This window comes from Piliocolobus tephrosceles, chromosome 8 (genome assembly GCF_002776525.5).
Source record: "Piliocolobus tephrosceles isolate RC106 chromosome 8, ASM277652v3, whole genome shotgun sequence".
Classification (NCBI taxonomy): domain Eukaryota; kingdom Metazoa; phylum Chordata; class Mammalia; order Primates; family Cercopithecidae; genus Piliocolobus; species Piliocolobus tephrosceles.
In genome coordinates this window covers 43,969,060-44,041,148 of record NC_045441.1, presented here as the reverse complement: position 1 = coordinate 44,041,148, position 72,089 = coordinate 43,969,060, and the positions used below count along the sequence as shown (strand labels likewise).

The following is a 72,089-nucleotide window of genomic DNA, read 5'->3' as shown; positions in this document are numbered from 1 at the left end:
AAACATAACTTTTAGTGAGACAGGTTTCTGAGATTCGTGGGAAGTCAAAGCTAACTGGATTCGACAATTTTCAAAAGTGATGTTAGTAGATGAACTTACCTTTAAAATGTTAGTCCGGGACAGTTCATGTGCCTCCCCTGTTTTGAGGTTTTATGTGGCATTTTTTCCTTAATATTCTCATGTGGTTAACCTGATCTATTAGGTTTTCAGCTAAGTATTTTTTATCTTTGTAATTTAGACAGTGATAGTATCATAAAATTGTTAGTCATCATTCCCCTAAATAGAAATATCAACAAATGTAATTATTTTCTGAAAGATGACAAAGCAAGAGTCAAGTACTACTATTCTGGGCACATTCTGGCACTCAGTAAATTTCCTTTCCTTGGTTGTGATCTATCTTGGGTATTATCATTAGAGGGTGCCTTGAGACAACAAATACTGTATAGTTTTTCCACTCCACATAAAGGCATACTTCTGAAATAGGGAATGATTAACATTAGGCTGAAGGGACCACAAAGTGGTGAAAAATAACACCTTGGTCAGCCTGAGGGGGTGTGTGGAAGACAGAAAGCGCAGGCCCCACCTCTGATGCCTGGGCCACGGTGTTAGGAGCTAATTGCCTTTGGAGCTGCTTTAATTGTCTTTGATCTCAGCTATCTCATTCTCCCCCAGGAGTTGTTGCTCTGTGATATGGTTTGGCTGTGCCCCCACCAAAATCTCTACAGTTCCTGTAATCCCCATGTGTCGTGGGAGGGTCCCAGTGGGAGGTAACTCAATCATGGGAGCAGTTCCCCTGCCCCAGCTGTTCTCCTGATAGTGAGTGAATTCCCCTGATCTCTGATGGTTTTGTAAGGGGCTTTTCTCACTTTGCTCGGCACTTCTCTCCTGCTGCCCTGTGAATCAGTGACTTCCACCATGATTGTAAGTTTCCTGAGGCCTCCCGAGCCATGCAGAACTGTGAGTCAATTAAACTTCTTTTCTTTATAAATTACCCAGTCTTGGGTATTTCTTCTTTCTCTGTATTGAAAACGGAGTAATACACTCTGAGTAATTCCTCAGTGGCAAACCCTTAATTTTTCCCAGACAATGGGTTAAATGTAAAAGGCTGGTGAAAATGATTGCTCAGAGATGTCTTTGAGAGAGAGTTTTCCAAAATCTTCTCACTGGTTTACTAAATACAAGTATTTCTAGCATTTTTGAACTTTGTTTATTGTATAATTTAAGAAGTACAACATGATGTTTTGATATGTTTATATGCACAGTGAAATGGTTATTATAGTTAAGAAAATGAACATATTCATCACTTCACATAGTTACCCTTTAAATGCAAGTATTTTTAATGGAATCCCTAAGAATCTCATAGGTAGAGCCATTCCAGAAAGCAGGAAGTATTATCTGTTAAGCCATACATTATTGGAAGCCTTTTCCCTCCCCTCCCTATTTTGAATTACTTGTTTGCTATAAATCCCCCTAGAAATATACGTACTTCTTCAGAACAATTTAAAAACTATAATTGCATCCAATAGGCATGCTCTAACACATTTTTGGAGTTAAAACATGACTTATGGTATATTCCACTTACTCTTATGGCAACTTTTAAAATGATGCAAGTCATTTAGGAAAAAAATGAAATACTAAGCATTTGTCTTTTGCAATCTTCACAGAACTAATGACATGGTAGCAGACGTCAGCACCCTACCTCCTGTGAAGAAAGAGCAGACCAGATCTTTAGTCACTGTTCATATTAGGAGGCCAGTCTTAGAGTCACTGTGTGCCGGAAATCTTAATGATAGTTTGTGTCTCAACAAAAGCCATATTCCAAGAGAAAACTTAAAGATCTCTGCCTCAAGCTCACAACACAGAGAACTGTTTGTTGAAGGTCAGTTATATTATCTTTTATCCTTTGGCTTTCAGATTTCTGATATAATTCTTGCATTTTATTTGGAGAGCTGTTTGTCTTATGCATGGAAGTAGAGGTCATAATTATGTGTGTTAATAGAAAGAGGAAACAGAAATTCTTTTTTCTTTTTTTTTTTTTTTTTTGAGATGAAATCTTGCTCTGTTTCCCAGGCTGGAGTGCAGTGGCGTGATCTCAGCTCAGTGCAACCTCCACCTCTAGAGTTCAAACGATTCTCATGCCTCAGCCTCCTTAGTAGCTGGGGTTACAGGCACCCACCACCACACCCGGCTAATTTTTTTGTATTTTTAGAAAAGACAGGGTTTCACCGTGTTAGCCAGGATGGTTTCAAACTCCTAACCTTGTGATCCACCCATCTTGGCTTCCCAAAGTGCTGGGATTACAGGCATGAGCCACAGCACACGGCCAGAAACAGAGATTTTACAGTTATATTTAAGTCCGTGGAACTCTCATTTTCCAGAGATATCCATTTAACTTTATTCAATAATTGTAACTGAACTGACACATTTTAATTTGTGTTGAAAACTCCATTTAAGTTACATTTTAGAAATGGAATGTTATTGCCTAACAGCTAAAGGTATACTTTGGATTGCTTACTTTGTAGTTGATTGGGGTTAATAACACCTTTAAAGTTTTCCTGCACCATCTCAAGGTTTTTACCTCGAAAATATGAATGAATGGTATCCAAAATTTAACCACATGCAATGTTTATTATTTAAAGGAATCCAAGATAATATTTTTATGAATTACATGAACCTGTATTACTAAAAAAGATTGATTTCTATTTTTTTAAGTTAAGCTTTGTGTCTTTCTTACAAGTGTATCCTTAATTGCTATTGTATTTACAACATTTTACTTCCAGTTATGTGGTCAATGTTAGACTAAGTGCAGTGTGGTGCTGAGAAGAATATATTCTGTTGGTTTGGGGTGGAGAGTTCTGTAGATGTCTATTAGGTACACTTGGTCCAGAGCTAGTTCAAGTCCTGAATATCCTTGCTCATTTTCTGTCTCACTGATCTGTTAATAGTGACATTGGGGTGTTAAAGTCTCCTACTATTATTGTGTGGGAATCTAAGTCTCTTTGTAGGTCTCTAAGAACTTGCTTTATGAATCTGGGTGCTTCTGTATTGGGTGCATATATATTTAGGATATTTAGCTCTTCCTGTTGCATTGATCCCTTTACCATTATGTAACGCCTTTCTTTGTCTTTTTTGATCTTTGCTGGTTTAAAGTCTGTTTTATCAGAGAGTAGGATTGCAACCCCTGCTTTTTTTTTGCTTTCCATTTGCTTGGTAAATATTCCTCCATCCCTTTATTTTGAGCCTGTGTGCATCTTTGCACGTGAGATGGGTCTCCTGAATACAGCACACCAATGGGTCTTGACTTTTTATCCAATTTGCCAGTCTGTGTCTTTTAATTGAGGCATTTAGCCCTAATTTACATTTAAGTTAATATTTTACGTGTGAATTTGATCCTGTCATTATGATGCCAGCTGGTTATTTTGCCTGTTAATTTATGCAGTTTCTTCATAGCATTGATGGTCTTTACAATTTGGCATGTTTTTGCAGTGGCTTGTACCAGTTGTTCCTATTCATGTGTAGTGCTTCCTTCAGGAGCTCTTGTAAGGCAGGCCTGGTGGTGACAAAATCTCTCGGCATTTGCTTGTCTGCAAAGGATTTTATTTCTCCTTCGTTTATGAAGCTCAGTCTGGCTGGATATAAAATCCGGGTTGAAAATTCTTTTCTTTAAGAATGTTGAAAATTGGCCCCCACTCTTCTCTGGCTTAGAAGTTTTCTGCAGAGAGATCCTCAGTTAGTCTGATGGGCTTCCCTTTGTGGGTAACCCAACCTTTCTCTCTGGCTGCCCTTAACATTTTTTCCTTTATTTCAACCTTGGTGAATCTGATGGTTATGTGTCTTGGGGTTGCTCTTCTCGAGGAGTACCTTTATGGTCTCTGTATTACCTGAATTTGAATGTTGGCCTGTCCTGTTAGATTGGGGAAGTTCTCCTGGATAACATCCTGAAGAGTGATTTCCAACTTGGTTCCATTCTCCCTGTCACTTTCAGGTACACCAGCCAAACTTAGGTTTGATCTTTTCACATAGTCCCATATTTCTTGGAGGCTTTTTTTCATTCCTTTTCATTCTTTTTTCTCTAATCTTGTCTTCACACTTTATTTCATTTGATCTTCAATCTCTGATATCCTTTCTTCTGCTTGATTGATTTGGCTATTGATACTTGTGTATGCTTCACGAAGTTCTTGTGCTGTGTTATTCAGCTCCATCAGGTCATTTATGTTCTTCTCTAAACTGGTTATTCTAGTTAGCAATTTCTCTAAACTTTTCCCAAGGTTCTTAGCTTCCTTGCATTGGGTTAGAACATGCTCCTTTAGCTCAAAGGAGTGTGTTATTACCCACCTTGTGAAGCCTACTTCTGTCAATTCATCAAACTCATTCTCCGTCTGGTTTTATTCCCTTGCTGGTCAGGAGTTGTGATCCTTTGGAGGAGAAGAGGTGTTCCAGTTTTTGGAATTTTCAGCCTTTTTGCACTGATTTTTCTCATCTTCATGCATTTATCTACTTTTGGTCTTTGATGTTGGTGACCTTTGAATGGGGTTTTTGTGTAGATGTTCTTTTTGTTGATGTTGATGCTATTTCTTTCTGTTTGTTAGTTTTCCCTCTAACAGTCAGGCCCCTCTGCTGCAGGTCTGCTGGAGTTTGCTGGAGGTCCACTCCAGACCCTGTTTGCCTGGGTATCACCGGTGGAGGCTGCAGAACAGCAAAGGTTGCTACCTGTTGCTTCCTCTGGAAGCTTCATCCCAGAGGAGCACCCACCAGATGCCAGCTAGAGCTTTCCTGTATGAGGTGTCTGTCGACCCCTGTTGGGAGATGTCTTCCATCTTCCAACATCTTCAGAAGCATTTTTTACAGTACAACTTTATGGCATTAAGCACATTCACAATGTTGTCACATTCACTCTTATATTCTGATTTTTTCCTGTCTTTTTAAAATTTTTATTTTATTTTAAATTTCAGGGTATGTGTGCAGGACATGCAGGTTTGTTATGTAGGTAAACGTGTGCCATGGTTGGTTTGCTACACCTATCAGCTTACCACCTAGGTATTAAGCTCCACATGAATTAGCTATTAATTTTGATGCTCTCTCTCCTCCTGCTCCCCTGATAAGTCCCAGTGTATAGTGTTCTCCTCCCTGTGTCCATGTATTCTTATTGTTCAGCTCCCACTTGTAAGTGAGAACATGTGGTATTTGGTTATCTGTTCCTGTGTTAGTTTGCTGAGAATAATGACTTCCAGCTCTATCCATGTCCCTGCAGAGGACATGATCTCACTCCTTATAATGGCTGCATAGTATTCCATGGTGTATATGTACATTTTCTTAACCAGTTAATCATTGGTGGGCACTTAGGTTAGTTCTGTCTCATTACAATTGTGAATAGTGCTGCAGTGAACATACACGTGCATGTATCTTTATAATAGAATGATTTCTATTCCTTTGGGTATATAGCCAGTAATGGGATTGCTGGGTCAAATGATATATCTGGTTCTGGGTCTTTGAGGAATTGCCACACTGTCTTTCACAATGGTTGAACTAATTTACATTCCCACCAACAGTGTAAAAGTGTTCCTATTTCTCCACAGCCTCACCAGCATCTGTTGTTTATTGACTTTTTAATACTCACCATTCTGACTGGCTTGAGATGGTATCTCATTGTGGTTTTGATCTGCGTTTTTCTAATGATCAGTGACGTTGAGCTTTTTTTCATATGTTTGTTGGCTGTATAAATATCTTCTTTTGAAAAATGTCCATTCATTTCCTTTGCCCACTTTTTAACGAGGTTGTTTGTCAATTTGTTTACGTTTCCTTGTGGATGCCGGATATTAGACCTTTGTCTCAGATGGATAGATTGCAAAAGTTTTCTCCCATTCTGTAGGTTGTCTCTTCACATTGATGATAGTTTCTTTTCCTGTTCAGAAGTCTTTTAGTTTAATTAGATCCCATTTGTCAATTTTTGTTTTTTTTGCAATTGCTTTTGATGTTTTCATCATGAAATGTTTGTCCATGTCTATGTCCTGAATGGTCTTGCCTAGATTTCTTCTAGGGTTTTTATAGTTTGGGATTTTACATTTAAGTCTTTAATCCATCTTGAGTTAATTTTTCTATAAGGTGTAAGGAATGGGGTCCAGTTTTTCTGCATATGGCTAGCCAGTTTTCCCAGCACAATTTATGAAATAGGGAATCCTTTTCCTATTGCTGGTTTTTAATCAGGTTTGTGGAAGAGCAGAGGGTTGCAGATGTGCAGTCTTATTTCTGAGTTCTCCATTCTGTTTCATTGGTCTGTGTGTCCATTTTTGTACTAGTACCATGTTGTTTTGATTACTGTAGCTTGGTAGTATAGTTTGAAGTCAGGTAGCATGATGCCTACAGCTTTTTTTGTTTTGTTTTGTTTTGTTTTTGTTTTTTGTTTTATTGGGATCGTGTTGGCTATATTGGCTTTTTTTGGTTCCATATGAATTTTAAAGTGGTTTTTTCCAATTCTGTGAAGAATGTCAATGGTAGTTTAATGGGAATAACATTGAATCTATAAATTACTTTGCTTAGTATGGCCATGTTCAGGATATTGATGCTTCCTATCCATAAGCATGAAATATTTTTCCATTTGTTTGTGTCCTCTTTGATTTCCTTGAGTAGCGGTTTGTAGTTCTCCTTGAAGAAGTCCTTTACTTCCCTTGTTAGTTGTATTCCTAGGTATTTTATTCTCTTTGTAGAAATTGTGAATGGGAGTTCATTCATGATCTGACTCTCTGCTTCTCTATTGTTGATGAATGCATATGCTTGTGATATTTGCACATTGGTTTTGTATCCTGAGACTTTGCTGAAGTTGCTTTTCAGCTTACGAAGTTTTTGGACTGAGACAATGGCATTTTCTAGGTATAGGATTATGTCATCTGCAGACAGAGACAGTTTGACTTCCTCTCTTTCTATTCAAATACTATTTATTTCTTTCTTTTGCATTTATTGCTTTCTACTGCCCTGACCAGAACTTTCTATTGTGTTGAATAGGAATGGTGAGAGAGGGCATCCTTTCCTTGTGCTGGTATTCAAGGGGAATGCTTTCAGCTTTTGCCCATTCAGTATGCTATGGGCTGTGGGTTTATAATAAATGGCTCTTATTATTTTGAAGTATGCTCCATCAATACCTAGTTTATTGAGAGTTTTTAACATAAATGTTGAATTTTGTTGAAGGTCTTTTCTGTATCTATTGAGATAATAATGTGGGTTTTGTCTTTAGTTCTGTTTATGTGATGAATTACGTTTACGTGTATTCATTTGCGTATGTTGAACCAGCCTTGCATCCCAGGGATGAAGCTGACTTGATTGTGGTGGATAAGCTTTTTGATGTGCTGCTGGATTCGGTTTGCCAGTATTTTATTGAGGATTTTGGCATTGCTGTTTATCAGGGATATTTGCCTGAAGTTTTCTTTTTTTGTTGTATCTCTGCCAGGTTTTGGTATCAGGATGATACTGCCTCATAGAATGAGTTAGGGAGGAGTCTCTCCTTTTCAATTTTTTAGAATAGTTTCAATAGAAGTGGTACCAGCTCTTTTTTGTGCCTGTGGTAGAATTCAGCTGTTAATCCGTTTGGTTCTGAGCTGCTTTTTGTTGGTAGGCTACTTATTTCCACCTCAATTTCAGAACTTGCTATTGGTCTATTCAGGAGTTTTATTTCTTTCTGGTTTAGTCTTGGGACAGTGTATGTCTCTAGGAATTTATCCATTTCTTCTAAATTTTCTAGTTGATTTGCATAGATGTGTTTATAGTATTCTCTGACCTTTGCTTGTTTTCTTCTCGGCTCAGTGGTGACATCCCCTTTATCTTTTTTATTGTACTTATTTGATTCTTCTTTCTTTTCTTCTTTATTAATCTGGCTAGTGGTCTGTTTTATTAATTTTTTCAAAACACCAGCTCCTGGATTCAATAAATATTTTAAGGATATTTTGTTTCCCTATCTCTTTCAGTTCTGCTCTGATCTTGGTCATTTCTTGGCTTCTCCTAGCTTTGGGGTGTGTTTGCTCTTGGTTCTCTAGTTCTTTTAATTGTGATGCTAGGGTGTTGATTTGAGAACTTTCTGCCTTTCTGATGTGGGCATTTAGTTCTATAAATTTCCCTCTTAACACTGTTTTAGCTGTGTCCCAAAGATTCTGGTATGCTGTCTCTTTGTTCTCATTGGTTTCAAAGAACTTCTTGATTTCTGCCTTAATTTCATTATTTCCCCTGGAGTCATTCAGGAGCAGGTTGTTTGATTTATATGTAGTTGTGTGATTTTGAGTGAGTTTCTTATGTGAGTTCTAATTTGATTGTGCTGCAGTCTCAGAGACTGTTATGATTTCAGCTCTTTTGAATTTGCTAAGGAGTGTTTTAGTTTCAATTATATTATCAATTTCACAATAAGTGCCAAGTGGTGCCGAGAAGAATGTATATTCTGTTGCCTTTGGGTGGAGAGTTCTGTAGATATCCATCAGGCTCACTTGCTCCAGAGCTAAGTTAAAGTCTTGAATATTCTTGTTAATTTTCTGTCTTGATGATCTAATATTGACATTGAGGTATTAAAGTCTCCCATTATTATTGTGTGAGAGTCTAAGTCTCCTTGTAGGCCTCTCATATGAATCTGGATTCTCCTGTATTGGGTACATATATATTTAAGATAGTTAGCTCTTCTTGTTGAATTGATCCCTTAACCATTATGTAATGCCCTTCTTTGTCTTTTTTGATCTTGTTGGTTTAAAGTCTGTTACATGAGAAACTAGGATTGCAACCTCTGCTTTTCTGTGTTTTTTATTTGCTTTGTAAATTTTTCTCCATTTCGTTATTTTGAGCCTATGTGTGTCTTTGCATGAGATATCTCTCTTGTGTACAGCACACTGATGCATCTTGACACTTCATCTAGGTTGCCATTCTGTGTCTTTTAACTGGGGCATTTAGCCCATTTGCACTTAAAGTTAATATTGTTATGTGTGAATATGATTCTGTCATCATGATGCTAGCTGGTAATTTTGCAGACTTGTTAATGTTATTGCTTCATAGGGTCATTGGTCCCTGTCCTTCAGTGTGTTTTTACAGTGGTTGCTACTGGTTTTTCCTTTCCATATTTAGTGCTTCCTTCAGGAGCTCTTGCAAGGCAAACCTGGTAGTGACAAATTCCCTCAGCATTTGCTTGTATGAAAAAGATTTTATTTATCCTTCACTTATGAAGTTTAGTTTGGTCAGATATGAAATTCTGGGTTGGAGATTTTTTTCTGTAAGAATGTTGAATATTGGCCCCCAATCTTTTTTTTTTTTTTTTTTTTTTTGAGATGGAGTCTTGCTCTGTTGCCAAGGCTGGAGTACAGTGGCGTGATCTCAGCTCACTGCAACCTCTGCCTTCTGGGTTCAGGTGATTCTCCTGCCTCAGCCTCCCAAGTAGCTGGGACTACAGGGGTTCACCACCGTGCCCAGCTAACTTTTTGTATCTTAGTAGAGATAGGGTTTCACCATGTTGGCCAGGATGGTCTCGATCTCCTGACCTCATGATCCACCCACCTCGGCCTCCCAAAGTGCTGGGATTACAGGCTTGAGCAATTGTGCCTGACTGGCGTCTAATCCCTTCTGGCTTGTAGGTTTCTGCTGAGAGATCTGCTGTTAGTCTGATGGGCTCCCCTTTGTAGTTGACCTGGCCTTTCTCTCTGGCTGCTCTTAACATTTTTTTCTTTATTTCAACCGGGGAGAATCTGATGATTATGTGTTTTGGGGTTGATCTTCTCATGGAGTATCTTACTGGGGTTCTCTGGATTTCCTAAATTTAAATGTTGGCCTCGCTTGCTTGGGGAAATTCTCCTGGATGATATCCTGAAGTATGTTTTCCAACTTGGTTCCGTTCTCCCTGTCTCTTTCAGGTATCCCAATCAGTTGTAGGTTTGGTCTTTTTACATAATCCCATAGTCCTCAGAGGTCTTGTTTGTTCCTTATCATTCTTTTTTCTCTAATCTTGTCTGCCTGTCCTATTTCAGCAAAATAGTCTTCAGGCTCTCAAATTCTTTCCTCTGCTTGGTCTATTCTATTCTATTATTGATAACTTGTGTTGCGTTGTGAAGTTCTCACATTGCGTTTTTCAGCTCCATCAGGTTGTTTATGTTCCTCTCCAAACTGGTTGTTCTGGTTAGCAGCTCCTGTAATGTTTTATCATGGTTCTTAGCATTTTTGCATTAGGTTAGAATGTGCTCTTTTAGCTCAGTGAAGTTCATTATTAACCACTTTCTGAAGCCTACTTTTGTCAATTCATCCATCTCAACCTCTACCCAGTTCTGTGCCCTTGTTGGAGAGGTGTTGTAATCATTTGGTGAAAAAGAGGCATTCTGGCTTTTTGAGTTTTTAACATTTTTTTGTTGATTCTTTTTCATCTTCATGAGTTTATCTAGCTTGGATCTTTGTGGCTGCTGACCTTCAGTTGGAGTTTTTTGGGGAACTTTTTTGTTGATGCTGTTGTTGTTGTTTTTGTTTCTCTTTTAATAGTCAGGCCCCTCTTCCATAGGGCTGCTGTGGTTTGCTGGGGCTCCACTCCAGACCCTGTTCACCTGGGTCCCTCCCACACCTGGAGGTGTCACTAGTGGAGGCTGCAGAACAGCAAAGATAACTACCTGCCCCTTCCTCTGGGATCTCTGTCCCAGAGGTGCACCTACCTGATGCCAGTGGGAATGCTCTTGTTGCTGACAACCCCTGCTGGGGGTCTCACCTAGTCAAGAGTCATGGGACCAGGGACCTGCTTAAGGAAGCACTCTGGCTGCCCCTTGTTGGAGGAGCTGCACTACACTGGGGAGAATCTTACTCATCTGTACTGTCCAGATTCCTCAGAGCCAGCAGGGGGAAATACGAAATCTGCTGATCCATGAAGACCATGGCTGCCCCTCCCCGCAGGGCTCAGTCCCAGGGAAGGTCAGAGTTCTGTCCCTAAACCCCTGGCTGGAGTTGCTAAAATTCCACAGGGAGGCCCCACTCTGTAAGGAGGGATGGATCAGGGTCTGGCCTAAAGAAGCAGTCTGGCCACAGTCTGCCACAGCTGCTGTGCTGCACTGTGGGGAATTCCTCCTGGGTCCAAACTACCCCATCTCCCAGCACCAGCAGGGGGAAATGGCAGACTGGAGCTGCAGTGATGGCTGTCACCCCTCATCTGAGGGAGCTCAGTCATCTTCAGTGGCAGGCAGCGATAATGGCCACCCCTTCACCAGGACACTTGGTCGTTTCTAGCAGTCTCCAGCTGAGTGGCCTCTGAGAATCTGCACAGCTCTGTGTTTGGAGCCCAAGGCCCCAGTGACGTGGGCTCACAGGAGGGATCTCCTGATCCACAGGTTACACAGATCTGTGGAAAAAGTGTGGTTTCCCTGGCAGGGTATCATGATCACTAACCGTCTCCCTTGGCTGTGGGTGGAAGATCCCCTTGCCCCATGTGGCTCCCAGGTGAGCCGTTGCACCACCTTGCTTTTTCTCACTCTCCATGGGCCATGCCAACCACCTAGTCAGTCCCAGTGAGAGAGCCTGGATACCTCAGTTGCTGGTGCAGGATTCACTTGCTGTTTTCATTCTTCCTGGGAGCCTCCAACTGCAGCTGTTTCTAGTCAACCATCTTGGCCCCTCCCACTGTATTCTGATTCTTAAGAATTAAGCCTGGATCACAGCATAGAATCACAATTTGCCATAATTTGTCACAATTTGACAGCCTCTCTATCCCCTCACCACTTATTTTGCCAAAGCAACTTGTCTATCCAGGGTGCCTTCTACTGGGTTTGTTCATGTTCATCCATCTGCCTATTTTTGGTGGTGAAGAGGCATATGAAATCACTCCAGCAGGCGACTGCCGTGCATGAGTGAACTGCAGCTGAGGATTACCCATGGAAGTGCATGGGAGAGTGAGAATACATCATGAATCCTCAAGACGAATGGTAAGAACATGCACCTAGAACAGAGTGGTGCAGCAGGGAGTATGTTAAACCCAAAACCAAGGGTGTATGGTTCAAAACTAAACCTTGCTAGGTCTGGGTCTCTATCACTCCACTCCTGTGCTTGACACCACAAGAGTCAATTTAGTATCCCCCTTTCACTGAGCCACCTCAGGAGGACACAGAGTAAGATGTTAACCTCCACAGTAATGGTTCTCAAAGGGCTTAGTGGGGTTTCCTGAGTTAGGAAAAGTTGGGGAGTGATATTTTGCCCCAGACAGACAGATGGAGTTTCTTACACACACACTCCTCTCCTGTTCTCTGCAGTGTGAAAGCCTCAGCCTATGGGAGGGATTGTGAAATGAAGTTTTTAAGCCCTAGACTATAGATGTCATCAGCTCTGACAAGATGAGTTTTCTGCATTTGAATGGAGCAATAGAATGGGGTGCGTTTGAACAGATTTGCTGAAGCAAATCAATTTGGGAGCCTAGGCTAGGAGTTTTACTTGATGAGCTAGGCCCCATTCTACAGAAAATCTTTCAGAAGAGAAGCATAATTTGGTACTTTGGGCAAATGGTCATAGTGGCAAGGTTACGTGAGGAAGAGATGAGACTAGTTCTGGAAATACCTTCTCACATACCTCTGGGTCTTTCCCTCATGACTTTGGCCTGAGACGGGGACAGGGAAGGGGTGATGGTGGGAGAACCTCTGCTTTGGTCATTTGGGGATATACACCCTTTCTCTATGAGAAACCTTAATTTATTCTTTTTTTTTTTTTTAAGACAGAGTAGTCTTGCTCTGCCGCCCAGGCTGGAGTGCAGTGGCCGGATCTCAGCTCACTGCAAGCTCCACCTCCCGGCTTCACACCGTTCTCCTGCCTCAGCCTCCCAAGTAGCTGGGATTACAGGCGCCCGCTGCCTGGCCCGGCTAATTTTTTTTTGTATTTTTAGTAGAGACGGGGTTTCACCGTGTTAGCCAGGATGGTCTTGATCTCCTGACCTCATGATCCGCCCATCTCGGCCTCCCAAAGTGCTGGGATTACAGGCTTGAGCCACTGTGCGTGGCCGAGAAAGCTTAATTTAGTCTAAGAAAATTATGTGACTTCTAAGACACCAGTACTTTTGTTCTACTTTAGTATAGATGCACCATGCATTTCACTCGTGCATGGCAGTAGCCTGCTGGAGTGATTTCATGTGCCTTTTCACCGCCAAAAATTGGCAGATAGACAAACATGAACAAACCCAATAGAAGGCACCCTGGAATGACAAGTTGTTTTGGCAAAATAAGTGGTGAAGGGATAGAGAGGCTGTCAAATTATGTATATTCAATTATTATTCTGTTTTTAAACATTTTTAGAGTTGCCAATTATTTTGTCATATACCTATTGCTGCAAGAAGTATTTTGGTTTATGTATTTTTGTGTACTAATGTTTTTAATTATTTATTTTTGATTTTATAAAATAGTGGTGAAATACACATAAAATGCACTGTCTTCAATTACAATATTATGCCACCATCACCACCATCTGCATTCCTCTTTTCATCTCGTAAAGGCAAAAAATTGTGAGCATTGAATAATAACGCCCCGTTCTTCCAACTCTTTCCTCCTTTCCCCCACCCACTCCCTGGCAACCACTATTTTTCTTTCTGTCTCTATCATTTTGACCTCTCTAAAAATTTCACAGCATTTTTCCTGTGGCTTAAAAAAATAAAAAAGACAAAAAAATCCCATAAATTTTACCGTGTGTTAAAAATGATTCTATGACCCTTTTAAAACGTGGCAAGGAAGACTTTATTCAGAGCCATTCTGATAGGTACAGGGATCACTGTATGTGAGTCTTACAATGGGGAAGAGAGATGGGGCTCTCTCCAAATTCAGCATGGGCAGTTGGAAATTGATAGCTGCCGTTAAGGAGTAGGGGTGGGTACAGCGGATGGAGAATGACAGAGAGTAAACATCAGTAGTGAAGGGGAGGCAGACTGTTGGACCCTGTCACACCAGATGAATGAATAATGCTTGTCCCCAAAATAGGGCCCAGTTTGTGAAGTAAAGTAGGTCCATCATGGCGATATGAGTTGTCTTTGTGTGTAATTCAGGAACCTAAGGAAAGCTCTGAGGCCCTAGACTATGCATGTGGTCTTGGGCCAAAAGCAATGTTAGCTTTCTATCTAGCTGTGGGGTCACTAAGGCTAGGCTAAGAAGTGTATGGCCACGTAAGCCAAAAAATACCCCATCTCTCTTGTTCTTAGAAGCTCAGAGAGGTAGTGACCAAACAGGACTTGAAATAAAAGAACTACCACGTCCCATAGGCTTTTGGCTTTCTTATTTGACGTGAAACAGCCAGTCAGTTCTCTCTTTGCTCTCCTAGGGCAGGAGGAGAATTTCTCTCAAATGGCAAAGGATGACATGGCCTTCACATCTGAAGTCAAATAAACAGCTACATCTTTTATACGACTGAGAAAACAGCACTCAGTGAGATTTCAGTGTTTTGAAGTCACTGATCTCAAGAAACGGTATAGCATAATTGGTCAGTCTAAAGTGTTTCACCCATACATGACACACAAGCAAAGATAAAATGACAAATAAATGTATATACGCACACATAAATGCATATATTTTTGTGTATAAATAGGTACCATATATGAATATACACAACGCATAAATGAGTAAAATTAAAATAGAGCTATTTATATGTACAGTGTTGTAGACTGGTCTGCCAGTTGGTGGTGGTATTTCTCCATACAAGAGAAATAAAAACATATTTTTTCATAAATATATATTTAAAAATAAACATAGATATTACCTATAATGACAGATATATACATAATAAACGTATGTGTGTATATAAAACATATGTATAAAATACATATAGTGCAGAGAAATACACAGACACACTGAAATGCACACAGATGCACTTACATCTAAACTAGATGCCATAAGATTGTCTCATCACCTGTTGGCAATAAAAGAAGCCAGAAAGACACAGAAGTCTTTCCATGCAGGTTTCATGTGACCCTACGCTAATGGCAAACACCAGGCCAGAGACTTAAACCAGATCCAGCCCAAGCAGCATCACCCAACAGTGGGAGAACTGTCCGCTTCTAGACAACCTCTTGATCAGGATAGGTGCCCTTCTTTGGAACACCTGAGGTGGGTGCATCCAATGGTGTCCCAGTATGACACTTCCCTCTGTGGAGGAAGAGCTTTTCACAGAGAGTTGGAAAGGCTAGGTCGAGACCCGAGGACGTGCTGGGATAAGATGGTATCAGGCCAGAGCAACACCAGGCCAGGGTTGAACTGAAATGCAAGACACTGGGAGCTTTTTCAGAGCCAGGAAAATGGCCCCAGAAGCCAAAGGCTTAAGTAATTCTATTCTGGCTGTTTCCAGCTGATTCTAGAGAACCCTACAGGGCAGTACTAAAGAATCTCTGAATCAGAAACACCCGAAAAACCAGGTGTCTGAGGCCTCCTCCACAAGTTTCAGAAGCAAGAAATACAGATGTCTGGCTTGACAAACACTTCTGGATGCCAAAGTAGGTGTTAGAAAAAGAAAACTAGGTTAGAGACAGACTGTTGGACCTTGCCACCCCAGGTGAATGAATGATGCCTGTGCTCAAACTGGAGTAGGTGAGATGAGTCCATCATGGCAGATAAGAACTGCGCATGCACAAGCCAGAAAGCTACAGAGGGCCTGGAGTTTCTGAGCCAGGCATGTAGCCCTGGTTCAGAAGCGCTGGTCAGTGTCCGACCAACCTTTAGGTCACAAGGGTATTCTGAGAAGTGTATGGCCATATAAGCCAAAAAACTTCTGCATCTTTTCTGTTCTTTTTTTTTTTTTCAACAAACAAGTGTTTATTGAGCACCTACTATGTGCCAGGCACCATTCTAGACCCCCCAGCAGAGAAAAGAACAAAACACAAGATAGAAACAGCAAACACAAATTCTGAGGGAGAGGAAAGGGGCAGTTGAGTAAGACAACTAAGGGGAACTGAGAAGCCTGGGGTGATGGGGGGGCCTCTGCCTTAGGCCTCTTCTTCAGCCTCCTTACTGAAATCCTCCTCCTCTTCTGTGGTAGCATCCTGATACTGCTGATACTCAGTGATGAGGTCGTTCATGTTGCTCTCAGCCTCAGTGAACTCCATCTCATCCATGCCCTTGCCTGTGTACCAGTGGAGGAAGGCCTTCTGGTGGAACATGGCAGTGAACTGCTCCGAGATGAGCTTGAAGAGCTCCTGGATGCCAGTGCTGTTGCTGATGAAGATGACAGCCATCTTGAGGCCATGAGGTGGCTGTCACAGACAGCTGTCTTGATGTTGTTGGGGATCCATTCCACAAAGTAGCTGCTGTTCTTGTTCTGCACATTGAGCATCTGCTCATCGACCTCCTTCATGGACATCCGACCATGGGAGACAGCAGCCATGGTGAGGTATCAGCTGTGGCGGGGGTCACAGGCAGCCATCATGTTTTTGGCATCGAAGACCTGCTGGGTGAGTTTGGGCACTGTGAGAGCTTGCTACTGCTGGCTTCCACAGCTGGTGAAAGGGGCAAAGGCAGGCATAAAGAAATCGAGACATGGGAAGGGAAACATATTGACTGCCAACTTGTGGAGGTCAGCACTGAGCTGGCCAGGGAAGTGGAGGCAGGCAGTGACACCTCTTATGGTGGCTGAGACGAGGTAGTTCAGATCCCAGTAGGTTGGTGTGGTCAGCTTCAGAGTGTGGAAGCAGATATCCTAGAGGGCCTCATTATCAATGCAATAGGTCTCATCGGTGTTTTCTACCAACTGATGGATGGAGAAATGTAGGGCTCGACCACAGTGTCATATACCTTGTATGAAGGTACCACACTGAAGGTGTTCATGAAGCAGTCAGGATACTCTTCTTGGATCTTGCTGATAAGGAGAGTGCCGATTCCAGAGCCTGTGTCCCAGCCAAGTGAGTGGGTCAGCTGGAAGCCCCGCAGGCAGGCAGTCAAAGCTCTCCACCTCCTTCCATACCACATCCAGGAACGAATAAACCAGCTTGGCTCCCTGTGTGTAGTGGCCTTTGGCCCAGTTGTTGCCTGCCCCAGACGGATCAAAAAGAAAGTTGTCTGGTCTAAAGATCTGGCCAAAATGACCTGAGTAAACAGAGTCCATAGTCCCAGGTTCTGCATCCACCAGGATGGCACGAGGAACATATTTGCCACCTGTGGCTTCATTGTAGTACACGGAGATGCGGTCCAGCTGCAGGTTGCTGTCCCTGTGGTAGGTGCTGGTGGCATGTTCATCACTGATCACCTCCCAGAACTTGGCACCAATCTGGTTGCCACAGTGACTGGCTTGGATGTGCACAGTTTCCCTCATGATTAAAATTTAATTTTTTTGCTTGGCACAAAGTGTGTATGGAGCAAGAAAATATGTAATTTCTTTTCTCTGCTAGTCGCAGGCTGAAAGGATGGAATGCACCCCAGAGGTTGGAGCAGTGAGGTGCGAGCACCGTGGCAGGAAGGCTCTGAGAGCTTTTCTGTTCTTAAAATCTCAGAATGATGGTTTCCTAGCAAACTATCACAAGAAGAGAAAACCAAACACCGCATGTTCTCACTCATAGGTGGGAACTGAACAATGAGCTCACTTGGACTCGGGAAGGGGAACATCACACACTGGGGCCTATCATGGGGAGGGGGGAGGGGGGAGGGATTGCATTGGGGAGTTATACCTGATATAAATGATGAATTGATGGGTGCTGACGAGTTGATGGGTGCAGCACACCAACATGGCACATATATACATATGTAACAAACCTGCACGTTATGCACATGTACCCTAGAACTTAAAGTATAATAAAAAATAAAAATAAAATAAAATAAAATAGCATTAAAGACATATTTTGCTGTGAAATGGTTCATTTAGAACTTAGAAAGGCATAAATATTTTGATTATAAAGCAAACGATAAAGTTACTCCTATTTCTACCATGAAAATAATCACTGTGAAAGGTAGGAAAAGAATAAATCATGCAGTTGGAATTGAGAATAAATTATATGCATGCCATAAAATAGTAAAATTATTTCGAAAGTAAGACAGCATATTTGTATATTAAATTATGTTAAAATTAAACTATATAATGTCTGTAAACATTAAAAATAAGTTGAAATACTTAATTTTGGTACATTTTCATGTACTTTAATCAGTTTCTTAGGTATACCTGTCCGTAATACCATGCAATTGTATTTTTCAAATTGAAATACATTTTAAATGTGGTCTTATTCTTTTCATTTTTTCCCAAAACATTCTTGAAAGTTGCATTTCATGGTTAATAAATTTGAAATGTTTTATATATATAAAAAAAAAAATCTCAGAGAGACAGTGTCCAAATAGGACTTGAATGGAAGACTGCCTAATATTGCCAGGTTCCATAGACATTTGGTTCCTTCGTTTGCCCTGAAACAGTCAGCCAACTTTCTCTACTCCCTCCTATAGGAGAAGTGAACTTTTTCTAAATGCCAAGGGAAGAGATGGCCCTGACACGTGAAGTCCAATGTATAGCCGCATCTTCCCACTTAGACCAGAAAAAGCCTCAGCAGGATCTCGGTGTTTTGGAATCTGTAGTCTCAGGAAACAATGTAGCACAATTAATCAGTCTGGAATGTTTAAGCATACAGGGCACAAGTAAAACCATAACTGGAAATTAATATATACATACACATAAATGCATACATTTTAAATGAAATAGGAAACATTTACAAATATATCATCAACATATAAATAAATAGAAATCAAAATATAAATATTTATACATACAACATTGTAGCACTGTCTGCCAGTTTGTGGTGGTGCCTTTGCATGCAAGCAAGAAAAAATTCATATAGATTATAAATAACAAAATATAGATCTTATATGTAATAACACAAAAATATACGTTTATGCATACATACATAAATACATATTTGTATAAATATGGATGTAATAAACATAATGCAAACACACACAGACACACACACACACACAGTCGCGCTTATAGTTGTACTAAAGGCCATAGGGCTAGTTTTTCACCTACTGGCAGGGAAGGGAACCAAAAAGGCAACAGTAATCTTTCCCTGCAATTTCTAGGTGACCCTACACCTACAGCAAGCACTAAGCCAGAGAATTTTAATCAGAGCAGCCCGAATTCTGTCACCTTCCACTGGGAGAGTTGTTTACTTTCACAGATGTGTCAATCAGGGTAGGTGCTTTTCCTTAGAACACCTAAGGTAAGTGTATAAAATGATGTCCCTGTATATCTGGGTAGAGAAAGGTCTTTCTGCAAAGAGGAAGAAAGGCTAGATCTGAGCCTTCAGGATGCCCTGGGGTCAGTGTGAGTATTGGTGAGATAAGGTGGTACTGGGCTGGACAAAAAGGTAGGCTAGGGTAGGACCAGCTCCTCTAATACCCTCCAATATGTCCCATGAGGTGAGACAAGATAGTATCTCCTGTGAATGGTCCCAGAATAATAGGATAGCTAAATATTCACCTCCAATTTTTTTCCCTCTGAAAAAAATAACATGGTTACTGGAAAACACTGTGTGTATCACTGTGCAATTTGGGGAGAGGAGCAACTTGGTCGAAGTGAAATCATTCCTCGTACACTTTATGTGTGGCTCTTGGTCTGTAGTTCGAGAAGATGTCTCAGATTCACTCCCACGTTCTGAGATATTTACAAAGGTGTTCTAATCTGTGGAAAATTGTTAGCTGAATTTTTATGGAAGCAAGTAGAGTGAGATAGTTTCTCTTCTAACAACTTGCTGACATCACCCTCTCTGATAACAAATATTTTTAAAGAAGCATATTTAAACACATTTTACATACTATACAGCTTGGTAAACACTTAAATTTACTGAATACAGTTAACAACACATCTTTTAAGTAGCATTCTTAGATTTATCTTTCAACATATAAACATCTCACTACATATATTACATACATTAGATCCACTCATTAAAATAAAAGCTTTTTGCCGTAGAATGTTTCTTACCCAAAATGCAATGGTAAGAAACATCTTTAAAAAAATATGCATGGCTGGCCGTGGTAGGGTGGCTCACACCTGTAATCCTAACACTTTGGGAGACCGAGGTGGGGCAGATCACCTCAGGTCAGAAATTTCAGACCATCCTGGCCAACGTGGTGAAACCCCATCTCTATTAAAAATACAAAAATTAGTGGGGTGTAGTAGCGGTCACCTATAGTCCCATCTATAGGAGGCTGAGGCAGGAGAATTGCTTGAATCCAAGAGGCAGAGGCTGCTGCTAGCCATGATCGCACACTGCACTCCAGCCTGGGTGACAGAGTGAGACTCTGTCTCACAAAAAAAAAAAAAAAATGCTTAAACGCTTTAGACATACATGATAGCTTATTAAACACTTAAATTCCCTGAATTAATCCAGTTAACAACATATATTTTAAGTGACATTATCAGTTTTATCTTCTGAACATGTGCCTGCAAACCTAGTGAGTAGGTGTATGTAGTGAAATATTAGATGTACTCTCTAATATAACGCTCTTCACAAGAAAGATTTTTAAATGCATAATTTAAAAAATCTATAAGCATGTTTAAGGACTTCGTTACATACTTTACAAATTGGTAAACACTTGCATTTAATTAGTATATTCATTGAATTAACACTATTATCAACTAATCAGTAACGTTTTTAGAATCATCTTTTAAGCATATGCTTATGAACACTTTACAGTGAGCCACATTCACTCACTGATGTAACAATTTTCAGAACAAAGCTTTTAAAATGCATGGAAAGAAGCCGGGCACCGTGGCTCACACCTGTAATCCCAGCACTCTGGGAGGCTGAGGTGGGAAGATCACCTGAGGTCAGGAGTTCGAGACTAGCCTGGCCAATATGGTGAAACCCTGTCTCTACTAAAAGTACAAAGAAGATTAGCTGGGCCTGATGGCACCCACCTGTAGTCCCAGCTACTCAGGAGGCTGAGGCAGGAGAATCACTTGAACCTGGGGGGCAGAGGAAGTTGCAGTGAGCCAAGATTGCACCTTTGCACTCCTGCCTGGGTGGCTGAGTGAGACTCCATCTCAAAATATATATACATATATATGTGTATATATATATATATATAAAATAAAATGTGTGATAAGAAAACTCTTTAAAGAACCATGTTTAAACACTTTATTACATACATTCCAGTTTGGTAATATTTGCTTGCATTCACTGAATTAACATAGTCACCAACTCATTTTATCAATGATATACTTAGATCATCTTTTAGGCATGTGTCTACTAACTATTCCCTGCATAGTATTACATCCACTCACTGAAATAACACTCTTCATTACAAAGCTCTTAAAATGAATAACAAAAGCATCTTTTAAAACATGTTTAAACACATTATTGCATGCTTTATCATGTGGTAAGCACTTGCATTCAATGAGTTAACATAGTTACCAACTCATCTAATAAATAGCATTATTAGAATTATCTTTAATGTAAGTGTCTACAACCTCACACTACATATCCACTTATTAAAAGAACACTCTTCACAACAAAGATTTTAAGATGTATAGTAAGGAACTTCTTTAAAGAAACATATTTAAACATTTTATTATATATTTGCAATTGGGTAAACACTTGAAATCACTAAATTAATACATTTACAAATTCATTTTATCAACAACATCTTAGAAATATCTTTTAAGGGCTGGGTGCGATGGCTCACGCCTGTAATCCCAGCACTTTGGGAGGCTGAGGCAGGTGGATCATGAGGTCAGGAGATCGAGACCATCCTGGCTAACACAGTGAAACCCCATCTCTACTAAAAAATACAAAAAAATTAGCCAGGCCTGGTGGCGGGCACCTGTAGTCCCAGCTACTCGGGAGGCTGAGGCAGGAGAATGGCATGAACCCGGGAGGCGGAGCTTGCAGTGAGCCGAGATCACGCCACTGCACTCCAGCCTGGGTGACAGAGCGAGACTCCATCTCAATTAAAAAAAAAAAAAAAGAAATATATTTTAAGTATGTGTCTACAAATACCTTACTACATGTTACTTATATAACACCCTTCACAGTAAAGCTTTCAAAATTCGTAAGGACAGTGACATCACCAAAAAGGCTGAGTAGAAGCAAGCTGGTTTCCACTTCCTGACTGACAGAAAACCTTAAACAGATTCAAAGCCACCAAGATTATCATCAACAATATCACAGAACTTAAATATGCAAATAAGATAGTTACTGAAGTAATGGAGAAGTGAAAAAATCCATGCAGATATAAAAAAGTAAGACTTTTATATTCCTGACATCCTAGCACAAATCTGCCAGACACCAAGTGTGCAAAAAAGTTTTCACCTATTAAAGTTTACTAGACCAAAAAAAAAAAAAAAAAAGATGAAGCAAAAGAAGATTAAGGAAGACAACCAGCTTTCTCGCCATCTTGGGATTCCAGACAGAAGACACCCACAAGAAGTATAGCCAGTACCTTAAGGGAGGAAAAACTCCTGAGGACACCCAGAAACAAAGAGATTAGGTAACTAGTATCCCTAGCCTGGGAAATTTAGCTATTTAGCCAGAGGAGATGCCAAATCACAGTGGCTGTTCGGTAATACCATGCTGTAGGAGCTATGTTTCATAGATTCTCAGATCACAAATTCCTAGCTAGCCTTGCCAAGCTTCCCTGGTATTCCCTTTAGGACCACCCTCATCTGGCACAAGAAGTGCTCTGAATGGTTGCTAGAGCTGAGGCAAATCTGGGATTAAGGTGCCATCTAGTGTCAAAAAGGAGGTAGTGACATAGCAAAAAGGATATTCAAGGTAAATTACAAACAATCTCTAACAAACACACCCAATAAAAAATAAAACAAGCCAGATAGAGAAGATTTGAATGAATAACTAATCCTTTAATGCAGACACATAGATGTACATTCATAAGAGAAAAAAGCAGACAAAAAAACCATAATCTTCCTGAGTGGACAAAGCAAGAAGCCACTGGCCAACACTAACTAAACAGTGATAGTTAGGCTCTCTGGTCAAGAATCCAAAATAGTATATATATATTTTTAGATGGAGTCTTGCTCTTGTCACCCAGGCTGGAGTGCAATGGCATGATCTCGGCTCACTGCAACCTCTGCCTCCTGGGTTCAAATGATTCTCCTCCCTCAGCCTCCCGAGTACCTGGGATTACAGGCACCCACCACCACACCCAGCTAACTTTAGTATTTTTTTAGTAGAGATGGGGTTTCACCATGTTAGCAAGGCTGGTCTCAAACTCCTGACCTCGTGATCTGCCCTCAGCCTCCCAAAGTGCTGGGATTATGGCGTGAGCCACTGCGCCCAGCCCCCAAAATAATATTTTTAAGGAAACTCACAAAATAATACAGAAAAGCAATTCAGAAATGTATCAGAGAAATTTAAGGAAAAGATTGAAATTATTTTTTAAAAACATCAAATGGAAATCCTAAAACTAAGAAGTATATCGGCTGAACAACAATTCATGAGAGGCTCTCAATGGCAGATGAATTAAGCAGAGAAAGAAATCAGTGAGCTTAAAGACAGGCTGATGGAAAATACACAGATGAGATAAAAGAAAAGAATGAAAAGTGGTGAAGAATGCCTATAAGATATAGACAATCACATCAAAATAGTAAATCTAAGAATTACTAATATTCAAGAGGAAGCTGAGCAAAAGCAAGGAATAGAAGTTTATTCAAAGAGGCAGGGTGCAGTGGCTCATGCCTGTAATCCCAGCATTTTGGGAGGCTGAGACAGGTGGATCACTGAAGGTCAAGAGTTCGAGACCAGCCTGACCAACGTGGTGAAACCTTGTCTCTATTAAAATTATAAAAATTAGCCAGGTGTCGTGGTGTGCAGCTGTAATCCCAGCCACTTAGGAAGCTGAGGCAAAATAATTGCTTGAACTTGGGAGTCAGAAGTTGCAGTGAGCTGAGATCATGCCTCTGCACTCCAGCCTGGGTGACAGAGTGAGACTCCTTCTCAAAAAAGAAAAAGAGGAAAAAAATGAAAGTCTGTTCAAAGAAATAATAACAGAAAACTTTCCAAAATTTGAGAAAGATATAAATCTCCAAGTATAAGTATAAGAAGGTCCGAGATCACCAGAGAGAGTAAAGCCAAATAAGATTACCCTAGGACATAGGATAACAAAACCCTCAAAGGCCTAAGACAAATAAAATACAAAAAGCAGCAAGGGAAAATAAGTGAATAATATAAATGAACTCTAATCTGACTGGCAACAGTCTTCTAAATGGCAACTGTCCAACCCAGGAGAGAGTGGGAGTATATGTAAAGTACTGAAAGACTAAAATTGTCAACTGCGAATACTGTACCCAGCAAAGCTATCCTTCAAACATGAAGGGGAGATAGTCTTTCTCAGACAAACAAAAGTTAAGAGAATGCATCCCATCAGACCCCTCTGACAAGAAATGCCAAAGAAACTTCTTCAGTCTGAAAGAGAAAAACACAAATGTGCAAAAAAGAAAACATCTAAAGTTATAAAAACCAGTGATAATAATAAGCCCACAGACAAACTCAAAATTTTGTAATTGTAACTGTAGTATGCAGTCCACTTATCATTTTAGTATGATGACTAAATGACAAATCTATCAAAAACGAAAGTATCTACAGAACCTGTTAAGAGAGCAGAAATACAAAGATACATAAAGTGACACAATGAAATTCAAAATGTGGGGAAGTGTAGAGCTTTCTTAGTTTTTTTCTTTGTTTATATTGTGATTAAAGTCTTCACTTTAAGATATTTTTGTAATCTTCATAATCACAGAACCAAATGTTCTAATAAATATACTGAAAATAAAAAGCAACAAATTAAAACACAGTACCATAGAAAATTAACCACAAAGAAGAGACAGTGAGAAAGAGAGGAGTTACAAAACAACAAAGATACAAGATGACAATAGTACTTATTTATCAAAAGAATGAATTCATTTCTTCAATTGAAAGACATTGAGTGGATGAATGAATAAAGAAACAAGATTCATACACACACTGCCTTCAATGAACCCATTTCATCAAATAAAAGACACGTATAAACTGAAAATGACAGGATGAGAAAAAATTCCGTGCTAATGGAAACCAAAAAGGAGCAGGAGTAGCAATATTTATATCATATAAAATAGACCACAAGTAAAATGTAAAAAGATAAAGAAGGTCACTATGTAATGATAAAGGGGTCAATTTCAAACACCCCAGTGGAGAAGCTGAGGTCAACATCAGATTTTAAATATTTAAGGTGAATACAAAACTATTTCAGCAATACAGACAATTAGGTGTGTTGTTGTGGACGATGATGCTGTTGGTAAAACAAGTCTCCTGATATCCTACACAACAAACACATTTCCATCAGAACATGTGCCAACTGTTTTTGACAATTATGCAGTCAGTTATGATTGGTGGAGACCCATATACTCTTGGGCTTTTTGATACTGCAGGGCAAGAGGATTATGACAGATTACTACCACTGAGTTATCCACAGACAGATGTATTTCTAGTCTGTTTTTCAGTAGTCTCTCCACTTTCATTTGAAAATGCGAAAGAAAAGTGGGTACCTGAGATAACTCGCCACTGTCCAAAGACTCCTTTTTTGCTTGTTGGGATCCACATTGGCCTCAGAGATGACCCCTCTACTATTGAGAAACTTTCGAAGAACAAACAGAAGCCTATCACTCCAGAGATTGCTGAAAAGCTGGTCCATGACCTGAAGGCTGTAAGGTATGTGGAGTGTTCTGCACTCACACAGAAAGGCCTAAAGAATGTATTTGACGAAGCAATATTGGCTGCCCTGGAGCCTCCAGAACCAAAGAAGAGCCGCAGGTGTGTGCTGCTATGAACATCTCTCCAGAGCCCTTTCTGCCCAGCTGTTGTTGGCATCATACTAAAAGCAGTGTTTAAATCAAACTAAAGATTAAAAATTAAAGTTCAGTTTTGCAATAATGGCAAATGCCCTGCACCTACCCACATACACTCACGTGAGACAAGGCCATAGCTATGGCCCCTTCCCCCTCCCAGGACTGGGTGACTTTGAGTAATTGTGTATTGTCAGAAAAGTGATTAGTACTAGTTTTTGTTTTATAGCTTGAAAAAAGAATTTTTTTGTTTGTTTAAAAGCAAGGCATACAGACTAACTGGAATTGTTGAAGCTGCTCCCTGGTTCCACTCTGGAGAGTAATCTGGGACATCTTAGTGTTTTGGGGTTTTTTTTTTCTCCTCTTTTTTTTTGAGGATGGGTGTGGGGTTTGTTTTTTAGTCTTGTTTTTTTAAATTCATTAACCAGTGGATAGCCCTTAAGGGGAGGAGGATGGATTGATTCCACCTTCCACTTCCAAGATCTAGTTTAGAAAACATGTTCCTCATCTGGTGCTCTTAGGAAGGAGTAGAGTAAATGCCTCATTTAGTAACACGCTCCTTTTTGAAAGTTGCCTTTTCTTTCCACCCTGGAGTAGATCCAGTATTGGATGAAACTCATGAAAGTGGGTGGAGCCTGTCTTGCCCCTCCTCTTTTCTAGGACACACTATGTGTGATTGTGACTTTCAAGGACATTTGTTTGCCATTTGCTGATTTTTTGGGGAAGTTAATTTCTAACTTCTCTCACTGATAAATGAAGAAAAGTATGGCACCTTTGGAATACACCAAATGAATTGAGTTTGTAATTAAAAAACTTTTTTTCCCTGTTTAAAAAGGGAGTCAATCTAGCAAGAAAATATAACAATTATAAATATATACTCAAAACAAGAGCACCTGATTACATAAAGCAAACATTAATAGATCTAAACAGAAAGAAAACTGCAATATATTAATAGTAGGATACTTCAGCACTCTGAGGAAAGAACAGCTCATTCTGACAGTAAATCAACAACAACCACAAAATTGGAGTTAAGCTACACACTTGACCAAATGAGCCTAACTGACATTTATAGAACATGTCAGTCAGTTGCTTCAGAGTACATATAATTCTCATCAGCATGTGAAACATTCTCCAGGCTTATATGTTAGGCTACAAAATAATCCTCAACAAATGCAAAAAAAGTCAAAATTATATATTTTTTTAACCACAAGAGAAAAAACTTGACAACAATAACAAGAGGAACCTTGGAAACTACACAAACACATGGAAATTAAAGAACATGCTTCTGAATATTCAGTGGTTCAGTGAAGAAGAAAATTTAAAAATGTTTGGAAACAAAAATAGAAATGCAATATACCAAAAAACTGAAGAATATAACAAAAGCAGTGATGAGAGGGAAGTTTGTTGCAATAAGTGCCTACATTTAAAAAAACAGAAAGGTTTTATATAAACAACATAACAATATACTAAAGTAACTAGAAAAGCAAAAACAAACTAAATCCAAATTTAGTAGAAGGAAAGAAATAATAAAGATCAGAGGAAAAATCAATAAAGTGAGACTAAGAAGGTATACAAATGACCAATGAAACAAAAAGTTGAGGATTTGAACAGTTAAAGAAAAGAGACAAATCTTTAGCTAGACTAAAAAAGGATAGAAGACCCAAAGAAATAAAATCAGAAATGAAAAAGGAGACATAACAACTGATACCACAAAAATGCAAATAATTATTAAAAACTATTATGAACAACTGTATACCCACAAATTGGAAGACCTGGAAGAAGTGCGTAAATTCCTGCACACAAACAACCTACCAAGACTGATCCATGAAGAAATAGAAAATTTGAAAAAAAACAGTCAGAGTAATGAGATTTAAGGCATTATAACAAGTCCCTCATCAGCAAAAAGCCAAGGATCTGGCTTCAATGATGAATTCTACCAAATGGTTAAAAAGGAACTGACACCAATTCTATTCAAATTCTTAAAAAAAAAAAATTAAAAAGAGGCCGGGCGCGGTGGCTCACGCCTGTAATCCTGGCACTTTGGGAGGCCGAGGCAGGTGTATGATGAGGTCAGGAGATCGAGACCATCCTGGCTAACACGGTGGAAACCCTGTCTCTACTAAGAAAAATAAATACAAAAAATTAGCCAGGAGTGGTGGCCTGTAGTCCCAGCTACTTGGGAGTCTGAGGCAGGAGAATGGCATGAACCCAGGGGCCGAAGCTTGCAGTGAGCCGAGATCACACCACTGCACTCCAGCCTGGGCAACAGAGCGAGACTCCGTCTCAAAAATAAATAAATAAAATAAAAAGGAGGGAATACTTCCAGACACATTCTGTGAGATAGCATTTGCCTGATATTAAACCCAGATAAGGATATAACAATAACAAACTACAGGCAGGACAATATCTTCAATGAACATAGACAAAAATGTGCTCAACAAAATACTAGAAAATCCTCATTAGGATTGAAAAGATCATTCACCATGATTAAATAGGATTCATTCCAGGGATGCAAGCATGATTCAACATACATGAATCAATAAAATCTCATATATCACATTAACAGAACCAAAACCAAAACCATATTATTATTTCAATTCATGTTTAAAAAGCATTCATTCAACTTCATAGTAAAATAAATATAGTATATAGTAAATACAGTATAATTAAAATCCAACTTTATAGGAAAACATTCAACAAACTGTGTAGAGAAGAAATGTACTTCAATGAAATAAAAGACTAAATATGACAAACCCACATCTAACTGCAAACTGGAAAAAATTGAAACTGTTTTCTCTAAGCTTTGGAACAAAACAAGGATACCCACTTTCACCACTTTTATTTAATATAATATTAGAAGTCCTATCAGACCAATCAAGCAAAAGAAACAGAATTAAAGAGCATGTAAACTGGAAAGCAAGAAGTCAAATTATCCTCATTTTCAAACAACATGATCTTGTATTTAGAAAACCCTAAATATTCTACGAAAAAATTGGTTAGAACTGATAAATGAATCAGTAAAGTTAGGGATACAAAATCAACATATAAAAATCAGTAGCATTTATGTATGCAACAGTGAATACTCTTAAAAAGAAATAGGCTGGGCGTGGTGGCTCATGCCTATAATCCCAGCACTTTGGGAAGTCGAGGCGGGCAGATGGTTTTTAAAAATATTTTAAAGGAATATCTTTAAACACTTTATTACATACATTATGGTTTGCTTGCCACTTATACTCACTGAATTCACACTGTTAGCATCAGTTTTAAGAAAATTATTAGAATCATTTTAAATGTATCTACAAACACTTCACTACATACATAATATGTATTAACTGACATAACCCTCTTCACAACAAAGAAGTAACATAGATAAGAAAAAGTTTTTATTAAGGAAGTATGTTTAAACACATACATACTTTAGACATTGGTAAACACTTTTATTGATTGAATTAATACTATTTATTAATGCAACTCATAAGTAACATTCTTAAAATTATCTTTTAAACATAGGTGTAGTCACACTTCATATATTACATTGATTCATTGAAGTAACACTTTTATTATTATTATACTTTAAGTTCTGGGATACATGTGCAGAACGTGCAGGTTTGTTACATAGGTATACACACACCATGGTGGTTTGCTGCACCCATCAACCTGTCATCTACATTAGGTGTTTCTCCTAATGCTATCCCTCGCCTTGGCCCCCACCCATTGACAGCCCTGGTGTGTGGTGTTCCCCTCCCTGGGTCTATGTGTTCTCATTGTTCAACTCCCACTTATGAGTGAGAGCATGCAGTGTTTGGTTTTCTGTTCTTGTGTTAGTTTGCTGAAAATGGTGGTTACAAAGCCTGTAAACCTCATGCTACAAAATATCTTTGAAGTAAGTATGTTTTAGATATCACTACAGATATTATAACTTGGTAACCATTTACAATGAGTGAATTAACACTGTTAACAATGCAGCTAATAAGTAATATTGTTAGATTTATTAAATGTGTCTATAAAATCTTTACACATACATGTATTCACTAATATAATACTACTTGTTGTGAAGCCTTACATAGTAAGAAACATCTTTCAAACAAATAACTTCAAACACTATTACATACATCAGAGTATAGGGTCAAACTGAAATAATCAAAAAGTTAAGAGTCAAGTTAAAAGAGAACTTATTCAAGTATAAAGATTAAAGATCAGCCAAGCATAGTACCTCATGCCTATAATCCCAGCACTTTGAAAGGCCAAGGTGAGTGGATTTCCTGAGCTCAGGAGTTCAAGACCAGTCTGGGCAACATGGCAAGACCCTATCTAAACAAAGAATACAATAATTATCCTGGCATAGTGGCTCAGGCCTGTGGCCAGAGACACTTGGAAGACTGAGGTGGGAGGATCACTTAAGCCTGGGAGGCAGGTCATGCCACTGCACTCCAGCCTGTGTGACAGAATAAGACCCTGTCTCAAAAAAAGGATTAAAGATGGTCACCCAGGAGCATAGATTCAAGTTGCCCTGAATATACATTCTGATTAGTAGTCCTTACAACTGGATTTTTTTTAAAGAAGTGGCAGGCGGCCAGGCGCGATTAATCACACATCTAATCCCAGCACTTTGGGAGGCTAGGTGGGCAGATCATAAAGTCAAGAGATTGAGACCATTCTAGCTAACATGGTGAAACCCCGTCTTTACTAAAAATACAAAAATTAGCTGGGTGTGATGGCATGTGTGCCTATAGTCCCAGCTACCTCTGAGGCTGAGGCAGGAGAATTGCTTGAACCCAGGAGACAGAGGCTGCAGCGAGCAGAGATTGTACCACCGCACTCCAGCCTGGTGACACGGTGAGACTCCGAGAAAAGAAAGGGGGGGGGGAGAGGGAGAGAGAGAGAGAGAGAGAAAGAAAGAAAAGAAAGAAAGAAAGAAAGAAGAAAGGAAGGAAGGAAGGAAGGAAGGAAGGAAGAAAGAAAGAAAGAAAGAAAGAAAGAAAGAAAGAAAGAAAGGAGGGAGGGAGGGAGGGAGGGAGGGAGGGAGGGAAGGAGAAAAGAAAGAAAGAGAAAGAAAGAAAGAAAAGAGAGAAGAAAGAAAGAAAGAGAAAAAGAAAGAAAGAAAGAAAGAAAGGAAAAGAAAAGAAAGAAAAGAAAGAGAAAGGAAAAAGTGGCAGGCTTGGTGTGGTGGTTCATGCCTATAACCCCACTATATTGAGAGGCCAAGGTGAAAGGACTGCTTGAGACCAGGAGTTCATAACCAATCCTAGCAACATAGTGAGACCCCATCTCTACAAAAATAATGATTAGGGCTAGAATCTCAGAACAGGTGTTCTACAATTTTTTTCTGAAACATAATTTTGCTCTCCCAAGTTCTCTGTTTCTACCAAAGATAAATCTTAGTAGTACCAAGTTATTTGTAAAATAAGTTTTATAGTTTTATTATACTTGGTCTGATTATTTGCTTAAAGTACAGCAAGAATAGTGATCCACCATAAAGGTTCTCATAAGTTGGCTTTGCTGGTACTTTTTCATAAGGAATATCAGATTAGACTTTTAAAAGCCTCTTGGGGCTAGAAGGCCAAGCCAAGGATTCACCATTGGACTGTGCCTGCAATGCCTGTATGAATTGGGTAAACTCTTCTCAATGTCCCAAAGTATTTTGAGGTTCATGGACCTGTCAGAAGGTGACATTTTTACTTACCATAAGGTCACAAAATATGCCTTTCCAGTCCAAGCTTTGGTAAAATTATCAGTGTCTCCAATGTGTCCTCTTATAAAAGAAAACGTATTATTGATGAACTTAGGCAAATAACTACGTTGTTATAAGTTAAAAATACTTAGTTTCCAAATTCTGGAAAAACCAGGTAAAGAGAAATATAAATGTTTCCATTTTGCTCACAAAAATATGCTTTATTCAATTTTCATAAGCTATAAATAGCCCAAAAGAAAAAAAAATTGATTCTAGAAAACAAAACGTCTTATTTACCAAAAACGTACTCAAATCGTGTATACTAAGAGGCATTTGAGTTACTTTCTATTTTTCTGATAAGATATTTAATTTAAGCACTTACTTTTTCTTTAAGCCAATTAATTAGAGTTCTTTCATATATTTTGGTGGTAAAATATAACATACACATGACACATATAGACATACAGACTCACAGACAGGAGATTTTATAGCTTTATGAGGTTTCTCATTTTCCAGTTTTCAAATGATCTCTCCCCAGTTTAAACTGCCAAGCCCTAAACAATTGTTAGCTAGGCAATCCTAAATTTGCACTTCTAATAGGATGGTTCCTTAAGTGAAAATTTACATCCCAAAGGCACACAACCTAAATCTAAGCAGCGTTATTTGTGAGACAAGAAGAACATAGGTAAAGGCTCTGTCAAAGCAAGATTGGCAGGGAAAGTATCTTAAACATAGGTAAGACTTGCTATGTAAATATTAAGCAAATGTCTTTCCTATCTTAAAAGTTTCTAGTGGTTTGAATGCAGGAGAAAGATGCCTTTACAAATAGAAATTTTCTTTATACATGTAAATTTATTTTACAAAGAGTTTCAAAATAACTAGGTAAACTCCAGCAGTCATATTTTGGAGACCAATATGGTTAGAGAGATGGTCTTTTCAACTTAACCTGTTTCTTGATTAGATTGTTGACTTCAGGGTGGATCCCCTTAATGAATAAGGCAACAAAAGCATGCCCTATGCCTGGACTCAGTATATATGACTCTGAAAAAGCAGCTAGCCTACTTGTGAAATTATCTTTTATAAACACTGTAACCAGTTTTTTTTTTTTAAAGGTAACTTTTCTAGTAACCCATCAAAACCAATAAACCTTACCTAATGTTGTGACTTAACCAAGGAAGGTTGAACTAGAAATCTCCAAAGAAGTGAAAAGCAATCCTCTCAAGATCTACCATCAAACCAGAGGCAGCTAGAAGAAAGAAAAGTCTCACCAGCTACAAATGCTGTATTTCTGTACAGCTGTGTTTTCTAGGATCTCAGTTTCCCAGCTGAGTGCTTATACCTGAAGACCAAAAGACTGGCGTGTCCCATAGATGGAAAGAGAGGAAAACACAAGATGTCCACAGAAGAAAAGAGAATCAACAAATGGGTACCCCCTGTGAAAGGAAAATATCTTGGGCCCCTTCAAACTGGGAACTCTTCAGGACAAATTGGCCTCCCATTCTATTCAAAGTCATCCTTCTGCTCACAGAGATAGATGCATATTCTGATTACCTCCTTTGGAAAGACTTATCAGAAACTCAAAAGAATGCAACCATTTGTCTCTCATCTACCTGTGACCTGGAAGCCCCCAACATTGGAAGTTCCTTGCTTTGAACTCTCCCTATCTTTGGGAGGGAACGAATATACTGCTTACATACATTGATTGATGTCCCGTGTCTCCCTAAAATGTATAAAACCAAGCTTTGCCCTGGCCACCTTGGGGACATGTCAAGACTTCGAGACTATGTCATGGGCTCATCCTCAACCTTAGCAAAATAAACTTTCTAAAACAACTGAGACATGTCTCAGATTTTCAGGGTTCACATTTTGGTAGCCATGGGGGGATTGTGAATGGAGATGCCCCTGACTTTTGACAAATCTCCTATTGGTGCTTGGTACCAGCGTGAGCTAACATTATGGCTCAAACCAAAAAGACAGTTTGCTGAAGTCTGGGAGCAACCCCTCCAGAGAAGCCCTGATCTCCCAAAATTTGGTCAAGATCTAAAGTTTATTTTGCTGTACAACTCCTCTTTTTCTTGGAGGTTTACTTGCTTCCAACATAAGTAAGGCAAGTTTTTCCTGCTTCCATAATGATGAAAGGCAGGTAACTCCTTTGTGCAGTTTGAGCTCACTTCAAACAGGGAAGATGAGTTTGTTTTTTCTCCTTCTAGGATGGTAGAGAGTAGTCTTCAGCCTGAGACCCATCCCTAGGTAAGTAACTGAATTGGGGTTTGTCTTGGCCAAAGTTAAGATTAACAACCAGCTGGTCTTAATTTCTCCTTACGATTAGAGCACTCAGTGATCAATTGTTGAGTTTCTTTGTTGTTTGTTCCCCTCTGAAGTTGTTGTTTAAGGATCCTAATTCTAGTTCAGAGATGCATTCTAAAGGGTCATCTATTGCTTTTTCTCCCAAATTTAATCTTAATTTGGTTTTTCTGTGTGAATTTGCATGAGGAACTGAATTGTTGTTGTCATATATTAATGAAACTGAGTTTTCTCAGCTGTGAAAAGGAAGGGCATTTTTGCCCCTCCCAGCCAAAAGGCACCCCTGGGCCTCATGGGAGTGTCTGAGGGGTTGATCCCCCATGACATGCAGGGAAATCCCCCCAAAAACTTAATTTTAAAAATGACTCATCCAGGAAACACATATGAGGGCTGATCACTTGGCATTTTGAGCCCTCTCTGAGGTCACAGACCTTTGGAGAGAGAAACTGAGGCACATAAAAGGGTGGAAACGACTCAGTGGTGACACACTGTAGAGTCCTGCCCACAAGCAGCACATAGCAATCCACCACACAAAAACCTTGACCACAGCTCAGTTCCTCCTTTTAAGAAAAAAAAAAAGCAAGAAACAAGTGAGGAAAAAACAAGGAGAAGGACCTCCTTTTGAGCACTCTGTACATTTAATGGCACCTCTGCTTGCCAAAGTTTATGGAAATAATATGGTCTTTGTGCACATTTGCATTAAGGAAAAATAGCCCTAAAGTCGACCTGCAAACTAGAGCATTCCTAAGTCCCCCTTTTCTCTATTTCTTCTTTTCTGCCACTCTAAATCTGCTGTTATTTTTCCATTAAGATAAAAACCACTGTTTAGATCCAACAAGTTTTTTTTTTTTGCAAGCCGGTAAATTTGTATTTATCTCATGGCTAAAAGTTCTGAAGTAAAAGCTATAGGATCTTTGTGTGTGTGTGTGTTTGTGTGTGTGTGTGTATGTGTGTGTATATATATATATTTTAAGGGACTTTATAATTCCTATAATCCAACCTTTTTCTCTTTGTATTTTATAATGCAAATGTTGCTATTTGACTTTCACCTGAGTTGCTTCCTTTAATATGCAAATTTAAGGCTATTTAGCTGACCATTAATTGCCCAGGGTTGTAAAACAGGTTATCAAGAATCTAAAAGTCTAATATAGGAAAAAAAGGTTTTTATGAATCTATAAAAACATTAACATACTTAACCTGTGTATTTATGTGTTGTGTACACAATGTTTCACTACTAAAAATATATAAAAGCGTTCTAATTGGCTTACAAAATATAAAAGCACTTAACTTAGATACTAAGAAAGAAAACATTTTATAAGTTCATGTAACTTAATTAAAATATTTAATAAATAAGCTAGCTGTAAAATTATTGGTAAAGTAATATTAGAAATGTCTTAACAATTGCCAGCATACATTTTTGTTTGCGTTTATTAATCAAGCAGTTTCATACTTATCCCAGCAAAATACTATAAGGTGTCAAAAATATGGCATAGGGGTTACAAAACTATAAACCTGGCCCAAAAGAAAATGATCTTTGCTTTTGTGTAATGTCTTTTTTTTTTGAGGTGGAGTCTCACTCTGTTGCCCAGGCTGGAGTGCAGTGGTGTGATCTTGGCTCACTGCAATTTCTGCCTCCTGGGTTCAAGCAATTCTCCTGCCTCAGCCTCCCAAGTAGCTGGGACTACAGGTGCCCATCACCACACCTGGCTAATTTTTTGCATTTTTAGTAGAGATGGGTTTTCAGTGTGTTAACCAGGATGATCTTGATTGCTTGTGTAATTTTTAATAAATAAGACATCAGTATAGGTTTAATGAAAATAGCTGCATCTTAAATTTAGTAAGATTACCATAACTTCCAATCCTGTGGCTTTAGGCAGTCTAGTCCACAGGCAATAAGGAGGTTTGTTTTGGGAAAGGACTATTACCATCTTTGTTTCAAAGCTATAAACTAAGTTCCTCCCGAAGTTAGTTCAGCCGATGCCCAGGAATGAACAAGGAAAGCTTGAAGGTTAACAGCAAGATAGAGTCAGTTAGGTCAAATCTTTGTTCACTGTCTCAGTTATAATTTTGCAATGGTGGTTTCATAACTTTGAATCATGACTATCACAGTTTTCATAAATCATCTACATAAACAATTAAAATTAAGTAATTATGTAAATGTAATGGGATAAATACTTGTAGCCAAACCAGTCATAATTTGGAATATAAAGCTATACTGAATTAAATAACAGATATTTCATTATTTGGGTATTTCCCAATAAATATATACTGTAGGAAAACATTCTTGCAAAAAAAAAAAAAAAAAAGTGTGTCCTTTTAAAAAAATGTGAACAAGTTTTGTCTCATTCAAAGCTTATTTAAAGGTTATGTATAAAACAAAAGGAACCAGAAAAAAGAAATATAAAGAAAGTTATAAAAATAAAGAACTATTTTGTGGTAAGAAAGCTTTAAGAGAAATAATTTTATATGAAAACAATCTTGTATGGTAAATTTAGTCCTAAAATTAAATGACTGGTTGTTTAAGAAGGAGGAATGTTCAGGACAAACCAGAAAGTCCAAGCATGTCATGAACAGTTGGTGCAAGTCACAATAAGAGGATTTATGTTTAAAAAAAAAACTTTGGCGCCAGGCGTGGTGGCTCACTCCTGTAATCCCAGCACTTTGGGAGGCCAAGGCGGGCAGATCACAAGGTAAGGAGACCAAGATCATCCTGGCTAACATGGTGAAACCCCGTCTCTACTAAAATACAAAAACAAAATTAGCCAGGTGTGGTGGTGGGCACCTCCTGTATTTCCAGCTACTCGGGAGGCTGAGGCAGGAGAATGGCATGAACTCAGGAGGCAGAGCTTGCAGTGAGCCGAGATCGAGTCACTGCACTCCAGCTTGGGTGACAGAGTGAGACTCCATCTCAAAAAAGAAAAAAAAAAGAACTTTGATATGATCAAGTTGTCATATTTAAGTTTTGGTTTGCTTAGAAAAAGAATTGAGAGAAAAAGGTTTTTTAATAAAGGTTATTACATTCATGTATCTTCCTGTATGTGCTTTTAAAGTCCTTGTGACATTAAGTTACAGGGCTTTGATTCCTAGGTCTAAAGGGGACATCAAGTCCTGCTAAATCTTAAACATTGACACCAATCACAGCCTCATTTCAGGCCACATAGAAGATGCCAATAGAAACAAACTGCATTCCTGAGACACAGGGCAATAAATTAAAGCTATTAAACTCCTTGAGGCCCAGGGACTATTACAGAAGAGGTGGGCATGTAAGACTGTAAGGGTCAATTTTAAAAGATAAAAAGGTTCAGTTTCTCTATAAATTAATTATTAATTTCAAAGACACACTGATACAAGACCAACATATGGGCCCCTGTGTGGGATAAACAAGGTTTTTTTGAAGCACTAACCAACTCCTTAATAAAGATTACAAAAGGCTTATGGGGCCGGGCATGGTGGCTCATGCCTGTAATCCCAGCACTTTGGGAGGCCAAGGAGAGTGGATCATGAGGTCAGGAGTTTGAGACCAGCCTGACCAACATGGTGAAAACCTGTCTCTACTAGAAATAAAAAAATAAGCCAGGCATAGTGGCATGCTTCTATAATCCCAGCTACTCAGGAGGCTGAGGCAGGAGAATCGCTTGAACCTGGGAAGTAGAGGTTGCAGTGAGCCATGATCACGCCACTGCACTACAGCCTGGGCGACAGAGCGAGACTCTGTCTCAAAATAATAATAATAATAATAATTTTAAAAGGCTTATGGAAGCTATATCTTATGGTCAAGATTAAATTTCTTTTTTTTGAGATGGAGTCTAGCTCTGTTGCCCAGGCTGGAGTGCAGTGGTGTGATCTTGGCTCACTGCAAGCTGTCCCTCCTGGGTTCACACCATTCTCCTGCCTCAGCCTCCCAAGTAGCTGGGACTACAGGTGCCCGTGACCATGCCCAGGTAATTTTTTGCATTCTTAGTAGAGATGAGGTTTCACTGTGTTAGCCAGGATGGTCTCGATCTCCTGACCTTGTGATCTGCCTGCCTCACCCTCCCAAAGTGCTGGAATTACAGACGTAACCCATTGTGCCTGGTCAAGATTGAAATTTTATAGATTGTTTACAAAATTTTGGAAAACAAATTTAACTGGCTTGTTGCTATTATTATTAGGGCTTGTTTGGAAAATTAAGTCTCCTCTCTTAAAGAATAAAGGTTTTCACCTTTAAAAAAAATCCTTGAGTTATCACTTTGGTTAAATAAATGACTTATTTTACAAAGACCTGTGGTCCTGTTTTGTAATATCAAGTGTTTAAAACCTTTGATATTTGACAAAATTTCCAAAATCAACTTATAAATTATGTCTTTTTCTGACCTAATTAGTCCTTTAACATATTGGGTTCCCTAACGTCCAAAAAATAACATAGTTTGGCTTATTTGGTACAAAAATTATACAGGAAGCATTGTCAAATATGAAATGGTGTTGGGTTTTCTTTGGGCTTTATTTGTATAAATATGTTATTGGTATCTGTCCCAAAATTATGGGAAACTCCTATAATTCTGATATAACTTAGAGTACATTACCAGTAATTATAATAATTGTTATGTTAAAATTATTGGGTGCCACAGAGGTAACAAATTTCCTCATCAATTGTGTCTTTGACTATGGCTGCCCTAAAACTTTTGTCATCTGTGGACAATTGTCTTGTTTTGGTCCTCTTTAGAAGATGGTTTTATAATCAAATATAAAACTCTAACAGGTACTCTTGAATGCAAGTTTCTGATAACTTTGGAGACTATAACATCAGAATAGAGGAAAAACTTTCAGGACTCATGGAGTGCTAAAATGTTCATTAATATCAAGCAGAACAGGAATTAACTGCATGGACTGAACTAATCTTGACTTCTTGCTTAAAATATTTGCTGACCCTTTGTTTTGTTTTTCAGTGTCTTGAAACTTTTCTTTTTAGCTATTGACATCTTTTAACAATTCAGTATACTCCTATGAACAAAATTTGGAGCATATTTCTTTCTCTCTACCTAATTTCCGCAGAATTTGGAAATGATTTGTGAGTATTTTTAACTTATGGCAATACCGTTATTTGCATAAGTGTAGTAAGAATCTGTTTTCATTTTAACCAGACACAATTGGAGAAACTGGTTATTTTACCAAGGCTTTTACTGGAATGGTGTGCTTTCCTTTAAGGAATCAAACTTGACTTATGGAGCCAATAAAGCCCCTGGAAAAACTGGCCTCATATTGAGAGGTGACAATGTGCTCGCAGCCCTCACTCTCAGTGCCTTCTCAGCATCGGCATCCACTCTGGCGGTGCTTGAGGAGCCCTTCAGCCCACCACGGCACTGTGGGAGCCTCTCTCTGGGCTGGCTGAGGCCGGGGCCTCCTCCCTCTGCTTGCGGGGAGATGTGGAGGGGGAGGCGTGGGTGGGAACAGAGACTGCACTCATGGGCCGGTGTGAGTTCCGGTGGGCACGGGCGTGGGCGCGGGCTTGGCAGGCCCTGCACACAGAGCGGCTGGCTGGCCCAGGGCACTGAGGGGCTTAGCACCTGGGCCAGCAGCTGCAGAGGTTGGGCCGGGTCCCCCAGCAGTGCCAGCCCACCATCGCTGCACTCAAATCCTTGCTGGGCCTTAGCTGCCTCCCCGCGGGGCAGGGCTTGGGACCTGCAGCCTGCCATGTCTGAGCTCCTCCCCCTGCAGTGGGCTCCCATGTGGCCTGAACCTCCCTGAGGGACACCGCCCCATGTTCCATGGCGCCCGGTCCTATTGACAGTCCAAGGGCTGAGGAGTGCAGGCGTGGCTTGGGACTCACGGGCAGCTCCGCCTGCCGCCCTGGTGCAGAATCCACTGGGTGAAGCCAGCTGGTCTCCTGAACTGGATGGGGACTTGGAGAACTTTTATATCTAGCCAGAGGATCATATGTGCACCAATCAGCACTCTGTGTCTAGCTCAGGGTTTGTAGATACACCAATCAGTACTCTGTATCTAACTAACCTAGTGGAGAGTTGGAGGACTAGCACTCTGTGACTCTGTGTCTAGCTCAAGGATTGTAAATGCACCAATCAGCACTCTATGTCTAGCTCAGGGTTTGTAAATCCACCAATCAGTACTCTGTGTCTAGCTCAAGGTTTGTAAATACACCAATTGGTACTCTGTATCTAGCTAACTAGCACTCTGTGACTCTGTGTCTAGCTCAAGGATTGTAAGCCCACCAATCAGCACTCTGTCAAAACGGACCAATCAGCTCTCTGTAAAATGGACCCAACAGCAGGATGTGGGTGGGGCCAGGTAAGGGAATAAAAGCAGGCTGCTCAGCCAGCAGTGGCAACCCACTTGGGTCCCCTTCCACGTTGTGGAAGCTTTGTTCTTTTGCTCTTTGCAATAAATCTTGCTGCTGCTCACTCTTTGGGTCCATGCTGTGTTATGAGCTGTAACACTGTAACATTCACTGCGAAGGTCTGAAGCTTCACTCCTGAAGCCAGCGAGACCACGAACAACTCCAGACGCGCTGCCTTTAAGAGCTGTAACGCTTACCACAAAGGTCTGCACCTTCACTCCTGACAGCAAGACCACGAACCAACCAGAAGGAAGAAGCTCCAGACACATCTGAACATCTGAAGGAACAAACTCTGGATACACCATCTTTAAGAACTGTAACACTCACCACAAGGGTCCACGGCTTCATTCTTGAAGTCAGTGAGACCAAGAACCCACCAATTCTGGACACAATATTTTGTGTACACAGTCCCTGTACAGGATTTCTAACCTGTGGTAAGTAAAGCATGTCACTTTCTGACAGGCCCGGAAGCCCCAGGATTATCTTAGAACCTCAAGAGGAGAGAAAATTCACCCAACTCATACGTATTTGATGACAAAAATCTGTGGCTGGCTCAGCTTTAAAAAGTCTTATCTGAGATTCTTCCTGTGGAAGAAGTTCCATCAAAGCCAATTTAAAAGCCTATGTAAAAAAAAATTATTCTTGATGTACTGTATACAAATAATTAGGCCAAGTATAGTAAAGCAAACCAGTCCTACCATGATTTATCTTTAGTACAAATAGGAAATTGGAGAGAGAAAAATTGTGTTTCAAAACTGTAGTATACCTGTTCTTAGATTCTAGTTTTGCCTAATGTTTTTTCAATTTTTTTTTATTTTCTACAAAACTGAATTTTTTATTTTCTAGAACTGAATTCTAATTTTTCTTTCTTTCTTTCTCTTTTCTGAGATGGAATCTCGCTCTATTGCCCAAGCTGGAGTGTAGTGGCACAATCTCAGCTCACTGCAAGCTCTGCCTCCTGGGTTCACGCCATTCTCCTGTCTCAGCCTCCCAAGTAGCTGGGACTACAGGCGCCTGCCACCACACCTGGCTAATTTTTTTGTATTTTTAGTAGAGACGAGGTTTCACTGTGTTAGCGAGGTTGGTCTCAATCTCCTGACCTCGTGATTCACCCGCCTCGGCCTCCCGAAGTGCTGGGATTACAGGCGTGAGCCACTGCGCCCAGCTGAATTCTAATTTGTCTTGGCTACAAGTCTTCAAAATAATGTTATCAAATTTTTTGCTTCTTTTTTTTTCCATTTTTTCTTAATTTGGACTAAAACTAAGCTATGCTTTCTTAAAGCCCTGCAAACTGAAGCCAGACAACTTAAACTTCAGAAGAAAATACCAGCAATTCATTTACATACATAAGCCACTTTCATACCTGCGTACTAATGTATAGACTTCAGAGTAATGTGGCCTATATTATTTTTCCAGAATTGTTCTTTTGTTTGTTGTTGTTTTTCTCACTTCCTCTCCCATTTTCTCTTCATAGGACAGGAGACTTCAACATGCTAAAAATGAGCTTTTAAGACCTACCCATCTAGGAATAAACCACCCTACCCATGAGTGACCAGATGAAACTTGAGACCAGAGACTCATTTGCTTGTAAAATGCTTTCTCCAAAAGATGTTAAAAAAAGAAAAGGGGAGAAATGTGAAAGGAAAATATCTTGGTCCTCTTCAAGCTGGGAACCACTTAGGGCAAATCTATCTCCCATTCTATTCAAAGTCATCCTTCTGCTTACAGAAATAGATGCATATTCTGATGGGCTCCTTTGGATATATGTATCAGAAACTCAAAAGAATGAAACCATTTGTCTCTCACCTACCTGTTACCTGGAAGCCTCTGGGGTGGGGGACTTGCTTTGAGTTGTCCCCCACTTTCTGGACACAAATAATGTACTTCTTACATATATTAACACGTCATGTCTCCTTAAAATGTATAAAAAAGCAAGCTGTGACTGGGCATGGTGGCTTACACCTGTAATCCCAACACTTTGGGAGGTTGAGGCGGTCAGATCACTTGAGGTCAAGAGTTTAAGACTAGCCTGGCCAACACGGTGAAACCCTGTTTCTACTAAAAATACAAAAATTAACTGGGCATGGTGGCACAAGCCTGTAATCTCAGCTACTTGGGAGGCTGAGGCAGGAGAATTGCTTGAACCCGGGAGGCAGAGGTTGCAGTGAGCCCAAACCACACCACTGCACTCCAGCCTGGGTGACAGAGTGAGACTCCATCTCAAAAAAAGGAAAAAAAAAAGCCACAAGCTGTGCCCCGACCACCTTGGGCACACATGTTGTCAGGACTTCCTTACACTGTGTCACGGGCACATCTTCAACCTTGGCAAAATAAGCTTTCTGAATTAACTGAGACCTGTCACAGATTTCCTGAGTTCATCCCCCAAAGGGTAAAGAGTCATACAAATAATGTAAGACAAGTGGCACTGATCCCCTGACCAGGAATCAAACCTGGGCTGAAGTCGTAAAAGCACAGCATCTTTGCCACTGTACCACAGGGTGGTGTCTAAACTCAACAAGGGTCCAAAGTAGGCAGCTTGAACTTTTAAAGGACTTTATAACTTTTTTTAGATTAGATTTTTGCTCTTTAATTTTGTCAAGAGAATTTCTAAGGCTAGCCATGACACTATTATGTCTTTCTTTTAATTTGATCTTCCCTAAATACAAATAAGGGGATTGTTTAGAATGAGATGTCTAAAATCTTGTCTTAATTTAGGAGTCATTCTAATGTAAAGGATCCATTTCTTGGTCACTGATATTAGAATTTCTAATGGTGTATTTAGTCCAATAGCAACTCAATACCCCATTCTCACCAAGAAAGTACACCAGAGTCACTACATCCAAGATGAGTCATACAAGTCCTTTTTTCATATTAATAGGAAATTTTGCAAGGAAAAAGAGATGAACAGTGATTTTTCCTTTGATTAGATTCCACAGAGAGACTGGGAACCTGATTACTGAGAAATTCTTACCCTTTCTGCTGGCTTGTCCTGTTCTGGGTTTTATTCACTATGAATTCAAGCAGAGCAGCTTTGGCATCTTGCTCACAGTGCCAAGCTGTAGCAGTCAAGAGATGCATTCTCTTACCCTCTGAAGTTTATGCTGAAAAAACCAACTGGCAAAATGATATTAATAATCTTTGTTATCCTCTTGCAAAAAAATTACTTATTTAGAACCTTCTTGTTAGAAGCTTCTAAGTACATTGAAAATAGCTCTCTTGGTTATTCTGTTTTATTTTAGCCAGCTTTTTCTACCTGAACATACCAACAAATCAGTTTAGGCATTTCAAAGGTACCCTATTTTGGCCATTGTAACTTGGGTTCTCCATGAGTTATGCAGGAGCGTTTTTTCTAAATATATACATGAAGAGCCACTGTTGTCTGTGAATCCAGCTGGAGTTTTTAAAGGTATTTCCTTTAGAAATACATTTCCCCATAATTTTGATTTTCCTTTTGAATGACCAAAAAAGCTTAGTGGGAGGAATTTTGGTCACTCAAGAAGAAAGTTTTGATTTGTCAATTGAGCTTGTTACAGGTAGTTAGATAGGCATAAGCGGGGCAGGAGAAGGCTCTTTTCCCCCTACCCACTAGAAATGTCATGTGATGGTTCAACAGTCATCACACTGCCTTTCTAAAAATGATAACTCAGCAGATGGTGCCACGGAGAGTCAATCTCTTGATGATCCACAGTTGTTAACTTTAAAGTATTAATTGAATGCAGATGCCAGGGAGAAGCAACTTCCTAGGCATGTGCATTAAGAGACAAAATGGTAAAGTATGACCTTCTGGGGAAGCCCCACCAGAAAAGGGATGAAGGCCTCGGATGAGCATGCGTACAACTTCCTAAACACACTGCACACACTCAATTCCCAAGGGTAAAGAGAGCAATGCATGTGGCAGCCTACCTTAAGGGAAGAATCATAGGAAAAAGGTGAGCCTATAAAGTCATAGAATCAAGGATAAACACAGCACTTCTTCAAGTCACCCGCTTGGGTCTCTTTCAAGTGTTCCTTCTTTAGTGTTCTAAAAGCCTTCTTAAATAAACTCCCACTCCTCTGAAACTCACCTCAGTCTCTTCTGCCTTATGCCCCTCAGTTGAATTCTTTCTTTTGAGGAGGCAAGAATTGAAGTTGCTGCAGACCTGTATGGATTCACTACCAATAACTTGGACTTCCACTAGTAACAAACTGAGTTTCAGAATTTGGCCAGTTTTACAGATTACTTCTTGGTTTTTGTTTTGTTTGTTTGCTTTTGTTCTTGTTTGCATGTTTGTTTTTGGTTAAACTACAAAGATTTCAGTTTCTCCTTTGGAAAAATTTTGTTTTCTCCTTGACCAAATTTTAAACAAAAGATTGCAAGCTCTAACAAGTAAGGCAAACAAAACCTTAACCTCAGAGAAAAGTGAAAATCACAAATCTTCAGTCCACAGAATCTCTAGAGAATAATAAGAAAACTTCTACCTTAAAGTCTTAAAATAGATCTTCAGTTTCAGCCCCATCAAGTGTGGAATCGGATTTGAATAAAGTCTGGATCTCAATCCAAAAATCAGAGAGGCTCACACTCCAAGAAGAGACTCCTTAAAAGAGACCAGTGGAGGTTCAGCAAGGTAGGATAAATAAAAATGTGTTTGTGCTGGTACCAAGGTCTTGATTGTTGGTGAAACGGAGGAATCTCTGGAAGTTCACTTTGGACCCTTTTGTGGTTACCAAAATGTTAACCTAAAATAATCAAGAACTTTTATTTTATTCAAGTTGTTTTTTCAAGAGAGTTTATTCAAGCACAAAGCTTCAGGATAGCTACCCTGGGGTATAGATTCAAGTTGATTGAATGATTTAAAATTCAAATCATGATTTGTATGATACAAATTACACACTCCAATTAGCAATAGTTACAAGGGAATTTTTGAGGGAAAAAAAAGGCAGCTCCCAAATTTTTAAATTTATTTTTATTTTTTATTTTTTTTGAAACAGCCTCTCTGTTGCCCAGGCTGGAGTGCAGTGGTGTGATCTTGGCTCACTGTAACCTCTGCTTCACAGGTTCAGGCAATTCTTCTGCTTCAGCCTCCCAAGTAGCTGGGACTGCAGGCTCACGCCACCATGCCTGGCTAATTTTTGTATTATTAGTAGAGAGGGGGTTTCACCATATTGGCAAGGCTGGTCTCAAAATCCTGACCTCATGATCCGCCCATCTCGGCCTCCCAAAGTACTGGGATTACAGGTGTGAGCCACCATGCCCGGCCAGCCTCCAAATTGTTTACCAAAAGTAACATAATTTATTGATTGGCTGTACATTGTTCTTTGTATCAAAATTTTTGGGAATATGAGTATAGTGGGTGGGTCGGCTAGTAAGGAACAAAAATGCCTTTAAACAGTTGTCCCTGGGCATGGGTGTTAGGGATACAACTGAAGCCCCATACTCACGTCTCTCTGGGCCTAGTAACTTTTGCATAGCTCAGACTGTTCTGAGATATTATTTTTCTTTTCTCAATAGTAACAACTTAAAATCACAGAATTAACACTGCTAACAAATAATCTTAAGAGTAACAGTCTTAGAATCAGGTTTCAAACGTGTCTACGACCACATCATGCAAATTTTATTTTATTTTATACATCTCTATATTTTAGAGTTGGAGGTATATGTGCAAGTTTGTTACATGGGTAACATGTTTGTTACATGGTGTGGTGCTGAGGTTTAGAGCATGAATGATCCCACTACCCAGGTAGTGAGCATAGTATTCAGTAGGTAGATTTTTAGCCTTTGCCCCCAACCAAGTAACCCCCAGTGTCTATTATTCCCATCTTCATGTCCATATGTACCCAATGTTAAGCTTCCATGTGTAAGAGAGGATATGTGGTATTTGATTTTCTGTTCCTGGATTAGTTCAGATAATGGCTCCAGCTGTATTCATGTTGCTGCACAAGACATGTGTATTGTCCATTTTTACACTGCTATGAAGAAATATGTGAGACTGGGTAATTTATAAAGAAAAGAGATTTAATTGATTTGCAGTTCCAAATTGCTGGGGAGGCCTCAGGAAACTTACAATTATGGCAAAAACACCTCTTCACAGGAGAGAGAATGAGTGCCAAGCTAAGAGGGAAGCCCCTTATAAAACCATCACATCTCATGCGAACTCACTCAGTATTACAAGAACAGCATGGAGGGAAATTGCCCGCATGATTTAATTAATTCCCACTGGGTCCCTCCCATGATGTGGGGATTATGGGATTACAACTCTAGATGAGATTTGGGTGGGGACACAAAGTCAAACCATATCATTCTTCCCCTGGCCCCTCCCAAATCTCATGTCCTCACATTTCAAAACACAATCATGACCTTTCTGCCAGCACCCCAAAGTCTTAGCTCATTCCAGCATTAACCCAAAAGTGCAAGTCCAAAGTTTCATCTGAGACAAGGCAAGCCCCTTCCACCTATGAGCCTGTAAATTTAAAAGCAAGTTAGTTACATCGTGGATACAATGGAGGTACAGGCATTGGGTACATACACCTGTTCCAAATAAGAGAAAGTGGCCAAAATAAAGGGGCTACAGGCCCCATGCAAGTCCAAAATCCAATAGGGCAGTCAAAACTTAAAATTCCAAAATAATCTTTGACTCCACATCTCACATCCATGTCATGCTGATGCAAGAGGTGGGCTCCCACAGCCTTGGCAGCTCCACTCCCAGGGCTTTGCAGTTTACAGCCTCTCTCCTGGCTGCTTTCATGGGCTGATGTTGATTGCCTGTGGCTTGTCCAGGCACATGGTGCAAACTGACAATGTATCTGCCATTCTGGGGTCTGGAGCATGGGGTCCCTCTTCTCACAGCTTCACTAGGCAGTGCCCCAGTGAAGACTCTGGTGGGGCTACCAGCCCCACACTTACCTTCTTCACTGCCCTAGCAGAGGTTCTCCATGAAGGCTCTGCCCCTGCAGCAGCTTCTGCCTGAACATCCAGGCATTTCCATATATCTTCTGAAATCTAGGTGGAGGTTCCCAAACCTCAATTCTTGTCGTCTTTGCACCCACAAGACCAACACCACATGGAAGCTGTCAAGGCTTTGGGGCTCGCACGCTCTGAAGCAATGGCCTGAGCTGACTTTGGCCCCTTTTAGCCATGGCTACAGCTGAAGCAGCTGGGACACAGAGCCCCATGTCCCGAGGCTGCATGGGGGTGGGGGGCGCCCTAGGTCCCTACAAAACCATTTTTCCTTCCTAGGCCTCCAGGCCTGTGATGGGAGGGGCTGCTGTGAAGGTTTCTGACATGCCCTGGAGACATTTTCCTCATTGTCTTGGTGATTAACATTTGGATTGTCATTACTATGCAAATTTCTGCAGCTGGCTTGAATTTCTCCCCAGAAAATGGGGCTTTCTTTTCTGTGGCATTGTCAGGCTGCAAATTTTCCAAACTTTTATGCTCTGCTTCCTCTTGAATGCTTCGCACCTTAGAAATTTCTTCCACCAGACACCCTAAATTATCTCTCTCAATTCAAAGTTCCACAGATCTCTAAGGCAAGGACCCACCAGTCACAGAGTCACCTTTACTCCCTTTCCCAATAAGTTCCTCAAATCCATCTGAGACCACCTCAGCCTGGACTTCATTGTCCATATCACTATCCACACTTTTGTCAATGCCATTCAACAAGTCTCTAGGAAGTTCCAAACTTTCCCATATCTTCCCATCTTCTGAACCCTCCAATTCTCTAGGAAGTTCCAAACTTTCCCACATTTTCTTGTCTTTTTCTGAGCCCTCCAAACTATTCCAACTTCTGCCTGTTACCCAGTTCCAAAGTCGCTTCCACATTTTCAGGTATCTTTACTGCAGCACCACACTCTCTGTGGTATCAATTACTGTATGAGACCATTCTCATACTGCTATGAGGAAATACCTGAGATTGAGTAATTTGTAAAGAAAAGAGGTGTAATTGACTCATAGTTTCTCATGGCTGGCAAGGCCTCAGGAAACTTACAATGATGGCAGAAGGCACCTCTTCACGGGGTGGCTGGAGAGAGAATGAGTGCCAAGTGAAGGGGAAAGCCCCTTATAAAACCATCAGATTTCATGAGAACTCACTCACTGTCATGAGAACAGCATGGAGAAAAACTGTCCCCATGTTTCAGTTACCTCCCACCGGGTCCCTCCCGTGACACATGGGGATTATGGGATTACAATTCAAGATTAAATTTGGGTGGGGACATAAAGCCAAACCATATCAACATGATTTTGTTCTTTTTTCTGGCTGCTGCATAGTATTCCAGAGTATATTTATATCATATTTTCTTTATCCAGTCCACCATTGTTGAGCACCTAGATTGATTCCATGTCTTCACTATTGTGAATACTGCTGCAATAAACACACAAGTACAGGCGTCTTTTTGGTAGAATAATTTATTTCCTTAGAGTGTAGACCCAGTTATGGGATTGCTGGGTCAGATGGTAGTTCTGTTTTATGTTCTTCATGTGAAAAAATTATCAACATTACTAATCATCAGAGAAATGTGAATTAAAACGCCAATGAGGTATCATCTTACCCCTGTCAGAATGGCTACTATTAAAAGAGGGAAAATAACAGGTGCTAGTGAGAATGCAGAGAAAAGAGAATTCTTATATATTTTTGATGGGAATGCAAATTAGTACAGCTTCTATGAAAAACAGTATGGCGATTTCTCAAGGAAATGAAAACAAAACTACCATTTACTATAGCAATCCTACTACTATTAATCCACCTCTTAATTTAAAAAAATCAATAAGATTTTTGATTTGTACAGGTATTTTTTACAGGTATTTTTAAGACCTGCACTTGTATCAAAAATATATGAGTACAGCTATCTTTTCAACAGAGGTTAGGTTGATTCCTTATCTTTGCTATTGTGAATAGTGTTGCGATAAATTTATGGCAAAGATATGCAATCTACCTAAGTGTACAAGTACAGGTATCAAAAACCTGCACTTGCATGTTTATCACGCTATTCACAATAGCAAATATATGGAATCAACCTAAGTATTCATAAGCAAGATAAATCAATAAAGAAAATGCAGTGTATTTATACAATGGTATACTATTCAGCCATAAGAAAGAATGAAATCATGTCTTTTGCAGCAACATAGCTGGAACAGGAGGCCTTAAGTTAAGATCATTATCTTAAGATCGTTAAGAAACGATCCAGGCACACAAAGACAAATACCATATGATCGCACTCATATGAGGAATAGAAATAAGTTGATTTCATAAAAGTGTAGAGTAGAATAGTGGTTACTAGATCCTGGGAAGGATGGAGGAAGGACTAGAACAGGTTAGTCAACTGGCAAAAGGTTAGACAGGAATAATAAGTCTGGTGTTCTATTTCACAGTAGGATGACTAAAAACAATTTAGTGTAAATTTCAAGAAAGGATTATTTTGAATGTTATCACCAAAAAGAAGTGATAATTGTTGAAAGTGATGGATATGGTAAGTTAAGTACACTGATTTGATCATTATACAATATATACATGCATTGAAATGTCACATTGTACTCCATAAATATGTATTTTTATATGAATTATAAATTATTTAATTAAAAATGGAACTACCGTGTGATTCAGCCATCCCACTATTAGATCTATATCAAAAGGAAATGAAATCGACATGTCAGAGAGACACCTGCACTCCCATATTTATTGCAGCACTGTTCACAAGGGCAAAGGTATGGAATCAACGCAAGTGTCAATAAATGGAGGAACAAATGTTCAGAATGCAGTCTATGTGCATAATGTAATACCATTTAGTTACAAAAAATAATGAAACCCTTTCATTTTGACAACATAGATAAACCTAGAGAACATTATGTTAAATGGTATAAGCCAGGCACAGAAAAACGAATACATGATATCACTTACGTGTGGAATCTAAAAAAGTTGATCTCATAAAAGTAGAGAGTAGAATGGTAGTTACTAGAAGCTGGAGTGTTTGGCAGGGAAGAGAGAATAGGGGGATGCTGGTAAAAAGATATACGATTACAATTAGATAAAAGGAATAAATTTCAAGAGATCTACTGTACAGCAAGGTGACTATGGTTTAGTTGATGATATATTGTATTATTTCATTTGTTTTTTTGAGACAGGTTCTCACTCTGTCACCCAGGCTGGAGTGCAGTGGCTCAATCACAGCTCACTGAAGCCTCAACCTCCTGGGCTCAAGTGATCCTCATGCCTCAGCCTCACGAGTTGCTGGGATTACAGGTATGTGCCACCATGCCCAAATAATTTTTAAAAATTAGTTTGTAGAGATAGAGTCTGTGTTGCCCTTGAACTCCTGTCCTCAAGGGATCTCCTGCCTTGGACTCCCAAAGTACAAGGATTACAGGCATGAGTCGTCCTGCCCAGTCAATTATTATATTCTTGAAAAAATGTAAAGAGAACTAGTGTTATATGCTTTTACCACAAAAATAATAACTATGTCAGATGATGCATTTAATTAGCTAGATTTGGATGGGCGCATTCCTGTAATACCAGCAATTTGGGAGGCTGAGGCGGGCAAATCACCTGAGGTCAGGAGTTTGAGACCAGCCTGGACAACATGATGAAACCTGTCTCCATAAAAATACCAAAATTAGCTGGGCATGGTGGTGCATGTCTGTAAACCCAGCTACTTAGGAGGCTGAGGCACAAGAATTGCTTGAATCCGGGAGGCGGAGGTTGCAGTGAGCCAAGATCAGGCCACTGCACTCCAGCCTTGGCAACAGAACTATACTTTCTCAACATTAATAATAAACATAATCATAATAATCTAGATACACCCATTTCACAATATATATGTACTCCAAAACAATATTGCACATGATAAAAACATACAATGTCATCTGTCAATTAAAGCTTGTCAGTTAAAAATATTTTTATCTGTCAATTAAAAATAAATAAATATATGTTAATTAAAATAAGCATTTATCTGGCCAGGCGCGGTGGCTCATGCCTGTAATCCCAGCACTTTGGGAAGCCAAGGCATGTGGATCACGAGGTCAGGAGATCGAGACCATGCTGGCTAACACAGTGAAACCCTGTCTGTACTAAAAATACAAAAAACATATAGCTGGGTGTGGTGGCGGGCACCTGTCCTCCCAGCTACTCAGGAGGCTAAGGCAGGAGAATGGTGTGAACCTGGGAGGCAGAGCTTGCAGTCAGCTGAGATTGTACCACTGCACTCTAGCCTGGGCGAGTGAGACTCCACCAAAAAAACACACACAAAAAAGCATAAAGCATTTATCTGTCAATTAAAATAAAAAATTTCACCAACCTGATGCTAAAAAGAAAAAAATAAGTCAATAAATAAATAAAACTTTTCTAGATAAGCTGCACTCTAGCCCTCTTAGAAACATCTTTTATACACGTGTCCTAACAGAATGTATTACAATAGTTAAGAATAGTTAACATATCCCTTCCCTGAATTCACACCATTCTGAATTACTTGCACAACTTACCAAATTAGACACGTGTTTAATATATGTGTTTTAAGTCTACTAGATGGAGTTTGAGTGATGAACACTTCTATTTACTGAAATAAAACTTGTAAATCAAGCATATAACTCATACCCTTAGAAACATTTCTGGTAAATGTCTTAAGAGAATGTATTAAATGAACATAAGAATGGTGAACACTTCTAATCAATTAAAAAAGATTGTTCTGAGTCATTCAGGCAAGGACCTGTGTTAGAAATTTATTTTGTACATGTGTCATACCACAATAGTATTAAGTGCCTCAAACACATCTTTAAGCTGAAATTACACGGTTCTTAATCACGTTCACAACCAGTACTCTTAGAAGAAAGTTTACACGTGTCATAATGGAATGTAGGGAATGTAGTAGATTGAGTTTTGAATGTTGAGAGCTTCTTTTCAGTGACCGTGTTGTTCTGAACCACTATGCAGCTAGAAACTTAGAAACATCTTTTGTGTACTTACCTTAAAAGAGTATTAGATAGACGGCCAGGCACGGTGGCTCACGCCTGTAATCCCAGCACTTTGGGAGGCCAAGGCGGGCAGATCACGAGGTCAGGAGATGGAGACCATCCTGGCTAACACAGTGAAATCCTGTCTCTACTAAAAATGCAAAAAATTAACCGGACGAGGTGGCGGGCGCCTGTAGTCCCAGCTACTCGGGAGGTTGAGGCAAGAGAGTGGCATGAACCCAGGAAGCGGAGCTTGCAGTGAGCTGAGATAGCGCCACTGCACTACAACCTGGGTGACAGAGCGAGACTCCATCTCAAAAAAAAAAAAAAGAGTATTAGATAGACATAAAAGTGAACACTTCCATAAAATAAAAATATTCTGAATTGTGTACAACTAACACTCTTAGAGATATATTTTATACATTTGTCATAAGAGCATATTAGGATATAAAAATGGTAAATATTCCCATTCACTGAAGCAACACTGTTCTCAATCACACATGCAACACTCCTAGTAAAGTGCTTTACATATGAGTGTTACTAAGTAGTTTACATGGAGTTAAGAGTGGTTAACACTTTCATTGAAGTAACACTTTCAGAATCACACGTGCAACTAGAACTCATAAGAGTACTTTTCATATATGTGATTTAACATATATAATAAATTTTAAGATTTAAAAGTGGTGAATACATTGAAATCAAAGTGTGCTGAATCACTCATGCAACTTGCATTCTTGGAAACATAGTTTATGGATATGCCTTAACAGAGCACATTTATACAGAATTGATGGACATTTCATTCCCTAAAATAACACTGTTCTGAATCAGTCATGCAACTAGCAGTCTTAGAAATGTAATTTGCACATGTGCCTAGCAGAGTATATTAGATGACATAAAAGTGGAGAGAACTTCCATTCACACAAAACAACACTGTCCTGAATAATACATAAAATAGAATTCTTAGAAATAGCTCATGTCTTCACAGAGTGTATTAAATACAGTTGAGTGATGAAAACATCTATCCATCGAATTAGCATTGTTCTTAATCATTTACACAAGTAGTACTCTTACAAATAGCTTTCATCCATGATTCTTAATAGAGTGTGTTAGATGGAGTCAACAGAGCTGAATACGTTCATTCATTGGATTGATACTGTTCTGAACCAAGCACACAATGAGTACTCTGAGAAATGCCTTTATACATGTGTCTGCCAGGATGTGTTAGAATGAGATGAGCAGCAAACTAAACCATTCACTGAAATGACACTTTTATCTATCATGCATAAATTAGCAATCTTAGAAACATCTTTCATACATGTGTCTTAATGGGGAATTTCAGATGGAGTTAAGAGTGGTGAACACTTTCATTCACTCAAAATTGTTCTGATTCATGCATCCAATTAACAATTATAGAAACATCTTGTATACATGTGTTTTGGCAAGGTATAAAAAATGAAGTTGACTGGGCGTGGTGGCTCATGCCTGTAATTCTAGCACTTTGGGAGGCCTAGGCAGGCAGATCATGAGGTGAGGAGATCGAGACCATCCTGGCCAACACGGTGAAACTCCGTCTCTACTAAAAATAAAAAAATAAAAAAATTAAAAAAATTAGCCGGGCATGGCAGTGTGCACCTGTAGTCCCAGCTACTGGGAGACTGAGGCAGGAGAACAGTGTGAACCCGGGAAGCAGAGCTTGCAGTGAGCCGAGATGGCGTCACTGCACTCCAGCCTCGGTGACAGAGGGAGACTCCATCTCAAAAAAAAAAAATGAATTTAAGAGTGGTAATAACACTGTTCTGAAACACCACACAAATAGCTCCTTTACAAACGTATTTTGTACATGTGCCTCACTACAGTGTATTAAATGGAGTTGAGCAGTGAACACTTTCATTGAAATAATACTGGAGCACACATGAAGCTAGCACTCTTATAAAGATCTTTTCTATGAAAGTGTGTTACATGGGCATGAAAGTGGTGAGTGCTTCCATTAACTGAAATACTTATTTGAGTAGCAAGCACAACTGTCAATTGTACAAACATTTTTACACTCTTGTCTTAAAGGAGTATACACATACTAGGTGAAGTTAAGAATGAAGAACACTTCCATTAACTGAAATAATACTTTTTGGAGTTACATACCTGAACTCTTGGAAACATCTTTTATACATGTGACCTAAGAGATTTTATAAATGGTGTTTCGAGTGGTGAACTGCTTCATTCACTGAAATTACACTATTCTGAATCAACTGTGCAACTTGCATTCTGAGAATATCTTATATTTATGTTTGAACAAAGTATACAAATGGAGTTAAAAATGATGAAATGATAGGGAAAAAAACCCTGCCTGAATCATGGAAACAACCAGCACTCCTAGAAACACCTTTTATATATGTGTGTTAACAGTGTGTTGGACATTGAAGGGCTAAACTCTGTTCACTGAAATAATGATGTTCTGAATCACATGTTCGACTTCCATCCTAAAAAACATCTTTCGTAGGTATCTTCTCAGAGCGCATTAAGTGAAGTTAAGAGGACTGAAAACTTTCATTCACTGAAGTAAGATTGTTTTGAATCACATGCACAACTACCATTCTTAGAAACTTTTTTCAGCCAGGCATGGTGGCTCACTCCTATAATTCCAACACTTTGGTAGGCTGATGTGGGATGATCACTTGAGCCCAGGAGTTCGAGACCAACTGGGCAATATAGTGAGACCCGGTCTCTTATGAAAAATCAATAAATAATATAAAGAAACTTTTTAATACATGTAGATTAAATATGACAAATATTGAATTAAAAATATTGAACACTTCCATTTGCTGAAATACCGTTGTGAATTAAGCTTGCAAAAATCACTCTTACAAACATATTTCATACATGGATCTTAACAGAGTATATTAGAATTGTGGGTAAACACTCCATTTACTGAAATAACACTGTTCTGAAAGATACACTCAACCAGCACTTTTTAGAAACATCTTTTATTATATGGTGTTAAGAGTGTTGAACACACCCAGTGAGTGAAATAACACTGTTCTCAGTCACCTGTGCAACTCACATTCTTAGAAATAGCTTCTATACATTGTTTTAAGAGTTTTTAGGCCGGGCGCGGTGGCTCAAGCCTGTAATCCCAGCACTTTGAGAGGCCGAGACGGGTGGATCACGAGGTCAGGAGATCCAGACCATACCGGCTAACACAGTGAAACCCCGTCTCTATTTTAAAAAATACAAAAAACTAGCCGGGTGAGGTGGCGGGTGCCTGTAGTCCCAGCTACTCCGGAGGCTGAGGCAGGAGAATGGCGTAAACCCGGGAGGCGGAGCTTGCAGTGAGCTGAAATCCGGCGGCTGCACTCCAGCCCGGGCGACAGAGCGAGACTCCGTCTCAAAAAAAAAAAAAAAAAAAAAAAAAAGAGTTTTTAGATGAAGTTAAGAGTAGTGCACCCTTCCATTTACTAAAATAATACTGTTTTCAGTTATAGTTGCAACAGGTACTATTAGAACAGTTTTTATATGTGTCTTAACGCAGTGTATTAGATGGAGTGATGAGTGGTGAACATTTCCATTCACTGTTGTGAATCACGTAAACAAGTACCGGTCTGAGAAACAACTGTCATAGAAGTGTCTTAGACAAAGGCACCAAGAAGACACAATGGGGAAAGGTTAGTCTCTTTCATATCTAGTGTTGGGAAAACTGGATATCCACATGCAAAAGAATGAAATTGAACCCTTACCTTACACCAAAAGCAAGTCAACTCAAAACAGATTAAAGACCTAAACGTAAGACTTGAAACTGTAAAACACCTAAGAGAAAACATAGGAAAGAAACTGATACATATTGGCCTTGGCAATGATTTTTCTGATAGGACAGGCAATGAAAGCAAGAACAAACAAGTAGGACTACATCACACTGAAAAGCTCTACAAAGCAAAGGAAACAATCGATAAAATGAAAAGGCAATCTACAGAATCTACTACAGAAGCAGAGTGTAGTACTGTGATTATCAGAAGCAGGAAAGGGGAAAGGGGAATGGGGAGATTAAGTTAAAAGATATAAAGTAACAGTTTTGAGGATGAATAAACCTACAGATGTAAAATATAGCACGAGGACAACAAGGCAATCTATAGATTAGGAGAAATATTTGTGAACCACATATCTGATAACAGGTTACTATCCAAAATACTTAAGAAAATCAATAGCAAAAAGAAAAAAACCACAAAAACCCAATTAAAAAATAGGCAAAGTACCTGAATAAACATTTCCCAAAAGAAGGCATAAAAAGCAGCCAACAGATATATGAAAAGGTGTTCAACATCACTAATCAGGCAAATGCAAAGCCTATTATCAAAAAGACAATAGATAACAAATTGGCAAGGGTATAGAGAAACAAAAACCCCTTTGCGCTGTTAATGAGAATGTAAATTGGTGCAGCCATTATGGAAAACAATACAATGATTGCTGAAAAAAATTAAACTACCATATGACCCAGAAATCTCTCTTCTGGGTATATACCCAAAGGAAATGAAATCAACACCTTATAGAGATATCTGCACTCCAATGTTCACTTCAGAATTATTCGTAATAGCTCAGATAGGTAAAAAATCTAATTGCCAAGAAATAAATGGATGAAAAACTGCGGAGGTTGTGTGTATATCTGTATACAAAATTGAGTATTATTCAGCCTTAGAAAAGGAGATCCTGCCATTTTTGACAACATGGATAAACCTAGAGGACATTATACTAAGTGAAATAAGCTAGGCACAGAAAGAAAAACACTACATAATCTCTCATATGTGGAATCTAAAAAATAAAACAAAACAAAATTCTGTGTATTCTGTGAATACACAGAAACAGAGTGTAGTACTGTGATTATCAGAGGCAGGAAAGAGGAAAGGGGAATGGGGAGATTAAGTTAAAAGATATAAAGTAACAGTTATGTAGGATGAGTAAATCTACAGATGTAAAATACAGCATGAGGACTGCAGTTAATATTGTTATTTACTGGAAATTTGTTAAGAGAGTAGAATATGTGTGCTCTTAACCACAAAAAATGGTAACCATGTGAAATCATGGGTATGTTAATAGACTTGACTGCATTAATCATTTCACTGTGCATATGTATATCAAAACATATTGTCCACTTTAAATATATACAATAAAAATATGTTTCAAAAATAAAATATAAGTGCTATACATGTGTCTTAGAATGTATTAGATGGAGAGTGGTGCACACTTCCATTCACCGAAATAACTGTGTTGAATCATGTATGCAACTAACACTGTTAGACGTATCTTTTATACATGTGTCATAACTGTGTTTACAAGATTGAGTGAGGAACAGTGAACATCATTGTTCTGAATCACTGGACAACTTATATTCTTACAAATGAGGTAGATCTATAGGACTTGTTTTCTGAGCACTGGTAATGACCCTACTGATTAAAACAGGATGCAGTAAAACAAAAAAAAAAAAGAAGAAGAAGAAAAGAGACAGAAAACCGGTACAGGGTGACAAAAGTGACCTCTCGTTACCCTCACCCCTCATTAGCATGGGCAACAACCCAGAACTCACTTTATATGGTTCTGTGTCCTCTGTCCCTTTTCTAAAACATTCTGAATAACCCGCCTCTTAATTAGCATCTAATTAAGATTAGACGCTATGATTAGAAACCATGACTTCACATAGTTACCATTTTTTTTGTGGTTAAGAGGACACATAATCTACTCTCTTCACAAATTTCCAGTAAGCAGTATAGCTAGCCAGCAGTCCATGGGGGCTGTGGCTGTGGCTGCTGCTCTAGGCTGCTCTGCCTATGAGAGGTCACTTTGCTGTACACTCTTGCTCTAATACATTTGCTTTTTTTCATTGTTAGTGTGCTCTTGAATGCTTTCCTGAGCAAAGCCAAGAACCTTCCCAGGCTAAGCCCTAATTTTGGGGTGCACCTGCTTCAGAAACCTCTTTTATACATATGTCAAGAGAATACATTGCATGGAATGCTGAAAATTTCTATTCACTAAAATAACACTGCTCTGAATCACCTGAATGAACGACTTGCATTCTCTTAAACATCTTTTATATATGTGTTTATTAGAAGAATAAACTTTATGAGAGATGCCAAATCAGAACCACCCACATAAGCTATTTCCTAATTCTTCATCCACAGAGTCTTAGAGGAAACTGAGGATGAGAGAAGTTCTAATGCTTGCCAAGTGGATTCATCTAAGGAGAATCAAGTTTCTTGCAGGAAGACAGAGGCGAGGAAATATTTACTAGCAAAGTGAGACAGACTCTTCTGTCCTGGCATAGAGAAAGGATTTTCCATTAGGAGTGGAGAGAAAATTCAATCTAGCTGTGAATCTCCTCTTTGCATGTTCATGGGAAATAAAATCTGTTTTGCTCTGGAACAGCCCTCCCCCAACCCTGGAGTGAATTTCCAAAATTAGGGCAGGACATTTTCCTTATGATAGCTATTGAAAAATTACCCAGGAATGGGGTGCCTCTGCTCCCTCCCAGCCAAGGGTACAAAGATATTTTCTCAGACTGAAGGCCCTAGGGCCTATTGCTCAACATCTCATGTCAGTATTAGATGCTGCAGAAGAATGAGCTTAAGTCCTAGCCCACTCCAATTTTCTTCCGGATTCCTCCAATTGCTCTCCCCAAATTCATTTCCGGTCTCCCTCACCACTGAGAGCTTACATTCCTAAAGAAAAATGTGTGCAAGGTTGGGGAAAGGGTATCTACCAGTTCTTGGAAACATGTTTTATTGTACATAAACATAAAGGTCAACTATAACTCCCAGAGTAAAGGGGCTCAGACTCAGAAAATAAACACTTTGTTCCCTTTCTAGTATGGTAACAGCTTTGGATTGTTGACTGCCCCCAAAGACCACCAGAACTAAGTTTATTAAACTTAATGCTGTAAGAGAGAACACCACCCCTTAACTGATTATGAGGCGTGGACAGCCAGGAGAAGACATTTATTCATAGTGTTTTAAGGTCTGAGTTGTGTGATTTTATGATGGGTATTTCAAGACTAAAATGTATTGGCACAGCAAAGCCACAGTCATGAAATTAGTCTTATAACTAAGCTGTTTGGGGTGGTAGGTAAGCTGTTTTAGTCGATTTACAATATTATTTCTGAAAGCAGTAATTCCTAGAGCAAATAGCTAAGTTATTTTTACTTGTTTTCAGTATCGTTTAAGCCAGGAAAGTATGCCTAGTCTCAGAACTGTTTAACATAAAGACACAGAATTACGTTGGTCTCAATCCTCATGACATCAAGGAAAAAAAAACCCAAATTAATATCTCAGAAAATTATCCTGCCACTAAAGTATGAGGAGAAGTCCTTCCCATTCCGTCTAACCTTTCCATAAATGAAACTGCTACCACTTTCAGCTTCAAATTTCTACAAATACATTTCTACAAAATGAACATGCTAAGGCCTTTTAGTCAATACACTGAAGTCAATAAAAACTGTTTCAATGATTCTCTAAAATATTATACTAGAGAGAAAATAGTATGTTTGAAGCAGAAGCCCGATAGATAGTTAACTTCTTCCAGCTGTGGTTTCCTTAGTTAGTCAAACCAATATTATCATTATTGTGGCCATTAAAGACATAATGCATACGTATTCAGAATAATTTTGAGTGTTTTTAAAGTAATATTTTTTAACTTCAGAAATTATTAGTTCCAAATTTTTCCCACAACTCACAGATATTAAGTGATGTCAGAAAGAGTCAGAGTTTCTTCTATAATGAAACAAAAATCACTCATCCATTATGACGTCTCTCCAAGGAGGTTTGCTGCCCCATGGTAAAAGAACTTATGACATGGAAGAAGAAAATGAATCCCGTATTTTCTAGAATAAGGGATCATAAAGAGGCCAGAATGACAGCAAAGAAGTTAGGCACCAGCGTTCTCATTTATCCTCTTCTATTGTGGTTGTTAAAGATTTTAGAAACATCCTGATGAGAATGGGAGAGTTCAAGAACTCCAGGGCTAATGACTGTCTTTCTTGGGTGCACGAGTGACAAAGATTTCCTCCTTGACCAAACTTTAGTTAGGCTCCTCTGAGCCTTCTTGACCAAGCCTCTACTTTGGCCTGTCTTTAATAAGAATCCTACTAATTCAGTTTAGTGAGAATCCCTCACCCTTGATATCTGATCAAGTTCCTCACTTCTCACCCCTGATGTCTAAATGCTTAGCCTGCCGTTAGCAAGAATCCCTCTGCCCTCTCCTCTTAGTAATTTGGCATCCACTGATGCCTTCATTGTGCTTGTTGGCTATAATTTCCACCTCCTGTCTTTGTTGTATTTGGAGTTGAGCTCAATTTCTCTTCTTTATTGCTAAGTCATGACCCCTCTTACAATAGTTTTGAATAAATCTCCCTTACCATTTTTAATCGTGTCTGAATAATTTTTCTTGAATATGAAGGGCACAAAAAGCTAAGAAAATCCTAGATGCAGACATTTCTGCAATAGTGTGGAATAATGATGCATCAGCAATAGTAGAAAGTGTTCAACCTTGTGAGCCTAAAGAGAGTTTCCCATTCCTGCGGCTTGTGTGTGGTGTACTGGGGTTCCAGAAGCTCTCACTTGTCCTTTTAAGGACACAGGAAGAACCATACATACCCCATATAACCGGTCCAGGGCCACCGTGGACCAGTCACTCTATAGCAGAGATGGTAATGGTTCAGAAATCTTGGCTCAGATTTAAGAGACCAACATACCCCATCCCCCCTGAAATGAAAGGACAGGAATTGCTTTGTAAAAGTACATATGTTTTGTTCATGTCTGTATCTCCAACTTTTTTTTTTTTGTTAATACAATTTATTTAATTGTAGGGTTATATAATTGTATAATGGCCAGATTTAACAATTGGCTTGCACAATTCCTGAAATTTTAACAGTCACTTCTCATGAACCTGAATAGACCAGCTCCAGCACAGTAATAGTAGTGAGTTGAATCAGAGGATGTGAACTATAAGTGCCCTAAGAAGTAAGATATTGCCCCTATAATCTGAATAATTAATAGGGCTTGGTATTCTTTTGACATTTCAGATAGCACTGCAGTAAGTACCATGGTCTATAGCTCTGGTTGTATATAAAAATCTCAGCCAGCCCAGGTTACAAACAATTGTTTAGATAAAATAGTGGTATCTTTCATTGTGAAGTATCTTCTTAACCTCAAGATTTAGTATTAGGCGCATAAGTAATTAAGAAAATCTGAATCATGGAATTAATAGTTGTTGTTAAAAAATACATATATTTTGACCTGACATTGTAACTATTTGTCAGTACTTCATATATATTAATGTATTAATACTATAATCCAAATTAAAAACTGAAATTTTAGCAGCCGATATAGATTTAGAATTTTAAGCTGAAATATTTTGACATTTATATTTAATATTATAATATATAAGAACTTAAATTTCTCATATCTATAAGCTTAATTTACTCAATTTATAAAAATGCTTATCTGCTTGGGAATATTTGTTATATTAGACAATTGCAAAACAGTATTTTAAAAGGAAGTCAAATATATTATAAATCCAATATAAAATATTAGAGTTTAATTAAGCTTTAAACTGAGATCATATAGTAAAGTCCCCTTAAAATCTTTTATTGAAATGCGAAAATAGAATATGAATTTTTAAAACTAAACTTAGACGTACAAAGAAGACCAGGCAGGGTGACTCATGCCTATAATTCCAGTACTTTGGGAAGCCGAAGTGGGAGAATTACTTGAGCCCAGGAGTTCATAACCAGCTTGTGCAATGTAACAAGACCCTGTCTCTACAATCATACCCCATCCCCCCTTGAATTGAAAGGGCAGGAATTTTAAAATTTAGTTTGGCATGGTGGTGCACACCTATAGTCCCAGCTATTTGTAGTCTGAGGTAGGAGGATCACTTGAACCAGGGAGGTCAAGGCTGTAGTGAAACATGGTTGAGCCACTGCACTCAGCCTGGGTGACAAAGCAAGGCCCTGTCTCACCAAAAAAAAAAAAAAAAAAAAAAAAAAAAAAAAAAAAAAAAAGTACAAAAAAACCCTAGATATTTAAGTATCCTGAATGTCAAGTTTTTAAAACCAAATGCAGTTCTGAGCATAAAAGTCCATCTCAGCCAGGCACAGTGGCTCATGACTGTAATCCCAGCACTTTGGGAAGCCGAGGCGGGTGAATCATGAGGTCAGGAGTTCAAGGCCAGCCTGGCCAATATGGTGAAATCCCATCTCTACTAAAAATACAAAAATTAGCCAGTCATGGTGGCATGTGCCTATAGTCCCAGCTACTCAGGAGGCTAAGGCAGAAGAATCACTTTAACCCGGGAGGCAGAGGTTGCAGTGAGCCAAGATCGCACTACTATGCTCCAGCCTGGGAGACAGAGGAAGACTCTGTCTCGGGGAAAAAAAAAAAAAAAAAAATGTCAATCTCAAAAAACATCTCATTGGCAAACTGTTTTCCTGGGAATTTGTGTTCGGAGATAAATGTCAATATAACATTCTGATACAAGCACGTAATTTTATTCCAGTAATATGCTTTTGAGAACATAATGTGAGTAGAAATGAAAGGCAAAGGTGGAATCCATAAAGTATAAGACAAACCTTTAGAGCTGAGATTGGATACAGCAAGGTAACAGACATCTGGATGAAGTACAGCAAGTTTTAGAGAGAGTTTTGAAACATTTTCAAGTAATTGTCATCACTTAGTCATTGGAAGCTTTCAGAAAAAAATTAAAATTTCCAACATTTAGTGAAAAATTTCATGATCAGACAATATTGAATTTTCATTTCTATATATTGACAATCGGCTGGAGATGAGAAACGCTGGCCTCCACAAAAGAGGCAGCCCTCTCTATGCACTTCACCTTGCTACTTCACTTAGTTGGTGTCTCAGACATTTGAAAGTGAACTCAGTTCATAGAGTCAGATGAAACTTTCAGGAGACATGTCTAATTTCAAATTCTGTTTACAAAAGCTGGTTTTATTTCTTTTATTTTTAGTTTTTTGCTTTTTTATTTCAGGTGTTAAGTCCTTTTTTAATTTAACTTTTATTGTAGATTAAAGGGAACATGTGCAGGTTTGTTGCATGGGTAGATTATGTGACACTGAGGTTTGGGGTCCCAGTGATCCCATCTCCCAGGCCATAAGCACAACAGGTGTTCTCTCATCTAGTGATCCCTAGTGTCTATTGTTACCAACTTTATAATCATGTGACTTCAGTGTTTAGCTCCCACCTGTAAGTGAGAACATGTGTTATTTGGTTTTCTGTTCTTGTGTTAGGCCACTTAGGATAATGGCCACCAGCTCCATCCATGTTGCTGCAAAGGGTGTGATTCCATTCCTTTTTATGGCTGTGTAGTATTCCATGGTGTATACGTACCACATATCCTTTATCCAGTCCACCGTTGATGGGCACTTAGGTTGTTTCTATGTCATGGCTATTGTGAATAGTGCTGCAGTGAACATACAGGTGTATTTGTCCTTATGATGGAGTGAATTACTTTCCTTTGGGTATACCAGTAGTGGGATTGCAGCATTGAATGGTGGCTCTGTTTAAGGTCTTTGGGAAATCTCCAAATTGCTTTGCACAGCGGCTGAACTAGCTTGCATTTCCACCAAAAGTAGATAAGCATTCTCTCTTCTCTGCATCCTCGCTGACAGCTGTTATTTTTTGACTTTTTAAATAATTGCCATTCTAATTGGCGTGAGATAGTACCTCATCTTTGTTTTGATTTGTATTTCTCTGAAGATTAGTAATGTCGAGCATTTTTGTTTGTTTGACCACATGTATGTCTCCTTTTGAAAAGTGTTCGTGTCCTTTGCCCATTCCTTAATTTTTTTTTCTCGTTGATTTAAGTTCCTTGTAAATTCTGGATATTAGATCTCAGATGCATAGTTTGCAAATATTTTCTCCCATTTTGTAGGCTGTCTGTTTACTCTGTTGGTAATTTCTTTTGCTGTGCAAAAGCTCTGTAGTTTAATTAGGTCCCAATTATCAATTTTTGGTTTTGTTGCAATTGCTCTGGGGGACTTAGCATAAATTATTTGCCAAAGCCTGTGTCTAGAAGGGTATTTCCTAGGTTTTCTTCTAGGATTTTTATAGTTTGTAATCTTAGATTTAAATCTTTAATCCATCTTGAGTTCATTTTTGTGTATGGTGAGAGGTAGAGGTCCAGTTTTATTTTTCTGCATATGGCTAGGCAGATATTCCACCATCATTCTTTGAATAGAGACTCCTTTCCCTACTGCTTACTTGTGTTGATTTTGTCAGATGGTTATAAGTGTGCAGGTTGATTTCTGGGTTCTCTATTCTGTTCCACTGGTCTATGTGTCTGCTTTTGTACCAGTATCATGCTGTTTTGATTATTGTAGCTGTATACTGTAGTATAGTTTGAAGTCAAGCAACAGGATGCCTATGGCCTTTTTTTTTTTCTTTTTTCTTACAATTGCTTTGGCTATTAGGACTCTGTTTTTGGTTCCAAATGAATTTTAGAATAGGTTTTTCTGATTCTGTGAAAAATGATGATGGTATTTTAATAAGAATTGCATTGAACCTGTAAATTGCTTTGGTCAGTATGGCCATTTTAACTATATTGATCATTCTAATCCATGAGCATGCAACATTTTTTCATTTATTTATTTGTATTGTCTCTGATTTCTTTCAGCAGTGCTTTGTAGCTCTCCTTGTAGAGATCTTTCACTTCCTTAGTTAGATGAATTCATAGGTATTTCATTTCCTTTGTGGCTATTGTAAATGGGATTGTGTTCTTGATTTGGTTCTCAGGTAGAATGTTATTGGGGTATAAAAATGCTATTGATTTCTGTACATTGATTTTGTACCCTGAAACTGTACTAAATTTGTCAGTTCCAGGAGCCTTTTGGCAGAGTCTTTAGGGTTTTCTTGGTGTAAAATAATATTGGCAAAGAGAGAATCTGATCTCCTTCTGTTCCTATTCATATGCATTTTCTTTCTTTCTCTTGCCTGATATATCTGGTCAGGACTTGCCAATACTATGTTGAATAGGAGTGGTGAGAGTGGGAATCCTTGTCTTGTTCCAGTTCTCAAAGGGAATGGTTCCAGCTTTTGCCCATTCAGTATGATGTTGGCTGTGGGTTTGTCATAGATGGCTCTTATAATTTTGAGGTATATTCCTTCAATATTATATGTTCAACTCTCAGGATAATATGTTGAGAGTTTTTATCATGAAGGGATGTTGGATTTTACCAAAGGCCTTTTTCTGCATCTATTGAGATGATCTTATGGATTTTGTCTTTAGTTTTGCTTAGTGATGCATCGTATTTGTTGATTTGCATATTTTGAACCAACTTTGTATCCTAGAAATAAAGTATGCTTGATCATTGTGGTTTAACTTTTTGATGTGCTGCTGGATTTGGTTTGCTAGTATTTTGTTGAGGATTTTTGCATCTATGTTTATCAAGAATATTGGCCTGAAGTTTTTCATTTTCATTGTGTCTCTGCCAGATTTTTGTTATCAGGATGATGCTGGCTTCTTAGAATGAGTTAAGGAGAAGCCCCTCCTCCTCGATTTTCTGGAAAAGTTTCAATAGAATTGGTATCAGTTCTTCTTTGTACATCTGATAGAATTCGGATGTGCAGGGCCGCGTGCAGTGAGTGGTTGACTCCTGTGAGCACTTTGGGAGGCCGAGGCAGGTGGATCACTTGAGGTCAGGAGTTGAAGACCAGCCTGACCAATATAGTGAAACCCCATCTCTACTGAAAATACAAAAATAATTAGCCAGGCATAGTGGCACATGCCTGTAATCCCAGCTACTTGGGAGATTGATGCAGGAGAATCACTTGAACCCAGGAGGTGGAAGTTGCAGTGAATCGAGGTCACACCATTGCACTCCAGCCTAGGCGACAAGAGTGAAAATCCGTCTCAAAAAAAGAAAGAAGGAAAGAAAGAAGGAAAGAAAGAAAAAATAATTCAGATGTGAATCCACCTGGTCCAGAGCTCTTTTTGGTTGGTAGGATTTTTATTGCTGATTCAATTTCCAAACTTGTTACTGGTGTATTGAAGTTTTCACTTCCTTCCTGAATGAATCTTGGTAGTTTGTGTGTTTCTAGGAAGTTACCAGTTTCCTCTAGATTTCCTAATTTGTGTGCATAAAGGTGTTCATAATAGTCTCTGAGAATCTTTTGTATCTCTGTGGGATCGGTAATAACATCGTCTTTGTCATTTCTTATTGTGCTTGTTTGGATTATCTCATTTCTTCCTTTGTTATTCTTGCTAACAACCATCGATCTTATTTATTATTTTGAAGAATCGACTCTTTGTTTCATTGATCTTTTGTATGGACTTTTGGGTCAAAATTTCGTTCCGTTCTTCTCTGATTTTAGTTGTTTCTTTTATTCTACAAGCTCTGGGTTGGATTTTTCATTTTATCTAGTTCCTCCAGTTGTACCGTTAGGTCATTCATTTCAGATCTTTATAACCTCTTGTTAAAGGCATTTAGCACTATAATTTTTTAAAGACAGATGCTCACTCTGTCACCCAGGCTGGAGTGCAGTAGAGTAATCTTGGATCACTGCAACCTCCACCTCCCAGGTTCAAGCGATTCTCCTGCCTCAGCCTCTTGAGTAGCTGGGACTACAGGCACGTGCCACCGCACCTGGCTAATTTTTTTTGTATATTTAGTAGAGGTGGGATTTCACCATGTTAGCCAGGATGGCATGTAGTCAATCTTAGAATAGTATGAATGAAACATGTATATTCTACGGTTGTTAGGTGGAATACTCTGTAGACATCTATTAGGTTCAACTGGTCACATGTCGAGTTTAAGCCCAGACTTTCTTTGTTAGTTTTCTGCCTTGATGATCTGTCTAACACTGTCAGTGGGGTGTTAAGGTCCCCCACTATTATTGTGTGACTGTCTAAGTCTTTTTGTAAGTCAAGAAAAGTTTGTTTTATGAATCTGGGTGCTCCTATGTTGGGTACGTATATGTTTAGAATAGTCAGGTCTTCTTGTTGCGTTAAACCTTTTCTTATGTACTGCTCTTCTTTATCCTTCCTGATTGTTGTTGGTTTAAAATCTGTTTTATCTGATATAAAAATAATGACTCCTGCCCTTTTTTTGTTTTCTGTTTGTTTGGTAGATCTACTCTATCCTTTTACTTTGAAACTGTGAGTATCTTTATATGAGAGATGGGTGTCTTGAAGACAGCAGACTATTGGGGCTTGTCTTTTTGTCCAGCTTGACATGCTATCCATTTTAAGTCGGGCATTTAGACCATTCACAATTCTGGGTTAGGATTAATATATGAGATTTTGATCCTATCATCATGTTGTTGGCCGTTTATTTTGTAGACTTAGTTGTGTGGTTGCTTTACATTCTCTGTAGGCTATGTCCTTGCATGTGTTTCTGAAGGAGCAAGTTTCAGTTCTTTGTTTTCATGTTTAGCACTCCTTTAAGTACTTGCTTATGTGAGAAGTATTTGATTTCTCCTTCACTTATGAAGCTTAGTTTGGTGGGACACAATATTCTTGCTTGGAAATTATTTTCTTTAAGAATGCTGAAAATAAACCTTGATTCTCCTCTGTCTTGTAAAGTTTCTGTTGCAACATCTACTGCTAGCCTGATGGGGTTCCGTTTATAGATGATCTGACCTTTCTCTCTAGCTGCCTTTAAGATTTTTTTCTTTTGCTTTGACTTTGGTGAATCTGATGACTATGTGCCTTGGGGATGGTCATCTTGTGTAGTATCTTGTAGGGTTGTCTGTATTTTTTGAATTTGTATGTTCTCCTCTCTAGAAAGTTTGGGAAACTTTTCATGGACTGTATCTTCAAATATATTCTCCATGTTACTTCTTTTTTGGAAATGCCAATGAAATGTAGGTTTGGTCTTTTTACATAATCCCATATTTCTCAAAGATTTTATTCACTTTTTAATTCTTTTTAAAAATTGTTTTTCAGGCCGGGCATGGCGGCTCATGCCTGTAATCCCAGTACTTTGGGAGGCTGAGGCGGGTGGATCACCTGAGGTCAGGAGATCAAGACCAGCCAAACCAAGATGGTGAAACCTCATCTCTACTAAAAATACAACAATTAGCTGGGCGTGATGGCGGGCGCCTGTAATCTCAGCCACTCAGGAGGCTGAGGCAGGAGAATTGCTTGAATCTGGGAGGTGGAGGTTGCAGTGAGCCAAGATTGTGCCACTGTACTCCAGCCTGGACAACAGAGGGAGACTTTTTCTCAAAAAAAAAAAAAAAAAAAAAAAAAGACTGGGGGTGGTTGCTTACGCCTGTGATCCCAGCACTTTGGGAGGCTGAGACAGGCGGATCATGAAGTCAGGAGATTGAGACCATCCTGGCTAACATGGTGAAACCCTGTCTCTACTAAAAATGCAAAAAATTAACCGGGCAAGGTGGCAGGCACCTGTAGTCCCAGCTACTCGGGAGGCTGAGGCAGGAGAATGGCGGGAACCCGGGAGGTGGTGCTTGCAGTGAGCCAAGATCATGCCACTGCACTCCAGCCTGGGCAACAGAGCGAGACTCCGTCTCAAAAAAAAAAATTGTTTTTTGTCTGACTAAGTGATTTGAAGAGCTAGGCCTCAAGCTCTGAAATTCTTTCTTCAGCTTGATCTATTCTGCTACTGATACTTCTAATGTTATTGTAGAATTCTTGAAGTGAATCTTTCTGTTTCAAAAGTTCAGTTTGGTTTTCTTTCTTCTTTTTTTTTTTTTTTTTTTTTGTTTGAGACAGAGTCTTGCTTTGTTGCCTAGGCTGGAGTGCAGTGGTACGATATCAGCTCACTGCAACCTCCACATCCCGGGTTCAAGTGATTCTCCTGGCTCAGTCTCCCGATTAGCTGGGATTACAGATGTGTGCCCCCATGCCTGGCTAGTTTTTGTATTTTAGTGGAGATAGGGTTTCATCATGTTGGCCAGGCAGATCTCAAACTCCTGACTTCAAGTAATCAACCTGCCTCGGCCTTCCAAAGTGCTGGGATGCTGGGATTACAGGTATGAGCTATCGCACCCGGCCGGTTCTTTCTTAAAATGGCTATTTAATTTTTCAGCTCCTGGATTGTTTTACTGGATTCCTTGGATTCAACTTTCTCTTTGATCTCATTGAGCTTCCTTGCCATCCAGATCTTGAATTTTATTTCCATCGTTTCAGTCATCTCAATCTGGCTAAGAACCATTTCTGGGGGACTAGTGTGTTTGTTTGTAGGTAAGGGGGCACACTGGCTTTTTGAGTTGCCAGAGTTTTTGCATTGATTCTTTTTCATGTGTAAGAGTTAGTGTTCCTTTAACTTGATGTAAGTTGAGTATAGTCAGTTGGCTTCATTTTAGGGTGTTTTCAGAGGGTCAGGAGTATGTACAGAATGTGTATTTGTTGCTTAATCTTTGCCTTAGTTTTCACAGGTGCTGTATACTGGCAAAATACTTTTGTGTTGTATTTTCGGCTGTGATCCAGTAGGTGGCACTTAAAAGTGTTAGCCAGTGGATAGGCAGATAGGCTGTTTCTCAGCTGCACAGCTCTTTTGTGTTTTCCTCAAGTTAGCAGGAGTGCTCTATAGTGGGTGGCGGAGAGATGACCCCCCTCACCTTGTCCACTCCTGAGCCTTGAAAGAGCCCCCTCTGATCACTGGCTCCATGCCTGTATTTCTTTTATTAGGTGTTCTCGTCCATGGGGCTTCCTCATGCAGGGGCCACAGCTGGCAAACAGGTCATATCCTTTCTGGAATGGCTGTACAGAGGGAGACACAACCCACTCCTCCACCGGCCTGTGAACTTGGGCATCTCACCTCTTTTAGTGATGCAAGAGTGAGGACTCCCCCATGGCTTGGGCACCACCCAAGCCAGCAAGAACTGCTTGGCTAGGAGTTGCAGGGATGAATAGAGTCACCTATTCTGTCCGGGTGCTTCCCAGGGGAACATGGAGTTGTCCCCATCTGCAGATTCATATAAAAGCAGGACTGCTGGGCTGGAAGCTCTAGCAGGTATGGGCTGCTGGCTGTGAGCAGTGGGAGTTGGTGGAGTCACTCACCCTGCCATCAAGGTGTTTCCTAGGGGAACAAGAGGCTGTGCTTGTCAGCAGAGTTCAGACAGAAGTGGTACCACTGGGCTGGAAGCTCTAGCAAGTATGGCCTGCCTGGCTACAAGTGGCGGGGATTGGGTGATGTTGCCTGTCCTGTTGTTTGGGTGTTTCCTGGAGGAACAGGAAGCTGCACCTGTTGGTAAAGTGAAAACAGAAGTAGGACCATTGGGTCAGAGGCTGGTGCTGAGCTTTGTCTAAGTGATTTGGGGTACAGCAATCTTACTGCTCCCAGGTACCAAGACTGCAGCCTCTGTTGGGGCTATGGCACTGGTGCTGGACTGTTCCAGGGTCCGAGGCTTCCAGCAGTCCCTGGGGACCTGAGAGTTGTCTCCACAAAACTCTGGACGTCTCTCTGCATTGGCTTAGAGGTGCAGGGGGTGGGTCAAACGGATTATCCTGTTCCAAGGCTTGCACAAGTCCCTGTGAAGACTGAATCCCCCAGGGGCTCTCAATCACTTACCCTTTCCCTATGTTTGGGAGCTTCTCCTAGCTCCATGCTGATCCCAGATGGGCCGCCCAGCTTCACTCCTCTCTCCTGTCTGTGTCCCCTTGCTGCCTTGATGCATGCTGATGTGGCTTCTTGGAGGATCAAATTGCAAGATCAGTGTTCACTAGTCATTTTGTTTCCTCTCCATGAGAGTAGTGCACATGATCTGCTTCTAGTCTGCCATTTTGACTTAACCCTGTATCCCCAATTTTAAAATTGATCCTGGCACTTAGTCTGCTCTCAGCAAATATTTACTGAATAAATAAGTTAACCAGTGCCATAGCTTTATGTAGCCACTTCTATTACTGCATAACAAATTACTTAAAATCATAGAGGCTGAAAATAACAATAAATATTTATTATCTCATCCAGCTTCCAAGGGTCAAAAATTTGACTTATATATGGAATCTAAATTTATAGAACTGGAAAGTAGAAGGGTAGTTACCAGGGGCTGGAGGGAGAAGAAAATGGGGAGACATTGGTCAAGGGTACAGCATCTCAGTTACACAAGGTGAATAACTTCTGGAGACATAGTATACAATACTATGACCGTAGGTAACAACAGTATATTGTACACTTGAAATTTGCTAGGAGGATAGATCTTAAGTGTTCTCACTACAGACACACACACACACACACACACACACACACACGCAAATGGTAATTATGTGAAGTAATGAATATGTTAACCTAATTGTCACGATTATTTCACAATGTATGTGTATATCAAATCATCAAGTTGTAGTCCTTAAATATATACAATTGTAATTGTCAATTATACCTCAATAAAGTTGGTGGCAAAAAGAACTTGGTAAAAAAAAAGTTCTTGGCAAAAAGAACTCGGTGGCTTAACTGAGTGATTGTGGCTCAGGGTCTCTCTTGAGGATGTAATCAAGATGTCAGCCAGGGCTACAGTTATCTGAAGACTTGATTTGGACTGAAGAATCCAACTCTAAGATGACCCACTCATATGGCCTATAAGTTAATGCCAGTTATTGCTAGGAGACATCAGTTCCTTGCTAGATGGATTGTTCCATGGGACTGTTTGAATGGTTTCATGACATTGCATCTAGCTTCCCCTAGGGATATTGATCCAACAGAGAACAAGGCAGAAGTCAAAATTCTTCTTATGACCTACACTTGGAAGTCAGACTCTGTCATTTTGACAAAACCATACTAATTAAACAGATCAACCCTTTTTTCTTGTGGGAAGGGACTATACAAAAGTATTAATAATAGTTGATGAGAATCACTGGGGGCCATCTTGGAGACTGGCAGACATACCCGTTTGTGGTTTCAAAACATGTCCACAAGTGCTTTGACTAGCCTCTCTTCCAAAGGTGGAGGTTAATTCTCATTCTTTTGAGTGTGGGCTAGACTTAGTGACTAACTTCCAAACAATACAGTATGGCAAAAGTGACGGTCTGTGACAAAATTATAAAGAGCATTACGTGTTCCTTCATACTCTCTTCTTGGATCTTTTGCACTGGAGAAAGCCAGATGATACATTGGAGGACATTCAGTCACCCTATGGAGAGGTCTACGTGGCAAGTAAAAAGAC

At 39.4% G+C, this 72,089-nt stretch overlaps 1 long non-coding RNA gene and 2 pseudogenes across 9 annotated transcripts in view; 1 reads left to right on the top strand and 2 right to left on the bottom strand.

Moving 5' to 3' along the window:
• Positions 1–15,928: 15,928 nt before the first annotated feature.
• On the bottom strand, positions 15,929–17,250 carry LOC111555712 (annotated as a pseudogene).
• Positions 17,251–19,223: 1,973 nt separating this feature from the next.
• On the top strand, positions 19,224–25,744 carry LOC111555729 (annotated as a pseudogene).
• Positions 25,745–70,860: 45,116 nt separating this feature from the next.
• Positions 70,861–72,089, bottom strand: part of LOC111555704 — a 19,581-nt gene continuing 18,352 nt past the window's right edge. For all 9 annotated transcript variants that reach the window (XR_002735608.2, XR_002735614.2, XR_002735612.2 and 6 more), the window contains one exon: positions 70,861–72,089. This exon is cut by the window's right edge and continues 836 nt beyond it. This is a non-coding gene — a long non-coding RNA (uncharacterized LOC111555704).